General features: G+C 43.5%; 3 protein-coding genes across 6 annotated transcripts; 2 read left to right on the top strand and 1 right to left on the bottom strand.

The window, feature by feature from the left end:
• Nucleotides 1-17,184: 17,184 nt before the first annotated feature.
• enc1 (ectodermal-neural cortex 1) lies at nt 17,185-31,409 on the bottom strand. 2 transcript variants are annotated; one of them, XM_036976989.1, is made up of 4 exons: nt 31,273-31,409; nt 25,925-26,152; nt 24,172-25,781; nt 17,185-20,857 (listed from the first exon to the last, which is right to left on the bottom strand). In XM_036976989.1, exons 2-3 carry the CDS (start codon nt 26,144-26,146, stop codon nt 24,228-24,230), a joined length of 1,776 nt encoding a protein of 591 aa, XP_036832884.1. In that variant the 5' UTR covers nt 26,147-26,152; nt 31,273-31,409; the 3' UTR covers nt 17,185-20,857; nt 24,172-24,227. The 2 variants fall into 2 exon arrangements, with proteins under 2 accessions (XP_036832884.1, XP_021457668.1); XM_021601993.2 differs by lacking the exon at nt 31,273-31,409 and adding an exon at nt 27,924-28,537.
• LOC110523365 (beta-hexosaminidase subunit beta) lies at nt 30,399-44,197 on the top strand. 3 transcript variants are annotated; one of them, XM_021601996.2, is made up of 14 exons: nt 30,402-30,859; nt 31,347-31,498; nt 33,616-33,681; nt 35,380-35,426; nt 35,718-35,828; nt 35,978-36,079; nt 36,325-36,457; nt 36,707-36,887; nt 37,144-37,230; nt 37,410-37,482; nt 38,002-38,176; nt 42,534-42,624; nt 42,762-42,866; nt 43,800-44,197. In XM_021601996.2, exons 1-14 carry the CDS (start codon nt 30,597-30,599, stop codon nt 43,849-43,851), a joined length of 1,638 nt encoding a protein of 545 aa, XP_021457671.1. In that variant the 5' UTR covers nt 30,402-30,596; the 3' UTR covers nt 43,852-44,197. The 3 variants fall into 3 exon arrangements, 2 of the variants coding, with proteins under 2 accessions (XP_021457671.1, XP_036832885.1); XM_036976990.1 differs by having other exon boundaries at nt 30,726-30,859; nt 31,435-31,498; XR_002473438.2 differs by lacking the exon at nt 42,534-42,624 and having other exon boundaries at nt 30,399-30,859.
• Nucleotides 44,198-49,844: 5,647 nt separating this feature from the next.
• LOC110523366 (ribosome biogenesis protein NSA2 homolog) lies at nt 49,845-56,329 on the top strand. Its single transcript, XM_021601997.2, has 6 exons — nt 49,845-50,045; nt 50,532-50,719; nt 50,927-51,077; nt 51,374-51,553; nt 55,345-55,537; nt 55,965-56,329. Exons 1-6 carry the CDS (start codon nt 50,043-50,045, stop codon nt 56,030-56,032), a joined length of 783 nt encoding a protein of 260 aa, XP_021457672.1. The 5' UTR covers nt 49,845-50,042; the 3' UTR covers nt 56,033-56,329.
• The last annotated feature ends 15,066 nt before the right edge of the window (nt 56,330-71,395 follow it).

Raw genomic sequence — 71,395 nt, forward strand, 5'->3', positions numbered from 1 at the left:
CTCCTTGAAGTTCTTGATGATCCGATAAATGGTTGATTTAGGTGCAATCTTACTGGCAGCAATATCCTTGCCTGTGAAGCCCTTTTTGTGCAAAGCAATGATGACAGCACGTGTTTCCTTGCACGTAACCATGGTTGACAGAGGAAGAATAATGATTCCAAGCACCATCCTCCTTTTGAAGCTTCCAGTCTGTTATTCAAACTCAATCAGCATGACATAGTGATCTCCAGCCTTGTCCTCGTCAACACTCACACCTGTGTTAACGAGAGAATCACTGACATGATGTCAGCTGGTCCTTTTGTGGCAGGGCTGAAATGCAGTGAAAATGTTTTTTTGGGGGGGATTCAGTTCATTTGCATGGCAAAGAGGGAATTTGCAATTAATTGCAATTCATCTGATCACTCTTCATAACATTCTGGAGTATATACAATATTGCCATTATACAAACTGAGGCAGCAGACTTTGAAAATGTATGTTTGTTTCATTCTCAAAATGTTTGGCCACGACTGTACATAATATAATATATAATCTGAGTGTTGAAAGGGGTGGGGGGTATGAGTGTGGGAAGGGGGGGGGGGGGGGGGTTAAGAGTGTGGGAAGGGGGGGTTATGAGTGTGGGATGGAGGGTCAATGAGTGTGGGAAGGGGGGTTATGAGTGTGGGATGGAGGGTCAATGAGTGTGGGAGGGGGGGGCCTATGAGTGAGAACGGGGGGTCTAAGAGTGGGTGTGGTTGTGTGTGTGGGGGGTCCATGTGTGTATGGGGGGGTCTTTGAGTGTGGCTAGGGGAGGTCTATATGTGTGTGTGTGTGTGTGTGTGTGTGTGTGTGTGTGTGTGTGTGTGTGTGTGTGTGTGTGTGTGTGTGTGTGTGTGTGTGTGGAAAGGGGGGTTGAGCAAATTCTATTGTGGTTGTTTGAATGGGTGTTCAGCACATGGTTGTGATTATGAGTGTGTGTGTCGCTGAGTGTCTAGCCTCAGATGGAGGAAAAGAAGCAGGGCTCTCATCAATTGCACAGAGACATACAGACATCCAGGCCCCATCAACTGCACAGAGACATACAGACATCCAGGCCACATCAACTGCACAGAGACAAAAAGACATCCAGGCCCCCAAAGAGCAGCAGTAAAATAACAATAGTAAGACTATATACAGGGGGTACCGGTACAGTGTGTGGGGGCATCGGTTAGTCGAGGTAATTGAGGTAATTTGTATATGTAGTTAGAGTTATTAAAGTGACTATGCATAGATGATAACAGAGAGTAGCAGCGGTGTAAAAGAGAGGGGGGGGGGGGGGGCAATGCTAATATAGCAGATATGGAGTATGACTCAGTTTCAAGTTATATTAGTCCTATGTACAGGATTCACATGGTATTTACCATCCAACAAAATGCTTACTTGGAGGTTACTTCTCGACAGGAAATAAAATATAAGAATATGAACATAAAGTCAATTGGTCAGTAGAATAGAATAAACATTTTAGCATACGTATAATACAGGAAGACACAATTTATAGTCAAACATTTACATGTTGGAAAGTGTATAAACTGAGCAGTATAATAAGAGTCTGGTAGCAGCAGTTGTGATGTGTCTGTTTAGGTGTGTGTCTATGTGGGTGTGTCTGTGTAGGTGTGTGTCTGTGTAGGTGTGTGTCTGTGTAGGTGTGTGTCTATGTGAGTATGTGTCTGCGTAGTTGTGTGTCTATGTGTGTGGGGGTGTGTCTGTGTAGGTGTGTGTTCATGTGGGTGTCTGTGTGGGTGTATGTCTGTGTAGGTGTGTGTCTATGTGTGTGTGTGTCTATGTGGGTGTGTGTCTGTGTGGGTGTGTGTCTATGTGGGTGTCTGTGTGGGTGTGTGTCTGTGTGTGTGTGTGTGTGTCTATGTGGGTGGGTGTCTGTGTGGGTGTGTGTCTCTGTGTGTGTGTGTGTGTGTGTGTGTCTATGTGCGTGTCTGTGTGGGTGTGGGTGTGTGTCTATGTGGGTGTGTGTCTGTGTGGGAGTGTGTCAGTGTGGGTGTGTGTGTGTCTATGTGGGTGTGTGTCTGTGTGGGTGTGTGTCTGTGTGGGAGTGTGTCTGTGTGGGAGTGTGTCAGTGTGGGTGTGTGTCTGTGTGGGTGTGTGTCTATGCGGGTGTGTATCTATATGGGTGTGTGTCTGTGTAGGTGTGTGTCTGTGTGGGTGTGTGTCTGTGTGGGTGTGTGTCTGTGTAGGTGTGTGTCTGTGTGGGTGTGTGTCTGTGTAGGTGTGTGTCTGTGTAGGTGTGTGTCTGTGTGGGTGTGTGTCTGTGTAGGTGTGTGTCTGTGTAGGTGTGTATCTATGTGGGTGTGTGTCTGTGTAGGTGTGTGTCTGTTTGGGTGTGTGTCTGTGTGGGTGTGTGTCTGTGTAGGTGTGTGTCTGTGTAGGTGTGTGTCTGTGTGGGTGTGTGTCTGTGTAGGTGTGTGTCTGTGTAGTTGTGTGTGTGTGTGTGTGCGCCAAGGTGCGGAGATCAAACATATCAAACATATGGAAACCACGTGTGTGTGTGTGTGTGTGTGTGTGTGTGTGTGTGTGTGTTTGTGTGTGTGTAGGTGTGTGTCTGTGTGGGTGTGTATCTATGTGTGTGTGTGTGTGTGTGTGTAGGTGTGTGGGTGTGTATCTATGTGGGTGTGTGTCTGTGTAGGTGTGTGTGTGTGTGTGTGTGTGTGTGTGTGTGTGTGTGTGTGTGTGTGTGTGTGTGTGTGTGTGTGTGTGTGTGTGTGTGTGTGTGTGTGTGTGTGGCAGAGATACAGTTTAGAGAGTGAAGCTGCATGTCACCGGTCGGGGGTCAGTCCTAGTCGGAGGAGCGGAGCGTCTCTCTCTCTCTGAGGCACAGTTAACAAGCTGCCTGCGGGACAGAAGATAAAAACAGTCCAGCCAGCTGTTGGACGTCCTGCTTAACTCTGCTAATTACAAACTCAGTGGGCATCCTCTCTGTCCAGACTCCCCCTGCACACACACACAGGCACGCGCACACACATAAACACCCCACACACACCCTGTCCCATCCTGCCTGTCCTGTCCAACCCCCACCTCTGCTCCATCTGCTAGCGAGCTCTTTAATTAGGAGCAGCTCTTTAGTTGATGAAAGAGAGTGAAGGCTTGAAAACTTCAAACCAACGTCTGACTCCAAACCACGGCACGTCTGCGCTGTGCTGCACTCAACCCCACATACAACTGCCAATGAAATGGGCCTCCTCCCTCCTTCATTAACATTAGATAACAGTGGCTATGCTAGCTACCTCGTCATGTCAGACGTCATTCGTCAATGGGGCATCTAAGGTAAACCAAGTGTGCCTCCATAAATAAAGACTTTTCCTGAAGCTATGTTGTTCTTTGTTTGCTGGACTTGTTCTCTCTCTGTGGTTGTTTTGGTTTGTAGATTAAGGTCTTTGCTTGGGACTGTTGTTTGGACTAGCTAGCAGGCTGGCAGGAGCACTGAACTTGTCACTGACAGGTACCTTCATTGGGGGTTTGGTAGACTGGTGTGTGAGTGTGGGGGGGGGGGGGGGGGTCAGTTCTTTGCTGTGGAGGTAGAATAGTGGCCTTGTGGAATATTGATAGTTTTGATCTGTTGTCAACATTCCGCATCATTTAATGTCTGCTGTTGTCTTGTCTGAGACAACACTCCAACTATTTCCCTCATCACTCTTCATTCAGATGGATTATCTGACCTTCATTCAGATGGAGTGTCTGACCTTCATTCAGATGGAGTGTCTGACCTTCATTCAGATGGAATATATGACCTTCATTCAGATAGAATATCTGACCTTCATTCAGATGGAGTGTCTGACCTTCATTCAGATGGAGTGTCTGACCTTATTCAGATGGATTATCTGACCTTCATTCAGATGGAGTGTCTGACCTTCATTCAGATGGAGTGTCTGACCTTCATTCAGATGGAGTGTCTGACCTTCATTCAGATGGAGTGCCTGACCTTCATTCAGATGGAGTGTCTGACCTTCATTCAGATGGAGTGTCTGACCTTCATTCAGATGGAGTGTCTGACCTTCATTCAGATGGAGTGTCTGACCTTCATTCAGATGGAGTGTCTGACCTTCATTCAGATGGAGTGTCTGACCTTCATTCAGATGGAGTGTCTGACCTTCATTCAGATGGAGTGTCTGACCTTCATTCAGATGGAATATATGACCTTCATTCAGATAGAATATCTGACCTTCATTCAGATGGAGTGTCTGACCTTCATTCAGATGGAGTGTCTGACCTTCATTCAGATGGAGTGTCTGACCTTCATTCAGATGGAGTGTCTGACCTTATTCAGATGGATTATCTGACCTTCATTCAGATGGAGTGTCTGACCTTCATTCAGATGGAGTGCCTGACCTTCATTCAGATGGAGTGCCTGACCTTCATTCAGATGGAGTGTCTGACCTTCATTCAGATGGAGTGCCTGACCTTCATTCAGATGGAGTGTCTGACCTTCATTCAGATGGAGTGTCTGACCTTCATTCAGATGGACTGCCTGACCTGAGCCGCTTTCCCTTCTGTGTCCAAAAGGCACCCTATGCACATAAGCCTGCCGGTCAATGGAGTAGCAGATTGTGACGGTTCCTCATTCTAATCTAATCACCTCCTCTGTGTCACGCCCTGATCTGTTTCACCTGTCTTTGTGATTGTCTCCACTCCCCTCCAGGTGTTGCCCATCTTCCCCATTATCCCCAGTGTATTTATACCTGTGTTCTAATTTTGTCTGTTGCCAGTTCATTTTGTTTGTCAAGTCTACCTGCGTTTTCCCCTTGCTCCTGTCTTTTCTAAAGTTCCTGTTTTTTAGTTTTCCTGAGCCTGCTTGCTGTTCTGTACCTTGTCCCACTACCCTGGAAAACTGACCTCTACCTGTTGTATTGCTTGCCCCCTGTTCTAGTAAAAAACTGTTGTTACTTCGACACTATCTGCATCTGGGTCTTCCCTGAAACGTGATACTCTGTGCTGGTTCCTCATTCTAATCTAATCACCTACTCTGTGCTGGTTCCTCAATCTAATCTAATCACCTTCTATGTGCTGGTTCCTCAATCTAATCTAATCACCTCCTCTGTGCTGGTTCCTCAATCTAATCTAATCACCTACTCTGTGCTGGTTCCTCATTCTAATCTAATCACCTCCTCTGTGCTGGTTCCTCAATCTAATCTAATCACCTCCTCTGTGCTGGTTCCTCAATCTAATCGAATCACCTCCTCTGTGCTGGTTCCTCATTCTAATCTAATCACCTCCTCTGTGCTGGTTCCTCATTCTAATCTAATCACCTCCTCTGTGCTGGTTCCTCAATCTAATCTAATCACCTTCTCTGTGCTGGTTCCTCAATCTAATCTAATCACCTCCTCTGTGCTGCTTCCTCAATCTAATCGAATCACCTCCTCTGTGCTGGTTCCTCATTCTAATCTAATCACCTCCTCTGTGCTTGTTCCTCATTCTAATCGAATCCCCTCCTCTGTGCTGGTTCCTCAATCTAATCTAATCACCTCCTCTGTGCTGGTTCCTCATTCTAATCTAATCACCTCCTCTGTGCTGGTTCCTCATTCTAATCTAATCACCTCTGTGCTGGTTCCTCATTCTAATCTAATCACCTCCTCTGTGCTGGTTCCTCATTCTAATCTAATCACTTCTGTGCTGGTTCCTCATTCTAATCTAATCACCTCCTCTGTGCTGGTTCCTCATTCTAATCGAATCACCTCTGTGCTGGTTCCTCATTCTAATCTAATCACCTCCTCTGTGCTGGTTCCTCATTCTAATCTAATCACTTCTGTGCTGGTTCCTCATTCTAATCTAATCACCTCCTCTGTGCTGGTTCCTCATTCTAATCTAATCACCTCTGTGCTGGTTCCTCATTCTAATCTAATCACTTCTGTGCTGGTTCCTCATTCTAATCTAATCACCTCTGTGCTGGTTCCCCATTCTAATCTAATCACATCCTCTGTGCTGGTTCCTCATTCTAATCTAATCACCTCCTCTGTGTGTTTGAAAAGGGCAGCTGACAGGGAATCACTGGAGTCTGACAGCATTGGAGACAGGCTCACTGAATGTGTACCAAATGTAAACCTATTTCCTATATAGTGTACTACTTTTGACCAAGGCCCTTGACCAGGGTCCCTAAGGCTCTGGTTAAAAGTACTGCACTAATAGGGAATAGGGTGCAATATGGGACACAAGCACTGTTCAACTGCCAGGCAACGGACTCATTACCAAATTCCTAGATGTAATTAGAAAGCTGATGATAGCGCACCTCGATAATGTTTAGCGTTTAACAGACTTCACCAACACTATGCTACTTTAAAGTGAAAATAATACATAACCAACCTAGCTAATTCAACAACCCTCCTCTCTCTCACCCTCTCCTTATCACATGAGCCATTTATCACAAACTCAACCCTAACCACACCCAAGCAAAAAAACTTAGAACAGTAGAAATTGCAGGGCGAACCAACGCCTTTCCTTTGAGTGAGAGCCTGATTAAAAGACCAAACAGGACTATTTCAAAGCGAGAGATAGAGGGGTGTAAACAATGTTATGAGGCTGCCAGCTACACCTTGCGCCTGCCCGCCTGCAGGGACTCTCTGACCTGTACCACACTGTTATTACACTATATCCCAAATGGCACCCTATTCCCTATAGGCCCTGGTCAAAAGTAAATAAAATAAAATAAAATGTTATTTGTCACATGCGCTGACCTTAATGTGAAATGCTTACTTTTTTTCCCCTCATGTTTTATTTTATTTTATTTAACCTTCATTTAACTAGGCAAGTCAGTTCAGAACAAATTCTTATTTACAATGACGGCCTACACCGGCCAAACCTGGACGACGCTGGGCCAATTGTGCGCCGCCCTATGGGACTCCCATCATGCACGGTTATAATACAGCCTGGATTACAAGCCCTTAACCAATAATGCAGTTCAAGAAATAGAGTTAAGAAAATATTTGACTAAACAAACTAAAGTAAAAAATGAAATAAAAAGTTACACAATAAAAGGACAATAAAGAGGTTATATACGGGGTACAGGTTAGTCAAGGTAATTTGTACATGTAGGTAGGGGTAAAGTGACTATGCATAGATAATAAACAGCAAGTAGCAGCAGTGTAAAAAGAAAGGCGCTGTCAATGTAAATAGTCCAGGTGGCCATTTGACTCATTGTTCAGCAGTCTTATGGCTTGGAGGAAGAAGCTGTTGAGGAGACTTTTGGTTCTAGACTTGGCACTCTCTGCTAGAAAAGTCTATGACTTGGGTGACTGGAGTCTTTGACAATATTTGGTCCTTCCTCTGATACTGCCTAGTATATAGGTCCTGTATGGCAGGAAGCTTGGCTCCAGATATGTACTGGGCCATCCGCATTACCCTCTGTAGCGTCTTGCGATCAGATGCCGAGCAGTTGCCATACCAGGCGGTGATGCAACCGGTCAGGATGCTCTCGATTGTGCAGCTGTAGAACCTTTTGAGGATCTGGGGACCCATGCCAAATCTTTTCAGTCTCCTGAGGGGGAAAAGATGTTGTTGTGCCCTCTTCATGACTGTCTTGGTGTGTTTGGACCATGATAGTTTGTTGATGATGTGGACACCAAAGAACTTGAAACTCTCGATCCACTCCACTTCAGCCCCGTTGATGTTAATGGGGCCCTCCTTTTCCTGTAGTCCACGATCAGCTCCTTTGTCTTGCTCACATTGAGAGAGAGGTTGTTGTCCTGGCACCACACTGCTAAGTCTTTGACCTCCTCCCTATAGGTTGTCTCATCATTGTCGGTGATCAGGCCTACCACTGTTGTGTCGTCAGCAAACTTAATGATGGTGTTGGAGTTGTGTTTGGCCATGTAGTCGTGGGTGAACAGAGAGTACAGGCGGGGACTAGGCACACACCCCTGAGGGGCCCCAGTGTTGAGGGTCAGCGTGGCAGATGTGTTGTTGCCTACCCTTACCCCCTGAGGGTGGCCCATCAGGAAGTCCAGGATCCAGTTGCAGAGGGAGGTGTTTAGTCCCAGGGTCCTTAGCTTAGTGATGAGCTTGGAGGGTGTTGAACGCTGAGCTCTAGTCAATGAACAGTATTCTCACCTTTTGTTCAGGTGGGAAAGGGCGATTGAGATTGCGCCATCTGTGGATTTGTTGGGGCGGTATGCAAATTGGAGTGGGTCTAGGGTTTCTGGGATGATGGTGTTGATGTAAGTCATGACCAGCCTTTCAAAGCATTTCATGGCTACAGATGTGAGTGCTACGGGTCGGTAGTCATTTAGGCAGGTTACCTTCACTTTCTTGGGCACAGGGACTATCGTGGTCTGCTTGAAACATGTAGGTATTACAGACTCAGACAGGAAGAGGTTGAAAATGTCAGTGAAGTCACTTTCCAGTTGGTCTGCAAATGCTCTGAGTACACGTCCTAGTAAAGTAGTGCACTATATATGGAATAGGGTGCCATTTGGACACAGAGCGCATCCACCTTATGATGTACTCCCTATGGTGTTTCATCTCTATCCATGAGATACGCCTTTGAGTGCTGAAGTAAGCTAAGTGGCACTAAAAGCAATTCTTAAGACGTTAATAATTACGCTCTAATGACCCTAAACACATTTTATCTTATATGAAAGAGTCTGATAAAAAAAAACGTATCGCATATTCAACAGAGCGATGCGGTGGAGTGGTTGGAATTTACAAGCACAAAGTATGAGGGAAGGAAGGCTTTTAAATCTGCTGCTGTGAGAGAAATGAGAGCGGGCGGGGGGCGCGTTACAAGGCTAGGCTGCAACATGAAGGTATGGAGCCTCAGTCCCAGTGCTTCACAGAGAGAAAGCAGCAGTCAGTTTTCATATCAGTGTGGGATAGGGAGTTTCATACCTTCCCAAGGATAAAGCTTTGTAAAACCATTAGTCTCTAGGTGTGGAGCTGGAAGATTTGCTGCACGGTGAGGTAGGTAGGTGTCCAAGTTATTGGACAAAACAGAGCTTATTGAGCTCCTCATAAAACATTTCCAGCTGCCTGCTTCTGATGACCTTGCTATGAACAGCTATTTTCGTAGGCTTTCGATAGATGAACAGCACAAACCTTGTCTGGAGCATTGTTAAATTGTTAAATTAGGGCTGCAATCCCGTTAACGGGATCGATATGACAACAGCCAGTGAAAGTGCAGGGCGCCAAATTCAAAACAACAGAAATACCATAATTAAAATTCCTCAAACATACATGTATTTTATACTGTTTTAAAGGTAATCTTGTTGTTAATCCCACCACAGTGTACAATTTCAAATGGGCTTTACAGCGAAAGCACCACAAACGATTATGTTAGGTCACCACCAACTCACAGAAAAACACAGCCATTTTTCCAGCCAAAGAGAGGAGTCACAAAAAGCACAAATAGAGATAAAATGAATCACTAACCTTTGATGATCTTCATCAGATGACACGCATAGGACTTCATGTTACACAATACATGTATGTTTAGTTTGATAAAGTTCATATTTATATAAAAAAATCTCAGCATACATTGGCGTGTTACGTTCACTAGTTCCAAAAACATCCGGTAATATTGCAGAGAGCCACATCATTTTACAGAAATAATCATTATAAATGTAAATGAAAATACAATTGTTAGACATGGAAATATAGATATACCTCTCCTTAATGCAACCGCTGTGTCAGATTTCAAAAAAACTTTACGGAAAAGCAAACCATGCAATAATCTGAGAACGGCGCTAAGAAAACAAAAATTATCCGCCATGTTGGAATCAACTGAAATCAGAAATAACATTATAAATATTCCCTTACTTTTGATGATCAGAATGCACTCCCAGGAATCCCAGTTCCACATTAAATGTTTGATTTAGTTCGATAATTATTTATGTACATAAATCCAAACGCTCATGCAGGTCCAGCTGATCATCGGATGAAAACTCCAAAGGTATATTACAGGTCGTAGAAACATTTCAAACTAAGTATAGAATCAATCTTTAGGATGTTTTTATCATAAATCTTCAATAACGTTCCAACCGGAGAATTCCATTGTCTGTAGAAAAGCCCTGGAACGCAGGTCGCTATCATGTGAAATGCGCGTGACCAGGACCTGGCTCTCTGGCAGACCACTGACTCAAACAGCTCCCATCCTGCCCCACATCACAGTAGAAGCCTCATTCAAGTTTCTAAAGACCGTTGACATCTAGTGGAAGCCTTAGGAAGTGCAACATAACCAATATCCCACTGTGTCTTCAATAGGGGCTGGGTTGAAAATCGACCAACCTCAGTTTTCCCACTTCCTGTTTGGATTTCTTCTCAGGTTTTTGCCTGCCATATGAGTTCTGTTATACTCACATACATGATGATCAAACCATTTTAGAAACTTCAGAGTTTTTTCTATCCAATACTAATAATAATATGCATATATTAGCAACTGGGACTGAGGAGCAGGCCGTTTACTCTGGGCACCTTTCATCCAAGCTACTCAATACTGCCCCTGCAGCCATAAGAAGTTAATTTCCCACTATCCAAAGATGTATTCAGAAATATATTATTTGTGGGATTTGGCAACGTTATAAATATACTACTGGCTTTAACTGGAATTGGGCAAAGCTGGTAACTTCTACCATGCAAGACCATAGTAGCCTAGGCTAACCACAGCCATCAGATGACTATGACCTTAGGCTGCTTCCCAAGAAAAGCCTTGAGAAACTGTTGCGATCCTTTGTCTTATTAGTCAGAGAAGGCTTGACACTCTCTCCATAAGCCAACATTTACTTTAGCCCCTTTCGTTAACGCTCACATCTGAGAGATAGCACTGAGCATCAGATCCCACTCCAAATTTTTTGTCGTGTCACGTCCAATCTGCATCTGTAAACCCATTGAGAGGTTTCTGGGCTGAGACAGGACCGGGTTAAGGAGCATTCTGGTGCTTTATCCCACAGATGAGGTGTGTCAACTCTGACACTGATAAGCCAAGAGGAGCGGAGCCGCTGACTGAGACACCACGCTCTGTTTCCCCCTGTCCTTCTCCTGACACTCACCCATACTGAGTCCTAAATGGCACCATATTTCCTACAGCACTGGTCAGAAGTAGTGGACTATAAGGGGAGTATGGTGTCATTTGGGACACACACCCAGTCAACTGTTTCTTTACACAAACAACAACTCCAAGAGCTTGTTTTTCGAAATAGATTTATGTTTAAGCTTCTTAGAACAATCTTTGTAGATTGAATCTGGAAGACGAGAGGAGATAGAGCAGACAGGAGGAGCAGACAGGAGGAGCAGACAGGAGGAGCAGACAGGCGGAGCAGACAGGCAGAGCAGACAGGCGGAGCTGACATCTAGAGCAGACAGGCAGAGCTGACATTTAGAGCAGACAGGTGGAGCAGACATGAGGAGCAGACAGGCGGAGCAGACATCTAGAGCAGACAGGCAGAGCTGACATTTAGAGCAGACAGGTAGAGCAGACAGGAGGAGCAGACAGGAGGAGCTGACATCTAGAGCAGACAGGCGGAGCTGACATCTAGAGCAGACAGGCAGAGCTGACATTTAGAGCAGACAGGTAGAGCAGACAGGAGGAGCAGACAGGCAGAGCAGACAGGCAGAGCAGACAGGCAGAGCAGACAGGTAGAGCAGACAGGAGGAGCAGACAGGAGGAGCAGACAGGCAGAGCAGACAGGCGGAGCTGACATCTACAGCAGACAGGCAGAGCAGACATTTAGAGCAGACAGGTAGAGCAGACAGGTGGAGCAGACAGGAGGAGCAGACAGGAGGAGCAGACAGGAGGAGCAGACAGGCAGAGCAGACAGGTAGGGCAGACAGGTAGAGCAGACAGGAGGAGCAGACAGGAGGAGCAGACAGGCAGAGCAGACAGGCGGGGCAGACAGGAGGAGCAGATAGGCAAGAGCAGACAGGCAGAGCAGACAGGTAGAGCAGACAGGCAGGGCAGACAGGTGGAGCAGACAGGCAGAGCAGACAGGTGGAGCAGACAGGCAGAGCAGACAGGCGGGGCAGACAGGCGGAGCAGACAGGCAGAGCAGGCAGTTAGAGCAGACAGGCAGAGCAGACAGGTAGAGCAGACAGTTAGAGCAGACAGGTAGAGCAGACAGGCAGAGTAGACAGGTAGAGCAGACAGGCAGAGCAGACAGGTAAAGCAGACAGGCAGAGCAGACAGGCAGAGCAGACAGGTGGAGCAGACAGGCAGAGCAGACAGGCAGAGCAGACAGGCAAGATCAGTGGTTGTTTGTTGCTCCCCAGAGTTCGATTAAATTCATTGCTTAGCTAACTACTGTCCTCTTTCTGATGGAAAATCACTTCAGATTATGTTCAAGTAGTAAATCAGGCGCTGACGGCATTTGGAAGGCGACCCAATCAACGCAAGGTCTCTCCAAGGATTGCACAGGGCGAGAGGGAGCGATGGAGAGGGAGAGAAAGAGAAGGGGAAGGGATAGTGGGATAGAGGGATAGAGAGAGGGAGAGAAGGGATGGAGAGAGGGAGAGATGGAGATAAGGGGAAGGGATAGGGGGATAGAGGGATAGAGGGAGAGAGGGAGGGGGAGGGGAACTGTAAGAGGGGTAGAGAGCAGAGGAGGCTGGTATGCTATAGGAGGATGGGCTCATTGCAATGGCTGGAATGATATTGATGAAATGGAGTCAAACATGTGGTTTCCATATGTTTGATGTGTTTTACACCGTTCCAAAGATTCCATTCCATTCATTACAATGAGCCTGTCCTGCTATATCTCCTCCCACCAGCCTCCTTTGGTAGAGAGACGAGCTAATTTAATCCATTTTAATTTCCCTGTTCGTTCAATCATGCTGCAGAGGAGATGCAGATGTGTTGGACCTGGGAAGAACCAATGAACCGTCTCCCTTCTCTGACTCCATGGAAACATTGGGACATTTCTGATTCAAACAGAACACTTGTGCTCTCATTCTTTTCTCTGTATGTTCTCTTATGATGCAGCAATCGACAATCACTCTCTTTCAGCAAGGGAAGTGCAATCTCCTACCTAAGAGTTAAAGATACTCTTTCTTTTTTATTTTCTGATATAACACAACGAGAACAGGACCTGACCTGGGTTTAGATAGTCTTTTGTGGTCCAGACCTACAGTAGGCCTGCTGAGCCCCTCCTCTCCTATCTCTCTCTGCTGCAGTAAGTCCAGCATATGTTAGCTAGCTAACTTTCACTACCCTTTCTTCCATCATGTGTTATCTCCTACGTGCCAGGTGATCCAGATCAGCAGAGAGCCAGAGGTCAGCAGAGAGCCAGAGGTCAGCAGAAAGCCAGAGGTCAGCAGAGAGCCAGAGATCAGCTGGAGGGCTTGGCAAAGAGAGGCAGAGACTGCTGCACACTTTCATTACTATACAGCAGTTGAGGGCTGTATCTAAAATGACACCCTATTCCCTATTTAGGGCTCTACTTGACCAGAGCCCATGGGCCTAAAAAAGTGCACTATATAGAGAGTAGGGTGCTATTTCGGCACAGCCATGTTCCGTGGGCTAAAAACCAATACATCAAGCCACATGCTGTGCTGTATGACAGGTCCTCATTGAGAGGCCTATGTTACCTCCTTGAGAGGCCTATGTTACCTCATTGAGAGGCCTATGTTACCTCATTGAGAGACCTATGTTACCTCATTGAGACGCTTATGCTACCTCATTGACGGGCTTATGTTACCTCATTGAAAGACCTATGATTACCTCATTGAGAGGCCTATGTTACCTCATTGAGAGGCCTATGTTACCTCATTGAGAGGCCTATGTTACCTCATTGAGAGGCCTATGTTACCTCATTGAGAGGCTTATGATACCTCATTGAGAGGCCTATGTTACCTCATTGAGAGGCCTATGTTACCTCATTGAGAGGCCTATGTTACCTCATTGGAGGGCCTTTTGTTACCTAATTGAGAGGCCTATGTTACCTCAATGAGAGGCCTATGATACCTCATTGAGAGGCTTATGTTACCTCATTGAGAGGCCTATGTTACCTTATTGAGAGGCCTATGTTACCTCATTGAGAGGCCTATGTTACCTCATTGAGAGGTTTATGTTACCTCATTGAGAGGTTTATGTTACCTCATTGAGAGGCTTATGTTACCTCTCATTAAAAATTCATAAACTACACATACAGTGTGCTCTTGATCATTCCCCACCTGTCTCACAGATCTGCAAACTTGCAGCACAACTGGAAATGAAAGGTGGCCCTAAATCCAACATAAAAATGACCCCACCATGAAGATAATATTTTACTTTGTCACTTAAAGCCCCTCCAGGGGTACATGTCTTTTCTGCTGTGATATTTACTTGGCCTGAAGCTCCCTGGTCTCTCTCTGTCTATCTTATTGGTGATGTAAAAGGGGAGTAAGGGCTGGCACATCTCAAAGGACTTGTCTCTCTTTTCAACTCTACTTCGACAGGAGGCTCACACCCTGTGTGTGTGTGTGTGTGTGTGTGTGTGTGTGTGTGTGTGTGTGTGTGTGTGTGTGTGTGTGTGTGTGTGTGTGTGTGTGTGTGCTTGTGAACTGGTAAGGCTGAATCAGAGAGCTGCCAAATGTGTTGCCAGGCAACGGTGACATGCAGGAACATTGTTTTTATCGCCTGTGGGCACGTAGTACATGCTGCCAGAGCGTAGGTGGCTTCCTGGGTGGGCAATCATTCTGTCCCTGTTATATTTTAAAAGCAGTCTTTCTAAATCTGAATATGTTTCATCTTTCTCTCTCTGTCTTCCTCTCTTGCGCTCTCTCTCTCTCTCTCTCTGTCTCTCCTTGTCTCTCTCTCGCTCTGTCACTCTCTCTCTCTCTGTGTCTCTGTCACTCTCTCTGTCCCTCCCTCCATCTGCAGCACAAAGCAGGGGTTTGAACTGAACTTGGTGAGGACAGACTTCCCAGTAATCACTGGAGGTCAACTTATCATTGGTAATGTTATGATAAGGAAAAACAGGAGCCATTTCCTGCTAGACAGGATATTTCATTTTCTTTGATTAATAAGGGACTGTTAACTCACATAGGGGCACTAGAGGAGCCTCCCAGTCCCTCAGACACAGACCAAAACTTAAACTCAAGTGCTAATCATTGTATGTTTGTTATACAGCATTGCCGCTGGGGGAAAATAAACATACTCAGTCCTCTTTGTTCCGGGTGGGACATAAGGCAGCAACAATATTCTACCACTGGAGTCTGTCTTTGGCCAAATCTTGTGGCCTGTCCCATGAGAGGGAAAGTAAAATTCATTCCATCTCACGGATACACCGCAAAAAAGCCTGGGCGTCGCAAAACTTTCAGTTCGAACCACAAAAGTGAAGCTGAATAATAGCACACGTCCAACCTATGAACTTGAAGAATGTCTCTTTTGGTCGTGTTCCCCATCTTTCTGTGAAAGGGTACGTGTGTTGTGTTTGTCTATGGCGAGGGTCAGGACTGGAGCCAGTTAAACTGGTGTTTCAGAACCTGCTGTCACCAATCACCAATCACTAAGCAGAGCAGAAAGGAGAGGAGCTGGACTCCACAGTGCTAGAGGAATGCAGTGTTATGTTGAGTCCCAAATGGCACTCGAATTCCATAGGGTATTGGTCAAAAGTAGTGCACTAAATAGGGTCATTTGGGATGCTGTCTTATTAAGCAGCTGGGCTGTGCTGTGCTGTGCTCTCTGCTTTGCAGTCTCCACACTAATGGGATATTAAACTTGTTAGAGAGACAAGGAAACGTTAAACATAGTGAGTCCACAGTTGGCAAGCAGATATGTACCGTATTCTCTGCACTGTCTCATGTGGAAAGAGCGAGTGGAGGGTGTAGGAAGTGAGAGATGAGGGAAGGGAGGGAGAGAGTTCTCCTTTTTCCTTCCTCAGCCCCCACAGTTTTCAGCAGATAAAGGTCACCGTTGCCTAGGTGACATGGCAGAAAAAGGGAAAGTATCTGGGCAGTCTTTTTTGCCTTATTCCTTCCCAAGCTGCAGATAGAGAAAGAGAGAGCAGAGCAGAGAGAGAGAGAACAGAGACATCCGAGAGAGCATAGCAGAGAAAGAGCAGAGAGAGAGAGAGAACAGAGAGAGAGCAGAGCAGAGAGAGAGAGAACAGATAGAGAGCAGAGCAGAGAGAGAGAGAACAGAGAGAGTAGAGAGAGAGCAGAGAGAGGAGAGAGAGAGCAGAGAGAGAGAGCAGAGCAGAGAGAGAGAGAGAGAGAACAGAGAGAGAGCCAAGAGAGAGCAGAGAGGAGAGAGAGAGCAGAGAGAGAGGAGAGAGAGGAGAGAGAACAGAGAGGAGAGAGCAGAGCAGAGAGAACAGCGAGAACAGAGTGAGAAAGAGAACAGAGGGAGGGAGTACAGAAAGAGAGCAGAGACAGAGAAAACAAAGAACAGACAGAGAACAGAGAACAGAGTGAGAGAACAGAGAGAACAGACAGAGAGAAAAGAGAGAGAGCACAGAGAGAGAGCCGAGAGAGAGCAGAGCAGAGAGAGAGAGAACAGAGCCGAGAGAGAGCAGAGCAGAGAGAGCAGAGAGAGAGCAGATCGAGAGCAGAGAGAGAACAGAGTGAGAGAGTACAGAAAGAGAGCAGAGAGAGCAGAGAGAACAGACAGAGAGAACAGAGTGAACAGACAGAGAACAGAGTGGGAGAACAGAGAAAACAGAGAGAACAGACAGAGAGAACAGAGTGGGAGAACAGAGTGAGAGAACAAAGAGAACAGAGTGAGAGAACGGAGTGAGAGAACAGAGTGAGAGCAGAACAGAGCGGAGATGGAAAGCCACAGGCATACAGTAGATAGGATTATTTTAGTCTCTCCTCTAACAGAACAAAAGGCTGTGTGGAGGGATAATACAGTGGGCTTTAATACTGTGGGGACAATTAAAGTGAACTACATTCCCTCTAAAGCTGCCTAAATATGTGAAACATGCAATAATGAGCTAGCTAGGCCTTCGGAACCCAAGGCTATGGTGCTACTGCTGGAATGAGAGGGTTGTAGTTTTCCTCATTCCTACTACTCAAGAGCTATGTCAAAATATTTGCAGGAGGTTTATAGGGGAAGTTTGTCTTAGGAATGATAGATAGCCTGTATGCAAAACCGTCACGTGCCTTCATGAGTTCAGCCTGGGAAAGACATTGGATGTTGGTTTAAGCGTAGTGTTACAATACATTTCTTTAGAGGTCATTGTGTGTGCACACCAAATAGTTACACAAATAGTTGCAATATATCAAAGCTCAATTGCAAATAAAGACAGGTAAGGCAAGTGATTACAGTAAAGAGGAAAAACTCATTTATTTTGCCATGAATTTCACACTGTGAAAAAAAATCTGTCACATGTACAAACAATGTTATAAAAAATTGAAACATGACAGAAAAAATGAAAGCAAATGCACATTGAAAGTGTTTATAAAGAAGTTTCCATCATTTTGGTGAATGCCTACAGCAAGCCAGTCAGGGAGAACACACTACACATAAGCGAGCTGAATCCCAATAAGGCGGGAAGAGAGAGGGGGCAAAAAGAGAAATGAGAGAGGGAAAATATGACACTGAACAATCACTTGTAAATTGGAGGGGCACTCAATGTTGACTGTTGCCAGGGTAATTTATGTTCTAAAAGGAACCCTCTTATCTGATTGGTGAGGAGAAAGGTGCAGTGTTCTGTGGGCGGGTTGGTTGGTTAGGGGGTCGACATCAAGGAGCCAATGAGTTCTCCACAGAATTCCTTAAACAGTTTGTGCTTTTGTAGCCCTAGGAGGTGGGAGTTGGGCTGGGAGGTGGGAGTTGGGCTGGGAGGTGGGAGTTGGGCTGGGAGGAGGGCTGGGAGCTGGGACATGGGCTGGTAGCTGGGAGGTGGGCTGGGAGGTGGGAGTTGGGCTGGGAGGAGGGCTGGGAGGTGGAAGTTGGGCTGTGAGGAGGGCTGTGAGGTGGAAGTTGGGCTGTGAGGAGGGCTGGGAGGTGGAAGTTGGGCTGGGAGGTGGAAGTTGGGCTGTGAGGAGGGCTGTGAGGTGGAAGTTGGGCTGTGAGGAGGGCTGGGAGGTGGAAGTTGGGCTGTGAGGAGGGCTGTGAGGTGGAAGTTGGGCTGGGAGGTGGAAGTTGGGCTGTGAGGTGGAAGTTGGGCTGTGAGGAGGGCTGGGAGGTGGAAGTTGTGCTGTGAGGAGGGCTGGGAGGTGGTGGAAGTTGGGCTGTGAGGAGGGCTGGGAGGTGGAAGTTGGGCTGGGAGGAGGGCTGGGAGGTGGAAGTTGGGCTGTGAGGAGGGCTGGGAGGTGGAAGTTGGGCTGTGAGGAGGGCTGGGAGGTGGAAGTTGAGCTGTGAGGTGGAAGTTGGGCTGGGAGGAGGGCTGGGAGGTGGAAGTTGGGCTGGGAGGAGGGCTGGGAGGTGGAAGTTGGGCTGTGAGGAGGGCTGGGAGGTGGAAGTTGGGCTGTGAGGAGGGCTGGGAGGTTTGGGTGGCTCAAATAATCAAACAGGAATGTGGAATACAAGGGATTGAGGCCATTCACTGAATCCATCCAGAACACATCCTGCCTGGGAAAATCTATACAACTGTTAGCTTTTATGTTGACCTTGACAATGATTTCATCATGCTAAACTGTACATGTCAATATTTTGGCCACCCAGACAGACAAACAGACAAAAACATCCAGAAATCAACTACTGGTACAAAACGGTGGATGCAAGTATTTAAGACATTCTCTTTGTTGGTCTTTGGAACTCTCCCCTGTCATATTCCCTCCCATACATCAGTGCCCATATGGTGAAGAGCACTGCGGTGTCTGCCTGTCCTTTAAATTTACAGGATTCAGTGAACTACACATTCTCTTCCTCCTCCTCATCTTCACACTCACACTACACTAAAATGTCAGTATTCTGACTTGAGATCTACATGCTTAGCTTGTATTTTTCATGCAAGTCTCCCGTTGACATTGATAAATGATGTACACAGAAGCTACATACGCTCATCTCAAGTCAGAATATTGAATATTTGAGTGTGGCACTTAAAATAAAGCAGATATGCCTCATAGCAGAGTCAACATTTAAATGTGAGATGTTACTCTACCCAGAGTCCACCTCTAAAACAAACACATTCCCACCCACTGGCCACTTACACTCTAGGTAATCTAAGTGTCCATCCGTATACTGACTCCTAACCCCAGACCTCTGACCTGTTCACCTCACTGACCATATGGTTTGAACAGGTTGCACTTTGGGAGAAACTGAACTGTGCAAAAAAAAGCAGACCAAAGGATAAACAATAAAATAGAGCATCTATAACAAGGGTCATGCATGATTTACCCTTAAAAAGATCTACATTCATTTACCTGGAAATGAATGCAGGCAGAGAAACAATAAATAAAGTAAAGTCCTTTTTGTATAAATTAAGACTTATGAAACATGATACACTGGAGCAAGATAAGACAAGAATGTATTACGTTTCAGTTTTGGTTAGGAAGTTAACAAGATGCTCTTGGCCAGAGAAGTTCATCATGCCAATCATACTTGAGTCCCCATATCCATGGTACATGCTCTGAAGAGTTCAGAATAATCTTCTAGGCAAAGTAGAAAATGTATCCACCAGTGATCCAACAAAACAATACTGCTCATTGGAATTACTTCGGAACAAACAGTAAATCGTGTGCAAGAGCAAACCCTTCAGGGCTGGATGCAATCTGTAAAGAAAGCTTAACATTTTAAAAGGCCCTTTCCGATTGAGCCGACATATGCAGCTATTACCGTGAATGCAGTCTCCGCGAACATGGAAACATTGCCTTTCAATTTCAATCACGCTGTAATCCTGATATTCAGCACTACAGATTGAATCGAGCCCTTAGTGTCCATCTGAGCTTGAATGAGCATTTTCTTCAGTTCTGTGTTGCACTGTCCACTTCTCTTCTTTGATTATTGTTATTTTGGATCAGGAGAGTGTAGTGACCTACAGCAAGAATGGGATTGGGAGAGGCAGGGCGAAAGGGGGTGGTAACTTTACATCGGTAGACATGTCAGGACATGACCCTCCTTCACCCTCTCCACAACTCCCCTCTCAGACTCATCTGGTGCTGGCACTTCAAGTCCTCACAACACGTAGTGTCACAGCAAACTGCCAAAGAGGAACTTCCAACACCACTTACAACGTTTTAAACCCCAAACGCCTACTAGGTGATGGGGACAGGAAGAGGAGGGGAGGAGGTTGTCAATCTCTGTCTTTCTCTCTCCTCTTCCTTGGCGAGGACAGAACGACTGGAACAAGAAGAGTCTAAAGTCTCAGATACACTAGGGAGAGAACTGTTTATGGATCAGCTGCTCATAATCAAGCTGAAGAGGAGTCTCTGGTCACTCTCCTCTCTCCCCTCATATGTGTCCTATGTCCAAACAGGTGCTCCTTCATACTATTACATTAAAGGCCCTGTGCAGAGAATGTTTCCTCTTCTTCATTTTTCAAATTTCATATCACAGAATTATCAGAGTGAGAAGAGCAAAGACATAGTCCGTAGTACAAGTATTTCATGATTGAACGGAAAGAAATCCAGGCTGTGTGAGTGTGTGACTGATATGTTGATGGGTCTTTCATGGAAGGCTGAGACGCACAGGCGCGGTATGCCGATAGTACACTGGGATTAGGGGGTTGTTGGATCTTACAGTACAAGCAGCAGGTTGTTGGGTTTGTTTGCATGAATAACGTCCAAACCTCTCTCTCAGAAACGATATGACATCATTGACATCATTCTGTGTACAAGGTCCTCTCAGGAGCATTGATGGTTCTTTAAACGTCTGTAAACTCACAGTAGCATTTGGGTGGATCGTGTGTTTTCACACTTATACAATGGTTCAGTTTTTTTCATGAAGAAAATTAGAAAGTCTTATTTTTTTATTGCACAGACAGGAAGTTAAAGAGTGTGATTCTATCTTCACAGCTGGAATCCAGTGGATGATGCAAAACAGAGAAATCTGAGGAAAAAGGAGAGAGAGAGAGAAAAAAAAAAAAAAACATTAGACAAAGTGTTTAAGAGGTCATGGAAAATATCTCTGCTTTTGCGCCTCGAAAAAAAGGTTCAAAAGTAGACTATTTAACATATTTGCTAAGATTCAAAAGTTCAGGGACAGACAAATTCTTCAGATAGACTCCAGACCCTATCTTCACTCCTTTACTGTCTCCCCTAACTCATTCTCTTTCTCCCCTCAGTAAAAAAAAAAAAAAAAACTAAACAGACACTGCCTTGCATTTGCACCTGTTCCTCTAGAGACTTGTCAGAGATATCATGCATTAGGCTAGAAGGCTAATGGACTCCTTTGTGAAATTCATCCACTTTACTGCCATTCCCCCGACACAGTTAGGGTTCTTTTTATCGCTCCCCCAAATCTAAATCCAGATAGATATTTCAAATCTGACGGCCTTTGACTTCTGCTCTGCATCTTATTCTGACTTTTCGGTTTTAAAAGCTTTATTTTTTTCAGCATTACACCACAGATGGTTTATAGCCTTGGGAAGGCCCTATGTGTAACGAGAGTCTAATATCCATTTTAAATACATATCCTCCTCCCCCATCTCTCTCGCCTTCTTCCCATGTGGGCCTATCTTGAGGGGGAGGCCCAATCTTACAACAGGCTGTGGTAGCTAGAGGAAACGCACATACAGGCACACACATGCAAACACGCACACGAACGCACACACGAGTGCATAACGGTCGCTCCGCCAACTCTGCCTCCCAGAAGAGGCCTTTCTCAATTAGGCTTCCAGAAAAGATCCAGGTCTAGTGATGGGGATATCTGCCTGGAGGTCATTGCATAGCGAAGGATGAATAACAATAAGCAAGCATCTCTATCCTCTCCAATGCATGAATGGAATGAGCCAGCTGACTGATAATGAAATCCTAATTTCAGATTTTGGAGGATTCTATACCCTGGAATTCCCCAGTCCATACCAACCTTGGACGTTACAAAATGGAATGATAACAAATGGGATTTTATCAGTATTGGCACCCTTGCGAGACGAAAGCAGATCTCTGAACAAAAGCATGAATTAGCTTGACACCAGATACCTAGTGGGGCTGTAACCAGTACAAGCCAGCCGGACGGACTAGACCTAATAGAGGGAGAGAGAGGAAGGGAAAAGGGAGGGATGAAGAGAGAGGAGAGGGAAGTGTAGAGGGGAGTCCCCCTGGGAAGTGTTGAGCAACAAAAAAAGTGTGAAAACAGACTAACTGAAGAGATCTGTTTTTCACCCTCATCTCCTCCCACTATTTAGTGGCCAGTAATACGTCAGTGTCACTGTGTCTCTGTGTGGAGTCACCACTCCACACTATGACTGTTTACAGAAAAATGGGCACCTACACAAAAGAGAGGAGCAGGCCTTACAATAAATCAGTGACTGAAATCTGAAATAATTGTACACCCAAAAGCAGTATGTTGCATTGGTCTAGTCTAGAGGGTTAAAGCTTTCACTGCAGTCTCTGTTTCAGAGATGAGTCACTGAAGAAAAATTTGCACTTAAGTCAGGGAGCATTTCATCAAAGGAGAGCAAAGAATAGAGGAGCGGAGAGGCGCATCTGTATCCCAGGCCGATCAATCTATTTATCTATCCTTCCCTCTCTGTCTCTCCCCTCTCTTTGGCTCATGAGCTGAGGGCACACAGCCATTTCACCAAGGTCTGCGAAATGAGAAGGTCTGCCAATTGTGTCTGCATGCGTGTGTGTGTGTGTGTATGTATGTCTGCCTTTATACGATCGTGTGTGAGTGTGAAAGAGAGAGTCGGATTATGACACCAGGGTCTCCAGTGTTCAGAATGAGCAGGGTTGCCAATGGTCTGTGCTCTACATCCGTCTGGCCTGCTTATCGTCAAGGAGACAGAGAGTGGTTACTATAAGGCTTTGCAGATACACAGACAGACAGACACACAGACACAGGGGAGAGGTGGGGGAGACTGGGGCTGCTCAGAGAAACAGTAAACACTCACTTCCTGTCCAGGCACTGTTATTTGTCAGGGCCGGAGTGTGTGTACTGGCTGTGCTTTGCTTCGCGTTCTCTCTGAAAGACAGGCACCAAAGCCTTATTCCCTGTTACCACCCTCTGCCTTCTCCTCATCTCAGTACTCCAGACTGCCTCTCTCTCACCTCCCACCCAGAGCACCATAAACCCATCAAAAAGAGGCAATTGAGAGTGGATTAGCCTCACCAGGATGTTGTAGCTTGCCGGCATGTAACTTGTCTAATTGGCCTCCCCACTCTCAACCCCCTCAGACAAATTTCCCCCACAGGGACAATAAAAGTATTCTATTCTGTTTCAATTACCCCCTGTGTGCCTCCTCCTCCACTGCCTCGTGCAGGTTGAAGTTTATTGTCATGAGTCTTGTCCTGTAGGCAGAACGGAGTGATTTCCCCTTAGGCCAGCCGCAAAGTCAAAATTGTCTCGCCCTAACCCTGCGGTCTCATAACCTACACATACAATCCCCCATCCTACCACTCACTCCCCTCTCTCCACACAGTGGTCTGGTGTATTTTGTTTCTCCCTGTTTCTGTGGTTTTCACTGGTATCAACAGACACAAATCAAATAGCGGCGGCTGCTTGGTTAGTATTCAAAGCATGCAGTTCAGCCCTGGCCAAAATCGCATGGCAATCTAATTACTCTATCAATAGTCCATTTGTGCTTGATTCAATCAGGATCTTTGTAGGGTGATGGAGGAAGAACGGGATTTTTATCTATATCATCATTATCTTATATCATCCCAGTATGTGACAATGAGAGCTCAAAACACAGCCCAATAGATATTTGACAATGAGAGCTCAAAACACAGCCCAATAGATATTTGACAATGAGAGCTCAAAACACAGCCCAATAGATATGTGACAAAGAGTGTTCATTATAAAAACTGACAACAAGAAACTGTCTTATGCACTCAGCTCAGCTGAGAATATTTGAAATCGCTTGGACTCTCCAGTCTGGACTGCCTAGAGTATCACTAATACATTATGCATTCCATCTCATTCCTCTACTGACAGATAGTAACAAACAAACAAACAAACAAACAAAGAGAGAGAGAGAGAGAGAGAGAGAGAGAGAGAGAGAGAGAGAGAGAGAGAGAGAGAGAGAGAGAGAGAGAGAGAGAGAGAGAGAGAGAGAGAGAGAGAGAGAGAGAGAGAGAGAGAGAGAGAGAGAGAGAGAGAGAGAGAGAGAGAGAGAGAGAGAGAGAGAGAGAGAGAGAGAGAGAGAGAGAGAGAGAGAGAGAGAGAGAGAGAGAGAGAGAGAGAGAGAGAGATCTCCATACCTCATGAGAGGGGGGTTGGGATGGAGATGTGGGGTTATCCCAGAATGCCATGCAGGTCAGGCTGGGAGATGTTTCCAGGTGCTGACGAAGGCAGTGGGGATGAGGGAGTAGGGTACGGTAGTGATGCTGTTCCAAGCATCCAGCGTCGGGTCATAACAGTCCAGAGTCTTACACCGCTGTGTGCCAAAGTAGCCCCCCACCACATACAGTTTGTTACCTGACGCTACGGCCTGGCAGCTCATCCTCTTAGCCGTCACGTCTCCCACTTTAGTCCACTGGTAGGTATCGCTGCTGAACTTATAGGCCGAGCACGCCGAGAACTCTGTGTCCCCGCCCATCACAAAGATCTGATTGCCGAGGACGGCGGCGGCAGTGTAGCGCCAGGGCTGCGGGCAGGAGGCAGGAACCATCCAGCAATTCTCCTGCGGGTCGTAGCACTGCACCTTGGGAAGTTTGTCATGGGTGACGCTGGTTCCGCCGAAGGCGAAGAGTTTCAGCTTGACGCTGACCACCGCCGCATTGCTCACGCCTTCCCTCAGCGGCGCCACCATGGTCCACTTATTGGCCGCCGGGTCGAACTGCTCCACCTGTTTCAGGGACACCGAGGGCGAGGCGGGGAGGCAGCCAGTGCCGGCCGTGTGTCCTCCAACCACGTACAAGCAGTGTTTCAGCTCGGCTGACCCGTGGCCGAAGCGGGCAATGAGCATGGGCGCTGCCTTGGACCACTCCTCATGCACGGTGTCATAGACCCACACGTCTTTGGACACACCGTTCTCTGAGCCCCTCCCGCCGGTCACGTAGACATTACAGCCGATGGCGCAGGCGCTGAACTCCTTCCTGGGGCTGGGGATGTCTGCCTTGGGGATGATCTCCTTGGCCTTCTGGTCCACCAAGTACAGCTTGTCACACATGAAGGTCTGTCCTCCCAGGAGGAACAGGGCGTGGCTGGTCTTCCTGGGCCGGGCGCAGGGGCTGTTCACCACCCCGTCGTTCTGGAGGATCTTCAGTTTGCAGTGGATGGCCTCGTCCACCAGCTCCTTGCTCTTTAACTGGGCGTTGATCAGCTCCTCTGTGGACACGTTCTCCATGAGGAAGATGGCGGGGAGCAGTGCCAGGCGGACGGTCTGCAGCAGCTCCGGCAGGTGACAGTGCCTCCTCTCCAGGTCGTAGTTGACCCAGTTGAGGGTGGCCTCATAGACCAGCCTCTCATCCTCTGTCTCCAGCTCCTCGTGGGACAGGAGCTGCACCACCATGTCTTTGGGGAGCTGCAGGAAGTCCTCTGTCTTGCAGATGGCGGGGAAGTTGCTGAGGCACATGGCCCAGGACAGCTCATACAGCTTGGTGCACTGGTGGGCGTCGGACAGCAGCAGCATGCCCAGGCAGTTGGACGGGTGCAGGTTCCTCTCCAGGAACTCGGCGCAGGCGTCCCGGATGTCCTGGAACTCCAGCATGTCCCCGGCCTCCAGGAGAGACTCTGCATTCTCCTCGTTGATGACCACGCGAGAGGAGTAGACGTAGTCTAATAACAGCTCCAGGACCTCAGGGTGGATGGAGTCCCTGAAGTCAACCTCGCTGGCCTGGCTCTCCCGGAGACCTCCAGAGAACATAGCCTGACAGACAAACAAGGGGGTGGGAAACCAAGAGTTAGCGGATTAGCATTTGGTCCAGCTAGTGTTAGCATGGCAGCTAAACGTGACTTGTTTTCCAATGGCAAACACTAACAGTATCCTGCCTTGGGTAACACTGTCTTTACCTGGAAGTAGCGGCTGCAGGCGGCCAGCACGGCACGGTGGCAGGGGAAAGAGCGGCTCCCGGCGTGGAGGAGGACGTCGGTGAAGAGACGTTGCTGCCTCAGTGTGTTCAGGTGCATCAGGACGCTGTCGGCGTACGACGACTTGTGGAACAGGTAGATGTTCATGGAGCCGGTGCTGGCACGCGACTTGCGGTTCTCATGGACGCACACAGACATTTTCATTGAATCCTGGAGAAAGAGAACAAAATTATGAATTGTATTTGCATTATTATACTGTATAATAATCAAGTAATAGACATAGCCAGTGGCATGAGTGATTCTAAAAAGAAAACCCATACAAACATATGGAAACCCATACAAACATATGGAAACCCATACAAACACATCATAGAAAAATGCATGATAATATATTTAAAGCATTGGGATGTAGCCTACAGTTCAAAGTCCTTTTTCTAACCAGAATCCCTGAATATAAATGGAAGCTAGTCCAAGCCAAGCTTGGAAGAGTGTATTACTCATCTCTACACAGTCCTAAGGAAGGGTAGTGAGTCTCCATCACATTCTCAGGATGCATCCCAATTGGCCCCCCATTTCCTATAGAGCCCTATGGGCCCTGGTCAAAGTAGTGCACTACATAGAGAATATGGTGCCATTTGGAATGCGGCCTGGTCAAAGTAGTGCACTATATAGAGAATACGGTGCCATTTGGAATGCAACCTCTCAATCTCATTTTGATTTCAGGCAGGGTGTGTGATATGATCAATATCAGCAGGGTCGCTCGCTCCCTAGGCTGGGATCAAGAAAGCAATGTCTGTCTGCCAGAGACGTTGATATGACTGGGTCAGGCAGACAGATAGCTGCTGTGCTGGATGATGTCATGACACACACACACACACACACACACACACACACACAAAGACCCTGTCTGATCTGATGTCTGGGGCTAGCTGGAATCTGTCAAATCATTGCCAGTTGTTCAAAGTGGACCAGGGATATAGAGAGAAGAGGTGGGGGGGCTAGGCAGGGAGAAAACTTGCAAAAGTAAACAGCAAGGCATGTATATCCTATAACTGTCCGATCCATGCAGGAAAAATAAACCCTATCACTGGGCAAAATGCCAATTTAACCCCTCAGTGTAAACAGCCGTCATCTGCGAGTGTATATTCAAATCCAATCAGTCCTAATTGTCATGTAACCAATACAATGCCGGCGGTCCCCGACTGGCTGTCATCGTCTCTGTGCGAGAGGTTAATTGTGTTGTTAAACCCAACGCTCCACGGGACTAAAATTGTGTTCCTTGCCGAATTTAACCGAATAAGGAACATTAATGACACATCAGCAGCTATGTTGGCACTATATCACACCTGATGCCCTCCGTTAATCTCGTTACACCGGGAGCAGCTGTGAAGGGCACCCAGGGAGACCATTCAGAATAGACCGGGTTTAATCAATGAGAAGACAACACAATATAAGGGTTACAATTGCAAGGGTTGATTTTTTTTATAAACATCGCCTCAGTGTTTCTAGATGGGATTGGCTTGAATATATTTATAAAAGACGTACACATGCTAAAAGTCCTCTTCATGCCCTAAAAATAACACGTTAGGCTATATGATCTCAATCTTTGCTTTGTGTTGCTTCTCTCGTTAAAGTATGCTAGAATACATGCAGCCAATTAACATGATAATGCAAATGTGAAAACACAACGTTCCCTCTGAATATTGTCCTCTAAATAATTATAATATGACATCTCCTAGACAGACATTTGAGGAATTCCTTTAATAAGTGTCATGCTGCAAAATCCATTACAGGATGGTGTCTAGGCTATGTTCTTAAACTTAGGCGTTTCCACAGAAAGACACAATAATGGTAGATGTGATCCTCTTAAATGCTCCATCAAAGCTCCTCCGTGCATGGAGCCTATATCACAACATCAACAATAATGGCAATAACAATTCTCAAATGTGAAAAATACAAATAGCCTATGTGCCATTCCTACCTCTTTGGGTGAAAGTAGGAGTTCAATTGTGTCTGCTTTATCCCTCGAACATGCCACTGCTGGAAGAGTAGCCACGATGCTGGTTCAAGCAAGCCACTTGTGCTTGGGAGAATGCGCGTCTTGGGTTCCTCAAAAAGGAATAGCCTTATTTGGAAAGGATCTGGACAATATTTCTATCCCTATATAGATGTCAATGGACTCGACTCATCCAAATGTGTCGTTCAGTGATGAGATCTGCAGTTCAACATTCGTCGTTCCGTCCAGTTTGAAGGAATAAAGATAAAGGGTTGCGCTCGCGGACTGACTCCAGACTTGCTTCTGATCCTATAGGAGTTCTATGTCGATAGTGCATACTGTGCGCTCGGTTGAGTCGGGTCTTCCCTCCGTAAAATCAAAGGGTGTGTTTATAGTGAGAAAGGGGGAGGAACGTCCTCGTGTCGAGGAAGCGGAGTGGGAGAGGTAAAGCTATGCAAAGTAGTCTAGTGGGAACGGAGCAGCAGCAGCGGTAGGATGACAACGGAAGGGAGAAGTAATAAAACAGTAAAATAGTCAGTGAGAAAGAGTCTGGCGTCTCAAATCTAAGAGGAGTACAATTTACTCACCTGCAGAACTGTGCCCTTTATTACAAACAGACAAATGGTATCCTGACCCGTCAGAAGGCCTAAATAGCCCACAGCCTACCTCCACTCTGTAATATAGACGTGAGTTCAGATTTGTTTGCACACCATATAAGGCCTACTGGATGATAAAATGCACACAATATGATTTCTATTAGGCTACATTTGATTTCCATGAAGTCAACTTCCTTAATGGGAAACGTCACCATTCTCCAACTTCATAGTCATCATCTCCAGCACCATCGCAACATCAACATGTGAAATTGGTGCATTTCTACGTTTTGTACTAAAACATAGAGGAAGATAAGCGTTTCCAATGACATCATAGGTGTGCATCGTGATTTTGATCAATTTTGAGTAGGTATTGCCTACTAATTGGTTGATGATGTCATTAGAATCACATATGTCTCCATCATAGGAGTGTTTCTGGATTAAAAAAAAGAAGAAATGGAATGGGACTAAACACAGGCAGAATCTTAGAGGAAAAGCTGGTTGTCTGCTTTCCACCAGACACTGGGAGATGAATTCACCTTTCAGCAGGACAATAACGTAAAACACAAGGCCGAATCTACACTGGAGTTGCTTACCAAGAAGACTGACTCACAGTTAAAATATATGGCAAGATTTAAAAAGGGTTGTCTAGCAATGATCAACAACCAATTTGACAGAGCTTGAAGAATTTTGAAAATAATAATGGACAAATATTGTACAATCCAGGTGTGCAAAGCTCTTAGAGACTTACCCAGAAAGACTCACAGCTGTAATCGCTTCCAAAGATGATTCTAACATGCACAGACTCAGAGACATGAATATTTCAGGGAGACATTTCTGTATTTCATTTTCAATAAATGGGCAACATTTCAAAAAATGTTTTCACTTTGTCATTATGGGGTATTGTGTGTAGAGGGGTGAAATGTGTTTTGTTACTTTAATCCATTATGAATTCAGGGTGTAACACACTAAAATGTGGAATAAGACAAGGGGTATGGAATCCTTTCTGGGGGCACTGTAGGTGTGTGCCAATATACACGTGACCAGAGGCCTGGCCATGACCCAACATAGTCTAGTGTACAAATTACGTGGAATATATATTTTGCCTGCCAGGGTCTTTACACCTAAATGTGTTCATATTTGTAAAATATAATGGACAGACAGACACGGGACAGTACGTTTAGATGGATATAGGTCATTTTGGCATGCAACATTGGCAAAATTTCAAACGTTTTACTGCTTGAAACATATTGGCACAAATAATTAATCCACTTAGAAATTGTGAAATGGTGAGATATTGTTGAGATTGATGTGAGACTGAATGAAAACTTCATTAGAGTCTGAAACAATTTTGTGAAACATGACTGTTTTTGTGACAACATCGCCACTTGCTGGAGAAAATTAAAGCTTGAGAAAAGGTTGATTCTAGAAAGTTCAAAGAGCAAGGAGTCATATTATCAAGTCTTCTTACTCAGTCACTGAACATCGAACATTCGTTTGGTCAATGTTCAGGCAGCCGGCGTAATATGTGACCATAGGTACTGGCTAGATTATCCCTCAACCTGCTTATGTATTTTGGCCATATGCTTTTTTTTAACCATGATCTATTTATGTGGCAATAAGACTTTAATCCATCCGGTGGAGATGAGAGCAAATAAACATAATCATGTTGTAATGTGTTTGTGGAGATATTCTAGACACTCATACTTGTAGTAGGTATTTACAATAAATAGCCTAGCTATCTTGAGGACCTCTAACTCATAAATAATGTATTTATATTTCCTTTACATGATTTATGAGTTGAAAGTCCTCAGATAGCTAGATTGAAAGGTCATCTAGCCAGTCCCTGTGGTCACATATTACACTGGCTGCTTGACCATTAACCAAACAAATGCTCGATTTTCAGTGATTTACTGTCTCATGGCTCAATATATAAATAAAGACACGTTTTATATGATTTGCTAGATTAGATTTCGTCCTATTTCCACATTGATTCAAGCCCCACCCGCTCGAGGCTAATGCAGTCTTGCCAGTTGTCAGTCGACTGGCAACACCATAGCATATCATGTTTGCAACGCTGAAGTTTGCAGCGTTGTTGCTCGCGGTTGTTGTCTGCTGGGCAACGCAAGATTATGATTATAATGACGCTGAAATAGACGAGGAGCCTACTCTGGGTGATTCTCCATATGGATCTCTTTGGCCGTTGCCTCAGAAAGTCAAAATATCCACGGTAGTATTCAAACTCAGCGGTGCTAGCTTCCATATATTCGACGCTAAAGAATCGTCTTCTGGTGCGAGCTGCAGACTTCTTCAAAATGCATATCGAAGGTAAGACGACCGAGTCGTGTAAATAACAGGCATCAATCAGCATGCTTTCATGATTTGTTTGTTTTGCGTTAGCTCCTTTTAAAGTGGCAATATGCGGTTGCTACATCAGTAGTTTGACTTTTAAATGAATGTACCCATTGACTCTTGAAGAATATAAATTAATTGCCTCATGAGTTTATGAATGAGGCGTTACATTTCTCCAGCCCCAACCCTAAACTGTTGACCCCAAAAGGTGTCGCTTATTATTGTTTAAACTGCAGATTTTCCATTCGAATAACGTTTGCTTTAATTTTTTATTTTATTAGGCCTACAGATGTATCAATCTGAATGTTTTTCAAAAGTACTAGATAAATGAATGTATAAATACAAGTGGCTTGCTGCTGAAGTGTATTATGGATAGATATTCTACTTACATTTCTTCTCCTCCTGGGGTTCTAGACCAATTGTCACACAAACATGACACTGGTTTTGTTCCTCCTTCCTTCAGGTATGATGAGTACATCTTTACCAGTTCCAGAAAACAAGGGCAAAACAAGAGCAAAAAGGCATTGGCCTCTGACATGTCTGAATTACAGGTGTGGATCACATCAGCTGACTCTGAGTGTGACAGCTACCCCAGTGTGACATCTGACGAGTCATGTGAGTTCACAGGCATGGTGTTTGTCTTCTTCCATTTTAGTCATTTAGCAGACACTCTTATCCAGAGCGACTTACAATTATACTGCATTTGTAACTGATGTGAAATGGCTAGTTAGTTAGCGGGGTGTGCGCTAACAGCGTTTCAATCTGTCACATCACTCACTCTGAGACCTTGAAGTAGTTGTTCCCCTTGCTCAGCAAGGGCTGCGGCTTTTGTGGAGCGATGGGTAACGATGATGTGTGCAGAGGGTCCCTAGTTTGAGTGCAGGTAGGGGCGAGGAGAGGGACGGAAGCTATACTGTTACATTGGTGCCGTGACCCAGATCACTGGTTGCTGCGGTGTGAGTGTGAGTGTAACCGGTGTGAAATGGCTAGCTAGTTAGCGGGGTGCGCGTATAACGGATGTGAAATGGCTAGCTAGTTAGCGGTGGTGCGCGCTAATAGCATTTCAATCGGTGACGTCACTTGCTTTGAGCCCTTGAAGTAGTGGTTCCCCTTGCTCTGCAAGGGCCGCGGCTTTTGTGGAGCGATGGGTAACGATGCTGCGTGGGTGACTGTTGATGTGTGCAGAGGGTCCCTGGTTCGCGCCCGGGTCGGGGCGAGGGGACGGACTGAAGCTATACTGTTACATTGATGCTGTTGACCCGGATCACTGGTTGCTGCGGAAAAAGGTGGTGGTCAAAAGGGGGGTGAGTGTAACGGATGTGAAATGGATAGCTAGTTAGCGGTGGTGCGCGCTAATAGCATTTCAATCGGTGATGTCACTCGCTTTGAGACCTTGAAGTAGTTACATTGGTGCCGTGACCCAGATCACTGGTTGCTGCGGAAAAGGAGGAGGTCAAAAGGGGGGTGAGTGTAACCGGTGTGAAATGGCTAGCTAGTTAGCGGGGTGCGCGTATAACGGATGTGAAATGGCTAGCTAGTTAGCGGTGGTGCGCGCTAATAGCATTTCAATCGGTGACGTCGGCAAGGGTCGAGGCTTTTGTGGAGCGATGGGTAACGATGCTGCGTGCAGAGGGTCCCTGGTTCGCGCGAGGGGACGGACTAAAGTTATACTGTTACACGCGCTAACAGCGTTTCAATCTGTGACATCACTCACTCTGAGACCTTGAAGTAGTTGTTCCCCTTGCTCAGCAAGTGCTGCGGCTTTTGTGGAACGATGGGTAACGATGCTTCGTGGGAGGCAGTTGTCGACGTGTGCAGAGGGTCCCTGGTTCGAGCGCAGGTAGGGGCGAGGAGATGGACGGAAGCTATACTGTTACACATTCATCTTAAGGTAGCTAGGAGAGACAACTACATATCTCAGTCATAATATGTACATTTTACCACAATAAAACTGCTGTCAGCAAGGTCAGTGCTAGTAAGAAAAGACGGGTGCTGGTGTTCTAAGTATGCACAAAGACTTTCAGAGTGTGCTAACACAGGATCTGATTTCTAAAGCATATGGTCAGGGGGGGACCTAATCCCAGATCAGCACTCCTGAGAGACTGTGACTATGGGCACATGTTTTCAAGTTTGGGACTGGAGCAGGATATATGCAAATAAGAGACTTCAGTCGTATAGTGGAGGGGCCTCCCCAGAGGGATCGGGGTCTCATCATCCCACACCAGTGTTTAGGGGAGTATTATCCTCTGGTGCGGTTTATGTCTGCCAGTATATTTTACATCAGTAGTAGACCAAGAGGGAGACCCATTGGATGAGATGGTCAGAAGGGCGGGACCTCTGACCTTCTCATCCAATGGGTTTTGAGATGCAGTCGAGAAGAGCAGACGCAAGGAATCAAGGAAATGCAATTGAGATTATCCCACAGAGGGATTACCTGGATTGTATTGGAGATAATGGATTTATTCTACGGTCAGATCTTTGTTGTGAAGGCCCTTAGCTACTGTTTCATGAATGCACACCAGTAGTACACATGCAAGTTTGGTCGTGGATGAGTTTCAAGGCCCCAAACTAATAGAGAAATGAACGTATTTACTTACACATCAAAGAAGACACATTCACTTACCTAGATGGGTAACCATGACAAATGTATATCTTTGAATCAATTTGCATTATTGGATGTTAACACATTTTAAAACACAACATAGGACTGTGTTCTCTCTGCCTTTCCACAGACAAACTGTCAGTGGACTCTCCTGTTGCTGTGCTGAAAGCACCTAAGGTGTGGGGAGCTCTGAGAGGTAGGGGTCATGGCTTTTATTCTACACACTGTTTATATTCTGATGAAGAGGTTTGTTCAAGACCGTCACCACATCCTCTATTTTCATACTATAATAACCCTTTATTTGTTATTGTTTTCATAACCCATGTGCAACTTTTGTGGTTGCCTTTAGAGTTTCTTGTGTCTAGACCTTGAGAGCTACAGAGAGCTACAGAAAGTACTATCTCCATAACCTGATCTTTGAGACTTGTACTTTCTATAGTACTGTTGTCCTGAGAGGGGGCGGCAGGGTAGCCTAGTGGTTAGAGCATTGTGACCGAAAAGGTGACCGAAAGGTTGCAAGTTCATATCCCGAGCTGACAAGGTACAAATCTGTCATTCTGCCCCCTGAACAGGCAGTTAACCCACTGTTCCTAGGCTGTCATTGAAAATAAGAATTTGTTCTTAACTGACTTGTCTAGTTAAATAAAGGTAAAAGAAAAAAAAAAAAGAAAAAAAAATCATTGTACTGTTTACAACACTACACTGTAGTAGTTGTAGCAGTTTGCAGCAGTGTGTTTTAAATGGGGATGTAACAATTCACCGATACCCATCGGTCACAGATTCAAATGTTTGAGATACAAGTGCATTGGTTCGCGGACCCCAAACTGACCCAAATGTATCGGTCAGAAAATCTATTCAAACGTTCTGAATCAGAAGTTAAATTTGTTGTTGTTGCTCGTATTACGTTCTTCATACCTTCCGTTCTTCAGACCATCTATTGTGACAACTGAAGTCCTATCCTTCAGTGTCAAACTGTTTGTAACTATTTTGTTGTTAATCTACAAGTCATTTTGAATGCAGAACATCTCCAGGCGATATCAGTAGCCTAATCAAACTGCGCACTGTGCGGCAGGTAGCCTAGCGTTTAAGAGGTTGGGCCAGTAACCGAAAGCTTGCCGGTTCGAATCCCAGATATGATTAGGTGACATCTGTTGATGTGCCCTTGAGCAAGGCACTTAACACTAATTGCTCCTGTAAGTCCCTCTGGATAAGAGCGTCTGCAAAAGTGTTGGTAGTTTTGCTCTAAACAATCAGAGTATTTGGTCGTTTTTTGATATACAGGGTAAAGTTCATAACTTCATAACGAGGACAGCAAGGAGAACTGTGTGGCAGAAGTGAGAGAAGAGAAGATCACTCTGTTAACTTCCAAACGATCAAACCCATTTGATTTTGATATGTGGGGGGGTGAAATCCAAAGTTGTGCTATGTATTGGCCTTGTCATAGCTAATGTCATAGAATCAATATTTATCGTTTAGAAATGAGCTATCTCAAACATTTCATCTGCAAAAATGACAAGTATGTGTGATGGTGGTTTCATAACCAAAGTGGGGGGACCAAAAACGGGATACAGTGCACCCCCCTAATCTGATAGTGGTAATGAGATGGTAGATGCCTAGTCTCCCTTATGGCTCAACTCAGGAGCCTACATAGTACATGCACTATAGACATACATAATTTACACACACCACATATCAAACCGACTCTCACAAATCGTTTCAAACTAAACTAAAACATATCTGTCCTATATGGTATCGGAGCCCATACATCTAGGTACGTATCGAATCCTCTTGAGATGGTAAGGTGCACATCCCTAGTTGTAAAGCATGTCTTTGCAATCGTTGCGATTGTGACTGTTGATTAACCATTGTCTCTGTCTCGTTTCCTAATTGCTAGGTCTGGAGACTTTTAGCCAGTTGGTGTATAAGGATGAATATGGAGCAGTAAGTTTGCGTTAGTGCCATGTGAATAGTTTGCTACATTCAACCAGGAGGCCTCACCCATGTCTGAACACCAGTCGTATGATTACGGAAGTAAACTACCTCACCGGTTTTAATTTGTTATTATTCCAAGTGTTTGTATTGCATCAACACATTTGGACATTCAGTTGCCCTCAATTTAGCAAGCTATTTTCAATCTAACATCGTGGTTTTGGCCTCAGTGACTCAGTATTCATTGTGTAAATTGTACCAATATTTCAAGAATAATTTCATTTTACTTTTTTTTTTTCACAGAAAAGCATCAATAGGACAGACATTCACGACTTCCCACGGTTTGCACATCGAGGCCTCTTATTGGACACCTCTCGTCACTTCCTGCCCATCAAAGTAATTTTAGCCAATCTGGTGAGAGGACGATACATGGATCCTGATTTCAGTTCACTGTTGTTATGGTTAAATGTTTGCGTTGGCCATATGATCAAATCATTTTCAATTTCTAATAATGGCATAACGTCATACTCATAACATAATGTTCTCCCCCAATCCATACACAGGAAGCCATGGCGTGGAACAAATTCAATGTTTTCCACTGGCACATAGTAGATGACCCCTCCTTCCCTTACCTGAGCCGTACCTTCCCCCAGCTGAGTCAACATGTGAGTAGATGGGCATTGTTATTGAGATCCTGGTCCCATTTCAGCTGATATGCCTTCAGTTTCCCACACCTGAAAGGGCTAGGTAGAGCCATCATATTGCTAACACATCTGTAATAATAGATGTAGGGATATATAACCAGTCTGAACTTCCTTGTGATCATGAAGTACGGGACGTGCATAAATTATGCATGTTTCATATAAATGTCAAATGTGTGTAGATAACTTTTTCTATCCTGTGACTGCAGGGAGCATACCACCCGTACACACATGTGTACACGCCTTCTGATGTGAAGATGATCATCGAGTTTGCTCGCCTAAGGGGCATTCGGGTTGTCCCTGAGTTTGACACCCCTGGGCACACTCAGTCATGGGGCAAAGGTGAATGTGGGGTCATTCAGATGAACATTTTCTGGCTGTATCGAGGGGTTCATTTCTAGGGGGTCAGGGTTGTCTTTTGTCCTTTAGACATGCACATTTTCATAATCTTTTTGTAAGAATTTAACTGAAATATGCAGCTACCTGATATTGCATTGGTTTTATCTGCACCAAATTACACGTCCTTTCTCTCGAATGCACCCTTCTCACTCATGCTTCCCTCCCCCTCCCCCCCATGCTCACCCCTTCCAGGGCAGAAGGACCTGCTGACCCCCTGTTACTCTGGAGCCAGCCCCTCTGGTTCGTTCGGACCGGTCAACCCCATGCTCAACACCACCTATGACTTCATGAGCATGTTCTTCAAGGAAGTCAACACAGTGTTCCCTGATGCCTACGTCCATCTGGGAGGAGATGAGGTCGACTTCAGCTGCTGGTGAGACAGGGACATTTAACATGCATTTTCCAATGGGAGTTACAGTTAACATATTCAGCACCCACTTAACCACAGACTCCTCATCCACTACAAATTTATGACCACAATAATTGTCAATAGCCAACAGCAATGTGACACTGGCTTGTTTGACACTCAATGGAAATTAAATCACAGAAACCGTACTGTTGGCCGTGTCTTGGCCAACATCAAGCGCATCAATAAAAACACTTCTACTTTCTGCCTCTGTGATCCACAGGAAGTCCAACCCTGACATCCAGAAGTTCATGGAGCAGCAAGGCTTTGGGATGGACTACAGCAAGCTGGAGTCTTTCTACATCCAGAGGTGTGTCTTCATTCAGACCTCTGGGTGGCCTTAAAGTGAAACAAATTACGCCAACCTGAAAAACCGTAATTTATCCATATATTCTCAAAGATTTCCTCTCCTTGATTTCCACTCTTTTTTTTTCTTTCTTAAGCTTAATTATTCACATTATCATGTGGTTATTTTCTGTCACATGATAGGCTCTTGGATATCATCACCACTACCAACAAGGGCTACATGATCTGGCAGGAGGTCTTTGACAACGGTGTTAAGGTAGCAGAACAACAGCAGTTATAAGCACTGGCAGAGTGAAAAGCAGCCACTCTAATGTCTAGAAATCAAAGGGTCATTTTCTGAAATCAAATTCTGATACTTCTATAATCAATATATCTTCAGTTACCCTACTCACTTCTTGCCTGGTGTTTACATAGTAGTACATTTAGCTTCATGGCTTAGCTTCTATAGTTTCCCCCCTGTTAGAGTTGGAAAGGAAAAGCTAATACTATCTGATAACCACCATAACTTCACACATAAGTCTATCTGTGTCTGTTTGAGCTTGCCTGGATTAATAGACCAAAAGAAATGTCCCAAAACTGAAAATACCACCCATCTGGCCCTCCCGGCAGAGAGGGGATTCGAGGAAGCTTAATCGAATTCCCATCAGACTCAAGCAAACGCTCAATGTATTTGAATCGATCGGCTATTTGAAACCCAAGTCTGACCACCACATCCACAAATAATACACAGACAAATATGTTCTCTGAGTCTAACAAATCAGTGTAATACTTGCAGTTGAAGTCGGACACGGTAGTGCATGTGTGGATGGGGAACAAGGTGGAGGAGGAGCTTCAGAAGGTGACGGAGGCAGGCTTCACCACCATCCTCTCCGCCCCCTGGTACCTAGACTACATTAGCTATGGACAGGACTGGCAGAAGTTCTACAGAGCCGAGCCGCTCAGTTTCAAGGGTCAGTTGGCTTCATCAGATGAGAGTATAAAAACACCAACGTGTGTAAAATATATATATGGGAATTTCCCTGTGTTTTGGCCTAACACGCCAGGGCTGAAAATGCCAAAATAGTGATTAAAAACTGAAAGACTTCACTCAACAGGTTTGCGCTTTAATATTGCACAGCTGTATCGAAATCTCTGTTCTCTGGAAGAAAGTTTTGTAGGGAGATGGTGACTGTTGGAAGGCGGGTTCGGCTCTATGTTGTGCCATTAGCTCTTGCTGGTTTTGAGAGCAGCCTATTCAGTTGAAAAAGTGTCTTGTTTACATCTATTAAAAATGTTTCTCCATCCTGGTCTTGGGGTCCCAAAGGGGTATTTTGGTTTTTGCCTTACCACTAAAAACCTTATTCATATCATCAAAGCTTGATGGTGAGTTGATCATTTGAATCAGCTGTGTAATTTTAGGGCATAAAGTACAATATCCCTATGGGTCCCCAGGACCATTATTGAGAAACACAGTATTACAATGTTGACAGGTGGCCCGAAGTATACATCTTCATGGCTTGTTGCAGGGTATTACTTTCCAAATACTATCCCTGACAATTCCTACATTGTCAGTTATTTTCCTTTCTGTACATGTTCACTTGGCATTCATGATGCATTGTTTTTCAGCTGCACAATGCTTCTCTTATATCAGGGTTACATTCAAGACCAGTAACACTGTAGCACGTTAAACATTATGAGCAAGAAGTTGGCATACAGTGCATTCAGAAAGTATTCAGAACCCTTCTCTTTTTCCACATTGTGTTACGTTACAGCCTTATTCTAAAATTGATTAAATAATTGAAAAATCCTCATAAATCTACATACAATAAATACCCCATACTGACAAAGCGAAAACAGGTTTTTAGACACTTTTTTGCAAATGTATAAAAAAATATATACAGTGCCTTGCGAAAGTATTCGGCCCCCTTGAACTTTGCGACCTTTTGCCACATTTCAGGCTTCAAACATAAAGATATAAAACTGTATTTTTTTGTGAAGAATCAACAACAAGTGGGACACAATCATGAAGTGGAACGACATTTATTGGATATTTCAAACTTTTTTAATAAATCAAAAACTGAAAAATTGGGCGTGCAAAATGATTCAGCCCCCTTAAGTTAATACTTTGTAGCGCCACCTTTTGCTGCGATTACAGCTGTAAGTCGCTTGGGGTATGTCTCTATCAGTTTTGCACATCGAGAGACTGACATTTTTTCCCATTCCTCCTTGCAAAACAGCTCGAGCTCAGTGAGGTTGGATGGAGAGCATTTGTGAACAGCAGTTTTCAGTTCTTTCCACAGATTCTCGATTGGATTCAGGTCTGGACTTTGACTTGGCCATTCTAACACCTGGATATGTTTATTTTTGAACCATTCCATTGTAGATTTTGCTTTATGTTTTGGATCATTGTCTTGTTGGAAGACAAATCTCCGTCCCAGTCTCAGGTCTTTTGCAGACTCCATCAGGTTTTCTTCCAGAATGGTCCTGTATTTGGCTCCATCCATCTTCCCATCAATTTTAACCATCTTCCCTGTCCCTGCTGAAGAAAAGCAGGCCCAAACCATGATGCTGCCACCACCATGTTTGACAGTGGGGATGGTGTGTTCAGCTGTGTTGCTTTTACGCCAAACATAACGTTTTGCATTGTTGCCAAAAAGTTCAATTTTGGTTTCATCTGACCAGAGCACCTTCTTCCACATGTTTGGTGTGTCTCCCAGGTGGCTTGTGGCAAACTTTAAACAACACTTTTTATGGATATCTTTAAGAAATGGCTTTCTTCTTGCCACTCTTCCATAAAGGCCAGATTTGTGCAATATACGACTGATTGTTGTCCTATGGACAGAGTCTCCCACCTCAGCTGTAGATCTCTGCAGTTCATCCAGAGTGATCATGGGCCTCTTGGCTGCATCTCTGATCAGTCTTCTCCTTGTATGAGCTGAAAGTTTAGAGGGATGGCCAGGTCTTGGTAGATTTGCAGTGGTCTGATACTCCTTCCATTTCAATATTATCGCTTGCACAGTGCTCCTTGGGATGTTTAAAGCTTGGGAAATCTTTTTGTATCCAAATCCGGCTTTAAACTTCTTCACAACAGTATCTCGGACCTGCCTGGTGTGTTCCTTGTTCTTCATGATGCTCTCTGCGCTTTTAACGGACCTCTGAGACCATCACAGTGCAGATGCATTCATACAGAGACTTGATTACACACAGGTGGATTGTATTTATCATCATTAGTCATTTAGGTCAACATTGGATCATTCAGAGATCCTCACTGAACTTCTGGAGAGAGTTTGCTGCACTGAAAGTAAAGGGGCTGAATAATTTTGCACGCCCAATTTTTCAGTTTTTGATTTGTTAAAAAAGTTTGAAATATCCAATAAATGTCGTTCCACTTCGTGATTGTGTCCCACTTGTTGTTGATTCTTCACAAAAATATAGAGTTTTATATCTTCATGTTTGAAGCCTGAAATGTGGCAAAAGGTCGCAAAGTTCAAGGGGGCTGAATACTTTCGCAAGGCACTGTGTATGTATATATATATCTCTTGAAATTGGTGCATCCTGTATTGTGATCTCTACCCTCGAAGAGAGACGAATGCCAATGCATTGATGAAAACCACCCCACCGGAAGCATCTGACAAGAGGACAGCTACTTCAATTGGTCACTGCTCTGTTGTTTTGCATCTTGAATGTACCCTGATGCAAGCTTATCCATGTGAGCTCTGCTGTGGCATTTTGTTTTTCTATTTCATGTTTTTCTCCAAAAAATACTACTCTACCCTAATCAGTACTAATAATACTCCTAATTGCTAAGGCTATTTCTCAATCACATGTTGCATGTGTATCTGTGTGTCTACTGTATGTAGCTGAAGGCAGATTCACTAATCCACATTTGGAAAGGTAACCAGTAGCAGTACCAGGCTGAGATGACGAGGGTCACAGCATCAGGCTACCAGACCCTGCTCTCCACACCCTGGTACCTGAACCGCATCTCCTACGGCCAAGACTGGCAGGCCATTTACAAGGCCGACCCATAGAACTTCAATGGTGTTTGTCCTATATGGCTGTGTTTACACAGGCAGATAAATTCTGATATTGTTCTCCACTAATTAAAAATAAATAAATAATAATTGGGGGGAAAAAATCAGAATTAGGCTGTGTTTACACAGGCAGCCCATCTAGATGCTTTGGACAGAGGCTTTATTTCTGGAAAAGTACGATTCCTCGGCTCTTACTGGTCTTTGTGTTGGTACAACTCGTGCATCCTTAAAATGTCCAACTTAGATGGTGCTTGTTCATTTTAGGGTTTGAGGAGTTCTTAGTTTGTCATTATGCACACTGGCCCCAACACTCATCACAAACCCAGTGGTGTAAAGTACTACGTAAGTCTTAAAAAAAAAAAAATCTTATCTGTACTTTGCTATTTATATTTTTGCCAACTTTTACTCCACTACATTCCTAAAGACACATAATGTACATTTTACTCCATACATTTTCCCTGACACCCAAAAGTACTTGGTACATTTTGAATGCTTAGCAGGACAGAAAAAGGGTCCAATTCACGCACTTATCAAGAGAACATCCCTGGTCATCCCTACTGCCTCTGATTTGGTCGGACTCACTAAACACGTGTCGTTTGATGTGTTGGTGTGCCCCTGCCTATCGGTAAATGAAAAAACAGGAAAATTGTGCTGCCTAGTTAGCTTAATATAATGAATTTGAAATGATTTATACTTCTTTTGATAATTAAGTACATTTGATCAATTACAATTTTGATCCTTAAGAATATTTAAAACCAAATAGTTTTAGACTTTTACTGAAGTCGTATTTTACTGGATGACTTTCACTTTTACTTGAGACATTTTTTATTAAGGTATCTTTACTTCTCATCAAGTATGACAATTGGGTACTTTTTCCACCACTGACAATACCTCACTCAATATTAACAGTAGGGCAGCAAAGACCAATACAGTGATTGACTTGCTTTATGGTTTGTGATAAAGAAAGACTTTGCCTGGCCCTGCTGTTGTAGAGTGCTAGTGGATTAATGTGACACAGTTCTGAGATCACCCACTTTCTGAGTCTGAATAGGGAAAACCCCCACCGTGCCAAAAGCCATCTGCTTTTTTTCTAATGAGCCGATGGTCACACGGTTTGGATTTCTGTGCAACTAAGTGTAAACCTGTTGACTGAAGTAGCAGAAAAATGTCCCTCCAAAATCTGTGTTCACATGGTAAGATTAAATACAGAAATTGTCATACATAAATGTTTACATATATGATGTTTATGTGAAGGTGATTACCCCCTGACCCCTAAATTACCCTTTGAACCCAGGCACAGATGCTCAGAAAAAGCTGGTGATTGGAGGAGAGGCATGTCTGTGGGGAGAATATGTGGATGCTACCAACCTGACCCCTAGACTCTGGTACACCAGGCAATGCCACATCAATAATAGATGAGAAAGGATGTTTCATTATCTCACACATATGTTCAGCAATGTTATAGCCTACAGATTAATTACTAAGAAGTATGTTGGTCCCATAATGTGTTTCCTATGCTCAGGCCCCGTGCCAGTGCTGTGGGGGAGCGGTTGTGGAGTGACAGGGATGTGAGGGACCTAAACGATGCCTACAGTCGTCTAGCCAAGCACCGTTGTCGCATGGTCCAGTAAGTCGTTCCCATAGAGATACATAAACTTAGCAAAAAAAGAAACGTCATCTCACTGTCAACTGTTCAGCAAACTTAACGTGTAAATATTTGTATGAACATTACAAGATTCAACAACTGAGACATATTCTGAACAAGTTCCACAGACATGTGACTAATAGAAATGGAATAATGTGTCCCTGAACAAAGGGCGGGTCAAAAAGTAACAGTCTGTATCTGGTGTGGCCACCAGCTGCATTAAGTACAGCAGTGCATCTCCTCCTCGTGGACTGCACCAGATGTGTCACCTCTTGCTGTGAGATGTTACCCCACTCTTCCACCAAGGCACCTGCAAGTTCCCAGACATTTCTGGGGGAATGGCACTAGCCCTAGATCCAACAGGTCCCAGATGTGCTTGAGATCGGATTGAGATCCGGGCTCTTTGCTGGCCATGGCAAAACACTGACATTCCTGTCTTGCAGGAAATCACGCACAGAAAGATCAGTTTGGTGGCATTGTCATGCTGGAGGGTCATGTCAGGATGAGCCTGCAGGAAGGGTACCACATGAGGGAGGAGGATGTCTTCCCTGTAACACACAGCATTGAGATTGCCTGCAATGACAACAAGCTCAGTCCGATGATGCTGTGACACACCGCCCACAACAATTGTCTATTCATTGAACAAGCATGGGAAACAGTGTTTTAAACCCTTTACAATGAAGATCTGTGAAGTTAATTCGTAAAAATCCAAACATCTTTGAAAGACAGGGTCCTGAAAAAGGGACGTTTCTTTTTTTTGCTAAGTTTACTTCTCTGTACTACTGTTCTATTTAATTCCATGGTGGCCCCCCAGTTGTAGTAAAAAGAATGATCAACTCTTAACGGTAGTATACAATGTGGTAATTCTCTCTTCCTGTCCTCTCTCTTGACTGGTAACTCTCTCTCCCTCCCCAGGCGTGGTATCCCAGCTGAGCCTCTCTTTACAGGTTACTGTGCACATGAGTGAATGAATGAAAAGTGAAGACCACTGTGATCGTCTTCATGACTTCATTGATGCACTGATACGAGCCAAAATGTGTTTAAAAACAATCCTCATTCCATGTAATGTCACATTGATCTTGTTTTTAGAAAACCATTTGTTTTTATATGAATGTATGATTCAAATTATTAATAATTACATTTTAGTCAATTCGCAGATGCTCTTACAGTGACTTGCAGTAGTTAGTGCATACATTTTCATATTTTTTTTATACTGGTCCCCCGTGGGATTCAAACTCTGAAATTGCAAGCTCCGTGCTCTACCAACTGAGCCACATGGGACTTAATAATAATAATAAACCTTTGCAAGGTCAGTTGTCTGTGTACAGTGCTGTGGACACCTGAAGTGTGATAGTTTTACACACTCATGGAAATGACACATATCATCACAAGATCATCTTTCATACATTGTCCATACATTTTCCTACAATATGTTCAGCAGCACTACTATATGCTCTCATACACGGACTACCATGTTCTTGATTAATCTGTTTGCACAGCAAACACCCTTACGAGAGTATCGACAGTGGCATTCCTGGCTTCCATTTACATTCAAACATCATGTATATTCCACAGAAACATACTATAACAACTGAATTGTGCTCTTGTTCGGTACAAAAGTCCATTAGTCCAATCCTAGTCTCTTGTGAGTGTGGCCATGCCACATGCTTGAACTGGATGCTGAGATTTATCAAACCATAACTGTTCAGTTTCGAAGTGCAACAATCTCAAATCCTGCAGCCATTTCTTGTAGTTTAGGAACAGGAGGTGACGTCATCAGGCGAGGCCAGCCATCTTGTTGAGCAGTGTTCGTTCTGGTGCTGGAGGTTCATGGCCTCGTAGCTGTCCAGCTGGAAGGAGAAAGTGGCGTTGTCAGAGTTTGCAGGGCGGTAGAGTAGCCCTGAAACCGAGGAGGAAAGATTAGATTCATTACGACCTGGGACATACTGTAGAAAAAGTGAATATGACCTTGGTCAAAGGTGCTAAACATGGACTTAGACTTAGACATCGCATCATTGTATCTGTCCCATTATGGCGTCTGAGCGGCACCATGAGGGCACAGTCTCCATTTTGTAGTCCAAATTCTGTGAGCTGGCAAACAAACTGAAAGGGTGCACACTGCCACCTAGTTTGTTTGAAGGGGTATAAGGTCAAGGTAACTTGCAGTTATGGAATGTTTCCTCACGGTTGACTACTTCAAAATAGTGAAATTCCTCAATGGCGCTGCCCATGCTAAAACAGGCTTTTGGGCACTAGAATCCTATCTATCTCTATGGTGCTACCTGATGAGTCTACTGTACTCTATTTTTATTCTCAAATGTGAGTGAAATGCTCACACTGCCGAGCCTTGACCTCCCGCCAACATGGCTGGGGAAATGGTCCTCTGATACACAAGCCGCACTGCTTCTTAACACAGCGCGCATCCAACCCGGGAAGCCAGCCGCACCAATGTGCGTGCACCTGGCAACCTTGGTTAGCGCGCACTGCGCCCGGCCCGCCACAGGAGTCGCTGTTGCGCGATGAGACAAGGATATCCCTACCGGCCATCCCCTCCCTAACCCGGACGACGCTAGGCCAATTGTGCGTCGCCCCACGGACCTCCCGGTCACGGCCGGTTACAACAGATCCTGGGCGGGAATCCAGAGTCTCTGGCCCTTAACCACTACGCCACCCGGGAGGCGTCTTAAAGTACAGTGCCTTGCGAAAGTATTCGGCCCCCTTGAACTTTGCGACCTTTTGCCACATTTCAGGCTTCAAACATAAAGATATAAAACTGTATTTTTTTGTGAAGAATCAACAACAAGTGGGACACAATCATGAAGTGGAACGACATTTATTGGATATTTCAAACTTTTTTAACAAATCAAAAACTGAAAAATTGGGCGTGCAAAATTATTCAGCCCCTTTACTTTCAGTGCAGCAAACTCTCTCCAGAAGTTCAGTGAGGATCTCTGAATGATCCAATGTTGACCTAAATGACTAATGATGATAAATACAATCCACCTGTGTGTAATCAAGTCTCCGTATAAATGCACCTGCACTGTGATAGTCTCAGAGGTCCGTTAAAAGCGCAGAGAGCATCATGAAGAACAAGGAACACACCAGGCAGGTCCGAGATACTGTTGTGAAGAAGTTTAAAGCCGGATTTGGATACAAAAAGATTTCCCAAGCTTTAAACATCCCAAGGAGCACTGTGCAAGCGATAATATTGAAATGGAAGGAGTATCAGACCACTGCAAATCTACCAAGACCTGGCCGTCCCTCTAAACTTTCAGCTCATACAAGGAGAAGACTAATCAGAGATGCAGCCAAGAGGCCCATGATCACTCTGGATGAACTGCAGAGATCTACAGCTGAGGTGGGAGACTTTGTCCATAGGACAACAATCAGTCGTATATTGCACAAATCTGGCCTTTATGGAAGAGTGGCAAGAAGAAAGCCATTTCTTAAAGATATCCATAAAAAGTGTCGTTTAAAGTTTGCCACAAGCCACCTGGGAGACACACCAAACATGTGGAAGAAGGTGCTCTGGTCAGATGAAACCAAAATTGAACTTTTTGGCAACAATGCAAAACGTTATGTTTGGCGTAAAAGCAACACAGCTGAACACACCATCCCCACTGTCAAACATGGTGGTGGCAGCATCATGGTTTGGGCCTGCTTTTCTTCAGCAGGGACAGGGAAGATGGTTAAAATTGATGGGAAGATGGATGGAGCCAAATACAGGACCATTCTGGAAGAAAACCTGATGGAGTCTGCAAAAGACCTGAGACTGGGACGGAGATTTGTCTTCCAACAAGACAATGATCCAAAACATAAAGCAAAATCTACAATGGAATGGTTCAAAAATAAACATATCCAGGTTAGAATGGCCAAGTCAAAGTCCAGACCTGAATCCAATCGAGAATCTGTGGAAAGAACTGAAAACTGCTGTTCACAAATGCTCTCCATCCAACCTCACTGAGCTCGAGCTGTTTTGCAAGGAGGAATGGGAAAAAATGTCAGTCTCTCGATGTGCAAAACTGATAGAGACATACCCCAAGCGACTTACAGCTGTAATCACAGCAAAAGGTGGCGCTACAAAGTATTAACTTAAGGGGGCTGAATAATTTTGCACGCCCAATTTTTCAGTTTGATTTATTAAAAAAGTTTGAAATATCCAATAAATGTCGTTCCACTTCATGATTGTGTCCCACTTGTTGTTGATTCTTCACAAAAAAATACAGTTTTATATCTTTATGTTTGAAGCCTGAAATGTGGCAAAAGGTCGCAAAGTTCAAGGGGGCCGAATACTTTCGCAAGGCACTGTATTTCTGATTGTTTTAACTCACCACCACTAATGAGCTATGGAGCTTCTCAATGTAATTTTTCATCACCTCAAACAGAAAGTCAACTAAGTCTGTTTTTAGAATCAATTGAGAATGACAATAGTTATTTAAAGTCTTTTAACAGTATTTCCAGTGCCCTCTCTTTCGATAACCACTCGGCATTAAAAGGAAAAATGTAATGCTCTGATCCAGTGGAAACGTCATAAAATACCTGATTACTTCTTATCCTGTGCACAAATAGCCTACAGCTGTGTTTGTCCTGAGGTAACTGGCGTTGGAAACTGAGGGCACAGAATCTTAGTCTTATACTCAACTGGCCCCTCCCTGGATTTTGTGTTAAACTCTCTACAACAAAGCTTTCTTAGTGTCCAACAAGCTTTCTCTGCCCTTAACCTTGTTCTGAACCCCTTCGAAACGAAGGTCATGTGGTTTGGTAAGAAGAATGCCCCTCTCCCAACAGGTGTGATTATTACCTCTGAGGGTTTAGAGCTTGAGGTAGTCTTCTCATACAAGTACGTATGGCTAGAAGTATGCCTAGAAGGTACACTGTCCTTCTCTCAGCACATATCAAAGCTACAGGCTAAAGTTAAATCTAGACTTGGTTTCCTCTATCGAAATTGATCCTCTTTCACCCCAGTTGCCAAACTATTCCTGATTCAGATGACTATCCTACCCATGCTAGATTATGGAGATGTAATTTATAGATTGGCAGGTAAGGATGCTCTGGAGCGGCTAGATGTTCTTTACCATTCGGCCATCAGATTTGCCACCAATGCTCCTTATAGGACACATCACTGCACTCTATAAACTTCTGTGAACTGGTCATCTCTGTATACCCGTCGTAAGACCCACTGGTTGTTGCTTATTTATAAAAATCCTCTTAGGCGTCACTTCTACCTATCTGAGATATCTTCTGCAGCCCTCATCATCCACATACAGCACCCATTCTGCCAGTCACATTCTGTTAAAGGTCCACAAAGCACACAGATCCCTGGGTCGCTGGTCTTTTCAGTTTGCTGCAGCTAGCGACTGGAACGAGCTGCAACAAACACACAAACTGGACAGTTTTATCTCAATCTCTTCATTCAAAAACTCAATCATGGACACTCTTACTGACAGTTGTGGCTGCTTTGCATGATGTATTGTTGTCTCTACCTTCTTGCCCTTTGTGCTGTTGTCTGTGCACAATGTTTACCCTGTTTTGTGCTGCTACGACGTTGTGCTGCTACCATGTTGTGTTGCTACCATGCTATGTTGTCTTAGGTCTCTTATGTAGTGTTGTCTCTTTTTTATCATGATGTGTATTTTGTCCTATATTTAATGTATTTTTAATCACAGCCCCCAACCCTGCAGGAGGCCTTTTGGCAGTCTGTCATTGTAAGAATTTGTTCTTAACTGACTTGCTTAGTTAAATAATGGTTAAATTAAAAATATATATATTTTAATAGTTTCATGATTGGTAGAGCAAGTTTCAGGCGATACAGTTGATTGTTGATACAATATTTCAAGTTTGTTAAAGACAGGTCATGGGGTAGCCAATGTGATTAGTATTTTTATCAGGATATTTTCTACCTGCTGGCTACAATGTTTTTATGTTTTGTGTTTATGTAGGCCATTTTTACATAGTTGGCAATGGCAATTTACTTTTAGATTTGTATAATTTTAATTTAGATTTAGAATGTAGATTAACCACAGATAATGATTGAGATACTAGATGAAACTGTTCCACAAATATATGCAAATCACAACTGGCACTCAGATTGGTAAAATGTGTAAGATAAATTGGCACTCCAAATGATAAAGGTTGCTGACTGCTGGCGTAGCCTATTACAGGCAACTTCAGGAGCATAATGGCAGAATCTGTGAAGGCCAGCAGCAGTGGGAGGAGCATCAAACTGTTTTTTTTTTCTTCCTCTGGTTAGGCTTGATCTTTGGCTCCCTCTTGAGTAATTTGTGTCATAATTATTTAATCAAACAGCCTTACTTAAAGGATCAGACAAGTTCAGTACATATAGCCTAGTTTATTTGATTAAACACAGTGTTTTATATCTACAGTACCAGTCAAAAGTTTGTTTACACCTACTCATTCAAAGGTTTTCTTTAATATTACTATTGTCTACATTGTAGAACAATAGTGAAGACATCAACTATGAAATAACACATCGAATCATGTAACTAAAACGGTGTTAAACCAATAAAAAAAACATTTTAGATTCTTCAAAGATTCTTTGCCTTGATGGCAGTTTCTCCCCTGCTCAACTCTAAACTTAGTACCTACTGTTGGCCTTGAACTGGCTGTCAAATAAGCTAAACACATTCTTTAAATGCCTGACAATCATTTTTCATGATAACAATAATCAAAAACAGTAATGTATTCATATCTCAATGATCCAACTATAAGAACTCTATCCACATTTTCCTAATTTTCCTCACACTTTCCTCATGAAAGCAACCTTCAAAATACATTCCCAAGCAGCATTCCCATCAGAATTTCTCTTTCGGTTTTACATTTTAAAAAGCCAAGTGTAATGAGTATTAAAACTGGCCAGATTTTTTAAATTGTATTAGTAATTTATAGGTAACTCATCAATTTAGTACATACAGTTTATAGTGTGCAACGGGACAGTTCCTGAACCCTCGCACCAGGTTTCATTCCGGAATTTGTTTGAGGACACTCCAGTCACGTACTTCCTCTAAAATTCTGGCTTCGGGGAAAATAAACACCAAAGACCCAAGCCTTAAGTCAAAACGACGAAAGAAAAACACATTTGAAACAACGAATTAAATCAAATAAGTATTGTACCCGAACACGTAACATTAAAGACACAAAATGGTAAGATATCCACGTTTCACATTTGATGGGAAAATGTGTTAGCATGCAAAGTTAGCTAGCTGCCTAGCTAACATGTGGCAGACGCCTGACGACAGTGTCTCAAATGTGTTTTGTTGGTCGAACTGCTCTAGATATAAAACCACGGCTTGTTTCAGATACATATTTGCAAATCCGATGCACAATAGTTAATACCATTTGAAATTACAATGAAATATACTATAGGAATAGTCCCGCTGGACTGAATTGTTTTGATCTTGCCTTACCTCAAGTAGCTAACGCTAATCAATCCGCAATTAGCTAACCAAGTTACTTTAATGGTCATCATTCCAAACATATTTTGAGGATGCTTAAGCCAAGTAAGCCGATCTTTATATATTCAGAAATAATTCATTATTTGTGATGTTTGTTTACTTAACACACATTCAGAAAGCCCTAACCCTTTTAAAAATAAGTCGAATTGTAATCCTTCTTTGCCTCTTACCCCAGCCCCAGAACGAACACATCGAGTTACATCGCAAGCGCCATGGCCAGCGCCTGGACCATCAGGAGAGGAAGAGGAAGAAGGAGAGCCGTGAGGCCCATGAGCGCTCACATAAAGCCAGGAAGATGATTGGTCTGAAGGCCAAACTCTACCACAAACAGAGGCACTCTGAGAAGATCCAGATGAAGAAGACGTGAGTATATAGTCATACACTACCATGCTGCAGCACCCTTTGAAAAATCAGAATAACATTTTTTTGAAAGTAGTGCACTGGGCCTTTACTAGTCCTGTATTAATGGACCAATATAGCTGTCTGTAGCGTGGGCAAACAAATGTTTCCTTTGATTTGCCATTGCTGCTGTTTGTTGACAGCTATGTACCACAACCTGTCTCACCACAGCCTCAAAATGCACGAACAGAGGAAGACCAAGCAGAAGAACGACGACAAGACGCCTGAGGGAGCAGTACCAGCCTACTTGCTGGACAGAGAGGGACAGTCACGCGCCAAGATCCTCTCCAACATGATCAAACAGAAGAGGAAGGAGAAGGCTGTGAGTATTCGATGCCTTTCTTTTTCTTGTTTGTGTTTTCATCATGTCTCACCGAAGACAGTGTTTGTCTGGACAGATTATCTTGTATAAAAGGGAACAATACCTAGCTGACATTGTTTCAAATGTCAACATAAAACTGTATGGATTGGTTTCCAGCAATCCCATATTAAGCCTAGTCCTTAACTTAAATGCACTTTCAATGAAAGTGTGCAAAGCCCAAGCCAGTTTAGTTGAAAACAGGTTCTTAAAGGTGTCCTGAAATGCTCTCTGATCGGATATTCTGTTTCTCCCTGTAGGGTAAATGGGAGGTGCCCCTGCCCAAGGTTCGGGCCCAGGGGGAGACGGAGGTGCTCAAAGTAATCCGTACAGGCAAGAGGCAGAAGAAGGCCTGGAAGAGGATGGTGACCAAAGTGTGCTTTGTAGGTGACAACTTCACCCGCAAGCCTCCCAAATATGAACGCTTCATCAGACCCATGGTAAGGAGGATGGCGCCATTACTCACTAGCATACTGTGTGTGTGTATATATATGTGTGTGTGTGTATAATATATATTTATTGTGTGTGTGTGTATATATTAGAGGTCGACCGATTATTATTTTAACGCCGATACCCATTACTGGAGGACCACAAAAAGCCGATACCGATTAATCAGACGTTTTTTAAATGTTATTTTTTAAATATATACATATTTGTAATAATGACAATTATAACAATACTGAATGAACAATGAACACTTATTTGAACTTAACATAATACATCAATGAAATCAATTTAGTCTCAAATAAATAATGAAACATGTTCAATTTTGTTTAAATAATGACAAAACAGTGTTGGAGAAGAAAGTAAAAGGGCAATATGTGCTATGTAAGAAAGCTAACGTTTAAGTTCCTTGCTCAGAACATGAGAACATATGAAAGCTGGTGGTTCCTTTTAACATGAGTCTTCAATATTCCCAGGTAAGAAGTTTTAGGTTGTAGTTATTATAGGAATTATAGGACTATTTCCCTCTATACCATTTGTATTTCATATACCTTTGACTATTGGATGTTCTAATAGGTACTTTAGTATTGCCAGCCTAATCTCGGGAGTTGATAGGCTTGAAGTTATAAACAGTGCAATGCTTGAAGCACAGCGAAGAGCTGCTGGCAAATGCAGGAAAGTGCTGTTTGAATGAATGCTTACGAGCCTGCTGCTGCTTTCCACAGCTCAGTCAGAGACTTAATTAGAATATAATAACACACAGAAATATGAGCCTTAGGTCATTAATATGTTCAAATCCGGAAACTATCATTTCGAAAACAAAATGTTTATTCTTTCAGTGAAATACGGAACCGTTCCGTATTTTATCTAACAGGTGGCATCCATAAGTCTAAATATTGCTGTTACATTGCACAAACTTTAATGTTATGTCATAAATATGTAAAAATTTGGCAAATTAGTTTGCAACGAGCCAGGCCGCCTAAACTGTTGCATGTACCCTGACTCTCGGTACCTAATGGCAGTCAGGCTACCTCTGGCGAGCACATAGAGGGCTGTGCGGCCCCCCAAAGAAATGCCACCCTACACCATGACTGACCCACCGCCAAACCGGTCATGCTGGAGGATGTTGCAGGCAGCAGACCATTCTCCACGGCGTCTCCAGACTCTGTCACGTCTGTCACATGTGCTCAGTGTGAACCTGCTTTCATCTGTGAAGAGCACAGTGGTGAATTTGCCAATCTTGGTGTTCTTTGGCAAATGCCAAACGTCCTGCACGGTGTTTGGCTGTAAGCACAACCCCCCCTGTGGACGTCGGGCCCTCATTCCACCCTCATGGAGTCTGTTTCTGACTGTTTGAGCAGACACATGCACATTTGTGGCTTGCTGGAGGTCATTTTGCAGGGCTCTGGCAGTGCTCCTCTTTGCACAAAGGCAGAGGTAGCGGTCCTGCTGCTGGGTTGTTGCCCTCCTACGGCCTCCTCCACGTCTCCTGATGTACTGGCCTGTCTCCAGGTAGCGCCTCCATGCTCTGGACACTACGCTGACAGACACAGCAAACCTTCTTGCACATTGATGTGCCATCCTGGATGAGCTGCACTACCTGAGCCACTTGTGTGGGTTGTAGACTCTGTCTCATGCTACCATTAGAGTGAAAGCACCGCCAGCGTGGTCACCACCTTCAGAACCACTCCTTTATTGGGGGTGTCTTGCTAATTGCCTATAATTTCCACCTGTTGTCTATTCCATTTGCACAACAGCATGTGACATTTATTGTCAATCAGTGTTGCTTCCTAAGTGGATTTTTTTTTTGAGCAGTGTATTAGGTTAAAATAAGTGTTCATTGAGTATTGTTGCAATTGTCATTATTACCAGCACCAGCACATTCTTGAACATGCAATACGGCTTTCTTCAGTACGAAATCATTATCGACCCACTGTGCTGTCAGACTCTGCATGCTCATGGGGCTGACATCGTTGGTACAAATGTCAGTTGTGAAGCTAATACCAGTGGCGCCCATAGCAAGTAGCTCATGGATGTGTTTCAACAATACTGTAACTCCGGTAGGGCAACATCTGAAAAATAGCACCTACTTGGTAGTGTGTACCGGTGCTCGACGAGTCGGGGAAAGCCAACATCATCCACAACAGAGAAAGGTTGATTGTCACGGGCAATGAATTTCATTATCTTGGCGTTTTAATGGATTTTTCCTTTTGAGTTGTCTCGCTGAAATGTTCTTACTCTTTCAAATGACTGCTGGACTTGAACTTGTTTAGTTGTTGGAAGTGTGGGCTTAGTATTTTTCTGCTTTTGTTCTGTGTTACGCTCCCGAACCCGGGATGGGTAGTATCAAGAGGTTTTAACATAACTTCAATAATATTCCAACCGGAGAATTCCTTTGTCTTCAGAAAAGCAAAGGAACGCAGCTACCTCTCATGTGAAATGCATGTGAGCAGCGCGTGACTGCTGGCAGACCTCTGACTCAATCCTCTTTCACTACTGTGACGGTCTCATGAGCCCCTCCTTTATAGTAGAATCCTCAAACATGTTTTTAAAGACGGTTGACATCTAGTGGAAGCCTTAGAAAGTGCAACATAACCAATATCCCACTGTGTATTCAATAAGGGCTGGGTTGAAAATTGACCAACCTCAGATTTCCCACTTCCTGTTTGGATTTCTTCCCAGGTTTTTGCCTGCCATATGAGTTATGTTATACTCAGACCGTTTTAGAAACTTCAAAGTGTTTTCTATCCAATAATAATATGCATATATTGGCAACTGGGACTGAGGAGCAGGTAGTTTACTCTGGGCACCTTTCACCCCAAGCTACTCAATACTGCCCCTTTCTGCCATAAGTTAATGCTTATTGCACATTTTATAAAACCGACTAAACGGCCTGTATCAATCTTTATTTGACTAAAATGCTGCAGTAATGCGTGTGAAACTGAGCATTCATTTTCCACAATGAAAATCGGTACATCCGTTTTTAGTAGTGTATGCTCTGCTCAAGATTTGAGTTGAAACATCAACAGGGTATGATTCGAAAGGTTAATTTATCCTCTTACAGTAAAATAATGTCTCCATGTGTTTGTCCATATGACCGATTTCTGTTGGACCAAACCTCAAATGCAAGTTAACTCTTGCCAAAATCTGTACAAATGAAGCCCAATGCGTTTCTATGGGCTTATTTTTAACCTAAGTTTGTCACCTGCCTTCCCGCCTTTGGGACAACGACTCCCATTGTTAGGACAGAGACATGAGCATCTCGTCATTATATACAGATCTCTGGTGTGAATGGAAAGGTGCACAGACAGAGCGAACGAGACAATTCCAAAAAGACATGAGAACAAGTGGATGTAAATACAAAACTAAATTATGCGATACATGCATTTTGGAATATCACGCAAACAGAGAATTAATTTGAATATATCCCCCAGCCCTAATGTGTATATTCTCTAATATACAGTATTTGGCATGTTGACGCCTTTCTCAGTTAGTTGCAGTGTTTGAAACTTTGACGTGTTAGCACCCTCATCACTGTGTGAGCGACTACATTTTACAAATGTATCAGTCTAGAGCAACTTAGTTACAACCAATGCATTCAACTAAATGACGTAAAACAACTTAAATTGACTTAAACCTTTTTGCTCTTTGGGAACCATTGGCAAACTTCCTCCAGTGGGCTCAGTGTTGAACAGGTTTTTCCACTTCTTTCAATGATGTTCCTAGTTAAGAGGCAAAAAACCCTGAAAAAAATGTCCCACCCGCCTCTGCCCTTTCCTCTCTTCAGGGTCTACGCTTCAAAAAGGCCCATGTGACCCACCCGGAGCTGAAGGCCACATTCTGTCTCCCCATCCTGGGTGTGAAGAAGAACCCCTCGTCACCCCTCTACACCACCCTGGGGGTCATCACCAAGGGAACCGTGGTAGAGGTCAACGTCAGCGAGTTGGGCCTGGTAACGCAGGGGGGAAAGGTCATCTGGGGTGAGTCAGCTCCTGTCCTCTCACATGGATATTTATCTGGATCAATATGGGCCGGTTTCCCAGACACCAATTTAAGCCTAGTTCTGGACTAAAAAGCACTTTCCATGGAGATTCTCCATTAAACATGCTTAGTCCACGACTAAGCTTAGACTGTCTGGGAACCCGGCCCTATATGTTACTTATTTAACCAGAGGGCTGCAGAATTGTGGGGGTTGGTGTAGTCCGGTATTGCTACAGGAGGATGTATACTTTTATTAAACGGTGCAGAAATGTCTGATAAGACGGGTGTGGCCAAAGTAAAGAATAGGGAGTGATGGCAATATATTAGATTGATCTCACTCCTGACAACACTAATATAAAACTGCATGCAATCTCAGTGTAATTAAATTTCTGAAATGTAGGGATTAAAATGTCTCTTCTTCCCCAGGTAAATACGCCCAGGTGACAAATAACCCAGAGAACGACGGCTGCATTAATGCTGTACTGCTGGTGTAAAATGAAGAACTCTATGGGATGTTTTCCCAGACACAGATTAAGCCTAGTACTGGACTAAAGCATTTATGGAGACTCTCCATTGACCTTGTTTAATAGTCCAGGAATAGGCTTAATCTGTGTCCAGGAAACCGCTCCTCTATACAGACGGGCCTGTAACATACAGCCAGAGTTGGGGCTGGCATGGAATATCAGACATCTGTGGTTAAACCGTATGATGGAGAACATCAGATGGCATATTTTGCAACAAGGTGTCTCGTAACTAAATTCTGGACTGTGACTAAAAGTGTTTGTCAAATAGTTGTCATTTGTTTTTCTTGGTTGCATATTGCCTCAACAAGATTCATATGTGACTGCGCTCTGAGAAGCGGGGGGATCCTTCAAAACTGATTAAGCGCAATGCTTGTGAAAAAGGATGTTGGGAGAAAGCCAGCCTATACAAGTCCCCTGCACTCCTCAGAAAAGTCTGACAGCAGGCAAGCCCGTTGATGTCCGGATACCTGAGGGTCACCCAAAGTCCCCACAGAAAAGTAGGTGGTAGATGTTCCCTTTTTCTTTGCCGTCGGCATCTACAGACCGATTTATCAGACCTACAAAATCACCTTTCATCATAAATTATTACTCATTATGATTCGTAGATCGTTCACTCCGCAGCTGCTAACTGCAACGCTGTGCATTGGTCCAGCTTGCTGCTGATGGTCTTGCATCCCTTTACGGAGAAGAGCTTCTCTGTTTTGGGGAAGTAAATCATTTCTCTGGCCGACTGGTTAGCCACTTCCTGGTTGGGCTTCAGGCCCTTGGCAGCCATCTCAACCATGCCACACATCAGATGTGACGGGTTAGGGAAAAGAAACAAGGATGGACAGAATAAAAAAGGAATTTTGTATTTGAGGTCTAAAAAGCCTTGTTTTCTAATTCCAGGATTATAAACACAGAGGGGACTAATCTTAACATTAGACACGTGTAACTTGATCTTTCAATGCATGATTTGTTAAATACGAGAACGAGTTACAACAGTGCATCTAAAGAGTGATAGTGAACAGCTGGCTTACTCTGCTTGTTGTTGGACAAGGAGAGCGGTGTTTCCAAATCCTTCAGCTCCATTTCTGTCTTGCCCTGCTCTCCAGAAGTCCAGGGCCACCTGAACTATTTTATCTCCTCCAGTGTTGCTATGGAGATGAGCAACACAGTAAATATTAAGGGATCAGAAATAACTTAATTTTGTATGATTAAACGTCTTATTGACAGCTGACTTTCAGCTAAGTAAAATAGTCACTACAGGTCACTTAGTTGTGGCCAAAATTTGAGAATGACACATTCATTTTCACAAAGTCTGCTGCCTCAGTTTGTGTGAGGGCAATTTACATTTTCTCCAGAATGTTATGAAGAGTGATCAGATGAATTGCAATTAATTGCAAAGTCCCTCTTGGCCATGCAAATGAACTGAATCCCAAAAACACATTCCCACTGCATTTCAGCCCTGCCACAAAAGGACCAGCTGACATGTCAGTGATTCTCTCGTTAAAACAGGTGTGAGTGTTGACGAGGACAAGGCTGGAGATCACGGTCATGCTGATTGAGTTCCAATAACAGACTGGAAGCTTCAAAAAGGAGGGTGGTGCTTGGAATCATTGTTCTTCCTCGCCAACCATGGTTACCTGCAAGGAAACACGTGCCGTCATCATTGCTTTGCACAAAAAGGGCTTCACAGGCAAGGATATTGATGCAGAACATTGATGCAGTAGTAGCTAAGATGGGGATAAGTCTGTCTATAATAAAGTGATGCTCTGCCTTAACACTATCAACAAGGCAGGTCCTGCATGCCCTAGTTTTGTCACACCTTGACTACTGTTCAGTTGTGTGGTCAGGTGCCACAAAAAAGGACTTAGGAAAAGTGCAATTGGCTCAAAACAGGGCAGCATGGCTGGCCCTTGGATGTACACAGAGCTAATATTAATAATATGCATGTCAATCTCTCCTGGCTGAAAGTGGAGGACAGAATTGACTTAATCACTACTTTTATCTATAAGACATGTTGAACGTACCGAGCGGTCTGTCTAAACTACTGGCACACAGTTCGGACACCCATGCATGCCCAACAAGACATGCCACAGGTCTCTTCACAGTCCCCAAGTCCAGAACAGACTATGGGAGGCACAGAGTACTACATAGAGCCATGACTACATGGAACTGTTCCACATCAAGTCATTGACGCAAGCAGTAAAATTAGATTTAAAACCTTATGGAACATTGGAGACTGTGAAGGAACACACATTGGCACAGGCACATGCATACACACAATAATATATGCACTATACATACACATGGATTTAGTACTGTAGATATGTGGTAATGGTGGAGTAGAGGCCTGAGGGCACACAGTGTGTTGTGAAATCTGTGAATGTAATGTTTTTAAAATTGTATAAACGGCCTCAATTTTGCTGGACCCCAGGAAGAATAGCTGCTGCTTTGGGGATGGGGATCCATAATAAATACAAATTGCAAGTAGCCAAGGAATAAGCCCTTTACTTACTGCAAAGGAGGATATGTTAAGAAAACCAGTTGCAACAATTCATAAATCTGAAATCCCCCCCCAAAAGAAACGTTACCACACTGATAGTAAAAGTTCAACATATGATGTTATGCTGAAGGAGATCCAGTCTGGTCTACAATGTTCGTGATAATAGCAACCCAGAAAAATTATATTTGAGTCAAAGTCTGTTAAACTAGTCGCTGATTCTAGCCATCCCTTCTGGTTAGTTCTAGTCAGGCAGCTTAGTCTCCCATTCAGATGACCCCCACTTTTGTTAGTGTCTTATTGGTCAAGGTCACACAATACTTATCACCACATCTCCTTCAGCCTGTCAGTGGACTTGATTCCCAGGACTTCAGTTAGTACAGTGCCTTGCGAAAGTATTCGCCCCCCTTGAACTTTGCGACCTTTTGCCACATTTCAGGCTTCAAACATAAAGATATAAAACTGTATTTTTTTGTGAAGAATCAACAACAAGTGGGACACAATCATGAAGTGGAACGACATTTATTGGATATTTCAAACTTTTTTAACAAATCAAAAACTGAAAAATTGGGCGTGCAAAATTATTCAGCCCCTTTACTTTCAGTGCAGCAAACTCTCTCCAGAAGTTCAGTGAGGATCTCTGAATGATCCAATGTTGACCTAAATGACTAATGATGATAAATACAATCCACCTGTGTGTAATCAAGTCTCCGTATAAATGCACCTGCACTGTGATAGTCTCAGAGGTCCGTCAAAAGCGCAGAGAGCATCATGAAGAACAAGGAACACACCAGGCAGGTCCGAGATACTGTTGTGAAGAAGTTTAAAGCCGGATTTGGATACAAAAAATCTATATGTAAATTGTTAGGTTCGTAAGAATAGCCATGCTTAAAACATGAAATGTAACAGTTAAAATAGATCTGTAAATGTACAAACCTTCTGACTTAGAATACGTGGACAACTACAAATACCTAGTTGTCTGGTTAGACTGTAAACTCCTTCCAGACCCACATCAAACATCTCCAATCCAAAGTTAAATCTAGAATTGGCTTCCTGTTTCGCAAACAAAGCATCCTTCACTCATGCTGCCAAACATACCCTTGTAAAACTGACCATCCTACCAATCCTCGACTTTGGCGATGTCATTTACAAAATAGCCTCCAATACCCTACTCAACAAATTGGATGCAGTCTATCACAGTGCCATCCGTTTTGTCACCAAAGCACCATATACTACCCACCATTGCGACCTGTACGCTCTCGTTGGCTGGCCCTCGCTTCATACTCGTCGCCAAACCCACTGGCTCCATGTCATCTACAAGACCCTGCTAGGTAAAGTCCCCCCTTATCTCAGCTCGCTGGTCACCATAGCATCACCCACCTGTAGCACGCTCTCCAGCAGGTATATCTTTCTGGTCACCCCCAAAACCAATTATTTATTTGGCCGCCTCTCCTTCCAGTTCTCTGCTGGAACGAACTACAAAAATCTCTGAAACTGGAAACACTTATCTCCCTCACTAGCTTTAAGCACCAGCTTTCAGAGCAGCTCACAGATTACTGCACCTGTACATAGCCCACCTATAATTTAGCCCAAACAACTACCTCTTTCCCTACTGTATTTATTTTATTTTTTTGCTCCTTTGCACCCCATTATTTTTATTTTTACTTTGCACATTCTTCCACTGCAAATCTACCATTCCAGTGTTTTACTTGCTATATTGTATTTACTTTGCCACCATGGCCTTTTTTTGCCTTTACCTCCCTTATCTCACCTCATTTGCTCACATCGTATATACACTTGTTTCTACTGTATTGACTGTATGTTTGTTTTACTCCATGTGTAACTCTGTGTCGTTGTATGTGTCGAACTGCTTTGCTTTCTCTTGGCCAGGTCGCAATTGTAAATGAGAACTTCTTCTCAACTTGCCTACCTGGTTAAATAAAGGTGAAATAAATAAAACAAATATCCCTTTAAATGGAGCAAAGGCAGGAACATGGAGTTTTCAAAATAGAAGCCACTTCCTGGTTTGATTTTCCTCAGGATTTCGCCTGCAATATCAGTTCTGCTATACTCACAGACAATATTTTGACAGTTTTTGGAAACTTTAGAGTGTTTTCTATCCAATACTAATAATAATATGCATATATTAGCAACTGAGACTGAGGAGCTGGCCGTTTACTTTGGGCAACTTATTCATCCAAGCTACTCCGTGCTGCCCCCCAGCCATAAGAAGTTAATGTACATTTGTAAAACAGAGCTGGTAATAACTCTTCTCATTACAGCCACCCTTTGTCCCTGTTGTCCTGTCGCAAGTGGCCTGGTAATGAAAGATCGGTATCTCAGTGCATACTTAATATAAATCGTTTGCAGTGTGTAGACCCCCCCCCCCCCCCCCCCCCCCCCCCTTCTCCCAGCACTTATCATTCTAGCGTGTCTTCTTCAGATAGCATTACAGTTCATCCTTGCCTATCGTATTTGATGGTCCTTGATAATGTCCCGATTTCAATATCCAAATAGATACATCCGTTTCTCCCACATACACGAGTCTCTCACCTGAGCCATTATCTCTCTCCACGCTCACTCCACACGCACGGTCTCCGCACTCCTGCCGCCCGTACCCAGGTTTGACTCGGACTCAGATTGGAGTGTTTAAAAATCACTGTTGCATTGAACGCCTTTGTCGCTCTTTTTTCAGACGGTTAGGGAGGGTTTCGAGGCTCACACACATTGTGGCCAAATTATTCCTATATGCATTAAGACACCATCTGACGTCACCTTCCGTTATAACCTCAAGACAGGACAGATCAGAACAACAGTTTAGTTCAATTCATTTCTCTTTCAAGAAATCCAGACAAGCATTGACTATATGACAAATTACATTCCCAATTTTCTTAATAACATTATCTCTATAACAAATGTAAGATCAGGGAGTTAGCACCCTAACCCATTGGAGAATCCCACCAACAATCCAGTAGTCCCAATCTGGTGAAATTTGTATCGACACAAAAATGAAAAAATGAAATCAGCAATACACATATCACAATCTATTTGGAGTAACTCATCCCTATTTAACATATATTTTTCCTTCTATATGCAAACTGAACAAAATACATTTGTATATTTACCCAAGGACCCCAGGAAACTGGTCAATTTCCCTTTGAACACATGATTCACATTGTGATTCAAAAACAGCATGTTAAATCAAAAATAAACAAATTCGAATAACCAATCAACTTAGAATTACAACTCTTGATAACTCCATAAGGAAATAATGTCTCACAAAGTAATGGTAAAATAGAACAGATACTGGTGTTTCTCATTTTATAATTAAGTCCTACCTGTTTTGATCATGTCTAGTGAGATGCATCAGGCCTCACCAGAAAGTCAGGATACAGGGCATTTGACACCATTAAATATTTCCTCTCCCTTTTCTTTCCCTGTCCTTCCGAAACCATTTATAAACGTTTTAAACCTTTCCATAATTCTGCATAACCACCGCACCACAATGTTCATGAACTATAACAATTAAAAGTTCATTTTAGGTTTAGTAACCCCTTTGCTATCACCTTGTTACCCCTCGACCCTTTCGTCCATTTTAGAAATCTATTTCAGAATAAGACGACATAAAATGTAAATCTATTTTATAATAAAACCACATAAAATATCTCATGATTGAAAAAAAAAATGTTTTCTGAGTTTGCAAGGAATGTTTGGCCAGAATTTTAATTTGTTACCTTTTTAGAATCCATCCCCCTGGCATTTCGCATGATTCTTCAAGCCAAAATTGTTTTCCTGTGGCAAATTTAGCCAATTTCTCATCATAAGGAATACCCAATATTTGATCCTGGCAACTATTAAAAAGCTGGGTAAGATGTGATTCATATGTCTTCCTTCACATAGAAACTGTAATCTCTATGAACCACTATCGATGGAACCGAGGTCATACACACAGCTATGTAAAAGTTTGCATGGCAGCATTTCCTCCGAATGCAACAAGCTCCATTCCTACTCTAAACACGTTCTTCCAATGTTTGATTTTCCCACATCTAAAACAGGGAGCTATCTCCTTACGCTTTGATGTTTTTTCGCTATGTTTCTTTGTCTTATCGTGGCCATTGAAACCATGGTTAGTAACTTTCACTGTGGCTGTATTAACCTCTCACACGCCTGCGAAGTGAGTGGAGTTATATTCCACAAACATCTTGCTCTATTTCATCCACAACCCCGCAATTGCCATTTTGATCACAGGTTTCAAACCTGCCATCAAAGCCGAAGTACAAATTCGATCAATGCACTCCAGTACCCAGTCTGTTTGCAGCTGAGTACCTCTACTAATTTCCCATATTCGAGCCAAATTGGAATATTGCTCATGCCCAGGGTGTTTAGATTTCGTCACTCCCGTCTCTAATACACTCTTTCTATTAAATATTTTCCAAGGTAGCGCTACCCACTTCCCTGGATAATAGTTATGGTATTTGTGCCTATTAACATCTCTAGGGTATATGGGACGCTAGCGTCCCACCTGGCCAACATCCAGTGAGATTGCAGAGCGCCAAATTCAAATACAGAAATACTCATTATAAAAATTCAGAAAAGATACAACTATTTTACATAGGTTTAACCTTTCTAGGGAAGGCGTTCCGCTAGCGGAACCCCTCGACAACATTTCGCTGAAAAGGCAGCGCGCAAAATAAAAAATATATTTTTTTAGAAATATGTAACTTTCACACATTAACAAGTCCAATAGAGCAAATGAAAGATAAACATCTCATTAATCTACCCATCGTGTCCGATTAAAAAAATGCTTTACAGCGAAAGCACAACAAACCAAACGATTATGTTAGGTCATAGCCAAGTCAAAAAAACACACAGCCATTTTCGCAGCCAAAGATAGGAGTCACAAAAAGCAGAAATATAGATAAAAATGAATCACTAACCTTTGATGATCTTCATCAGATGACACTCATGGGACATCATGTTACACAGTACATGTACTGTTTTGTTTGATAATGTGCATATTTGTATCCAAAAATCGCAGTTTACATTGGCAAGTTACCTGCAGTAATGTTTTGATTCCAAAACATCCGGCGATTTAGCAGAAATACTCATAATAAACATTGATAAAAGATACAAGTGTTATTCACATAATTAAAGATAGACTTCTCCTTAATGCAACTGCTGTGTCAGATTTCAACAAAACTTTACAGAAAAAGCATAAGCTGAGAACGGCGCTCAGAACCCAAAACAGCCAGAGAAATATCCGCCCTGTTGGAGTCAACAGAAATGAGAAATAACACTATAAATATTCACTTACCTTTGATGATCTTCATCAAAAGGCACTCCCAGGAATCCCAGTTTGACAATAAATGACTGATTTGTTCCATAAAGTCCATCATTTATGTCCAAATAGCCACTTGTTGTTAGCGTGTTCAGCCCAGTAATCCATCTTCATGAGGCATGAGCACTTTGTCCAGACAAAAACTCAAAGTTCCATTACAGGTCGTAGAAACAAGTCAAACGATGTATGGAATCAATCTTTAGGATGTTTTTAACATAAAACAACCGGAGAATTCCTATATCTGAAGAAAAGCACTGGAACGAGAGCTAATTCTGTCGGGAGACACTGCCAGACCACTGAAGTGCAACTTGACACCATAGACACTGTATTCGGTAGGCCAAGCTTTAAAAAAACTATAAACCTCAGATTTCCCACTTCCTGGTTGGATTTTTCTCAGGTTTTCGCCTGCCATATGAGTTCTGTTATACTCACAGACATCATTCAAACAGTTTTAGAAACTTGAGTGTTTTCTATCCAATACTAATAATAATATGCATATATTAGGCTTTCTAGTTCTGTGTCCTATAATTGGTTCAGCTTACGACTTTCATCTCACCAAGATGTTAGAATTAGTGATAACAGGTGTAGGAACTGTGCCTACCTTATTTCTGGTGCCGGCTCCTGTTTCACTGATTACGAATCTCTAGTTCGACTGCAAATCGTGGTGAACCCTGCTCGCAGCGCCAACTGTTAGGTTCTAATTCTCAGAGTAAAAAAAATCTACGGACACTATGAAAGCTTAAACAAGTTTATTCTTCCCAGAGGATCAATACGGCTGCGTTAGACAAAAATATTTTCACACAAGCATTGATATTTAACCCTACCTCCTAGGCTACGCAGGAAACTAACTAATGCAGCCATAAATATTTCTTTCTCCCTTAACGTGACCTGACCTGACCCCGACCCCCTTCATCACTAATCCATGGCTCTCTCCCCTTATCAATGCCTGCCACGTGTTCGCTTCCCTGCACTCAGCACCTTACAAACCTAATTGCACACACTATTTACCTTCCTCCTACAGATAACCATTAACTTCTGGTGTAGACTGTCTAAATCTTTCAATAGGATCCCTGATATAACGTTATACATTACCCTCTCTCCCTCAGTGACATGAATAAGTATATTTCATATTCTCAGAACCCAACACTGGATAGGCCTAAATTAAACATTGAATTATTAACGAGATAGGCTAAAGAACTTTGGAGAATTTAGATCATTTTGAATACACACATGGATTTCAATAAACACGTGGATAAGACTGTTCTATTCTCTTTGATTTAGTTCCTATTGCAACTCCAACAATTGACAGAATGGATGACATACTGACTGACTGAAGTGAATGAAGGATGAATTCTGAGTTACACGTGTCATGCATGCTCTGCACTTTATTTGGCTAGTAGGCAAATAGGCCTCATTAGAGTATAATGACAATGCCTGCATGCCTCCAGAAAGGCATCTTCTGAGACTCCGGTGGCATACATAATTCATCAAACCTCTTTTATTATTCTATGTTTCATTATTCCTGGAATATACTACAGGTTATGATTGCAGACAGAGCCCAGAGAATGGGACGGTGCAATATTGAATTAGTCATGTTTTGATAAGGTGCATGCATGGAGATGTCCACGTCACCCAGAGATATGCCCATGCTGTAGAAATACACCTAGTGGACTGAAACTTCACTGTTGTAGGCATAATATAGCTAGCGCTATCTAGATCTGCACTGGCAAACAAATCCATGACATTAGCTTCCTAAATGTGAACTCAACTGAGGAGTAATAGAGAATGGAGACTTTTAACTGGAAAATATGCAGGATACCTGTTTCCCTGACTTCCCTTTTTTCAATACTGTATTATTCTTGTTCACATAGCACTCCTTACAGGCTGTTTGGTGTATGCTTTTTTCTGTTGGTGAGATCAAACTGTCAACTCTGAAAGGTGTTATTGTATGTCAGAATTGCAACACAAGATTTGTTCAAGCCTAAAATGTTAGTCCGTAATCTTAACATGGTGTTTGTATGTTCACAGATTAAATTTCACATTTACGTTTCATGTTTCACGCATGGCGTTTCTTACGATCCAACAATTTACGTATGGATTTTCTTACGATCCTAACGATATGTACGTTCAACCTTTTGGCCTCTATCTGGCTCCATAGCTGCAACCATACCACAGATAGAACAATGAGCCTGATTTTTCACCCTTTTGTATAAATCTGAATCATCCGTTGGCATTTCTACCACCCAGTGGCCAGCAGTAGAAGAAGATGGTGCGAAATGGATTTTGGCCGACATTCTGCAAATTTTGTCATCGATTAAACATTTGATCTCAATACAGTTGTCTGTTCCCAAAACTATAATCTGTTATGAACAGAGTGGACTAAGTTTTGTAGACTTTACCCTTTGCCAAAGTAAAAAAAAAAAGCATTGTTTAGAAGGAGTTCAAGGGCAAAATAGAGTTATTGCACACCTGCATTTCACAGAATAGTAGTTCCCTAACGGAAATATGCAAATAAATGCTAGAACCTACTAATAGGAGCTTGCTGGCTGGTGCTTGGCTCTGCCCACCTCTTTGCTTGTTCTGCCCCCTATGATTAATTTGCTTCCATTGGAAACGACAAGCTGTGTGGTCTATCTTGGGTTAGTTATAAAAAATCTTTGGCCGTACCAATTGCTATGCTGGTACTGATGTTACACAACAGCACGCCCAGCAGCAAAATCTGTATCATATTTGGCTTCATCTTTGACAGTGTTTACTATACTACACTGAATAAAAATATAAAAGCAACATGTAAAGGGAGTGTCCCATGTTTCATGAGCTGAAATAAAACATCCCAAAAATCTTCCATACACACAAAAAGCTTATTTCTCTCAAATGTTGTTCACAAATTTGTTAACATCCGTGTTAGTAAGCATTTCTCCATTGCCAAGCTAATCCATCCACCTGACAGGTGTGGCATATCAACAATCTTATTAAACAGCAGGATCATTACACCGGTGAACCTTGTGCTGTGGACAATAAAATGCCACTCTAAAATTTGCATAATACAATGCCACAGATGTTTTGAGGCACAACGCAATTGGTATGCTGACTGCAGGAATGTATACCAGAGCTGTTGCCAGAGAATTCAATGCTCCCTTCTCTACCATAAGCCGCCCCAAACGTTTTAGAGAATTTGGCAGGACATCCAACTGGCCTTACACTGCAGACAACGTTTATGGCATCGTGTGGGCGTGCTGACGTCAACATTGTGAACAGAGTACTCAATGGCTGCGGTGGGGTTATTGTATGGGCAGGCATAAGCTACAAACAATGAACACAACTGCATTTTATCAATGGCCATTTGAATGCACAGAGATACCTTGATGAGATCCCATTCTCATGCCATTCAGCCCCCGCCATCACGTTTCAGCATGATAATGCACAGCCCCATGTCACAAGGATCTGTACACAATTCCTGGAAGCTGAAATTGTCCAAGTTCTTTCATGACCTACATACTCACCAGACAGGTCATCCATTGAGCATGTTTGGGATGTTTGAAATTTCACAAAGCCATTAAAGAGGAGTGGGATAACATTCCACAGGCCACAATCAACAGCCTGATCAACTCTATGTGAAGGAGATGTGTTGCACTGCATGAGGCAAATGGTGGTCACACCAGATACTGACTGGTATTCTGATCCACGCCCCTACTTTTTTTAAAAGGTATCTGTCACCAACAGATGCATATCTTTATTCCCAGTCATGTGAAGTCCATAGATTAGGGCCTAATGAATTTATTTAAACTGACTGATTTCCTTCTATGGACTGTTACTCAGTCAGATCTTTTGAAATCGTTGCATTTATATTTTTGTTCTTATATTTCCATTTTAGTTTTTGTTTGTTTTCTGGCCTCCTGCTCTCTCCATGACAGAATCAACTGTAGCTCAGCAGGAGTGAGAGTTACATCTATCCCATGGTTCATGACAGGGGTTGGGTATGGTGTAGGGTTTAGGGAGTAGAGTCAGTGGTCTGTGGAGCAGGTGGCTGGCTGTAAGACTAGCCCTGTGTTTGTTTCTCTTCTAATGTTGTTTCTGCTCATTCATTTATTTTGGGTGTCCTCTCCTCATCCTTCCTCCTCTCAATCCAGGCAGGTTTTTCCCAAGACCCCTGTCACAGTGGGGGTTCCCAGATGGTACGGACTCCATAACAGACCCCCTCTACTCAGAGGTGATCTCACACTTACACGGCACCACTTAGGGGATCTTATTCGGTCACTCTACCAACATAGTCTCACACTAGGTATTTCAGTTCAATTATCCTTTAAGTTTCTGTACTGTACAATATTCTGACTTGGTTTTCACAGTATAATGTGTTCTGTGTCCCAGAATACACCATTAGCAGTGACAGGGCATTTAAGTTAGGCCTACCTGGCTGGTACACACAGTACATTTGTTTTTCCTCATCTGTGAAGGGCACATACTCTTTGAAAGGGAACTGCTCTTGTGAGTGTGTATGCTCTCTGTGTTTAACTAGAGAAAACATCCTTTATTTGTCTCAGCTGTCACCTTGAGATGGACAACAGTCAACATGGTGCTTCCTCGTTAGTTCACTGACACGTTTTCAGGTCAAAATGTATGACCACAGTCAGAGAGGGAAATCAACCACATTGAAACCGCTATTTCATTTCATGCTGCCATCAAACCTATCATTTATCCCATGTGTTTTATATCCTTTTCCACTTCCTCTTGCTTTCCTTTACATAATGGTCAAAAGTTTAAGTATGAATTTCTCACATTTTAGCAGGATAATTTATAACAGTCATTATTCAGATGCGGACCCATTGACTAAAGCTGTTCTGGTGTTGGCCTTCCCATTCACTCTCTCTCATTCTCTTTCTCTCTCTCATTGTGTCTCAAACGCTCTCATTCTCCCCAGTGAGAGGTGGTTGAAATTTGTGTATATGAGTTTTAATGGATAGGGGTTTTGGCTGACACCCAACCTGAACACATCAGCCAATATAGATCCCTCTCACCAAATACTGTACTCTCTCTGCTCCTTGAGCTGGGCTCTCCTGGAAAAGAGTCATTTTCATGATATCACCCGAGTCCATTTACTGTAGAGGGCTGAAATATAGGCTTTTGTAGAGGCCCCCAAACCACAAATCTATTGTGCTACAGAATAATATTGTAGTGGTTTTAAAACTTGTTTTCTTTGTGACCAACCCAAATCATTTCAAGGTTGTAACACCAAATAGATAAAACCATGTTTTTAAGACTGGGGAGGAAGAAGAGGATAAGGAGGAGGAGGATGATGTTGGATATGAAGTCACTTCCTAACTAGAGGTGTAAATATAGACTTAGGGTATTGGTGGATGTTTACTTTCTAACTTATAATGTAGAGTAGCTCATTATAATACAATTGGATACCTTGGAGAAAGTTTCCATATTGTGACGTACAATCTCATCACCCTACAGTATATACAGTACAGTACAGTATTGTCCTGGTGTGTATTATCTATTCTCTTTCTTTCTCTTTTCTCTCACTACTCCCTCTCTCTCTCTTTCGCTCTCTTACTCTCTCTCTCAATCCTTCCTCTCGCTCTCTCTCTTTTCTTTCACTCCGTCCGCTCTCTTTCTTTTCTCTCACTCCTTCCTCTCTTCCTCTCTCTTTTCTCTCACTCTTTTCTCTCTCCCTCTCTTGGTCTCCCCCTCCCCCTGTCTCGTCTGAGGTAATTTCCTGTTCCCCTTCTTAATGTTTCTCTCAACTTCCTGTCCAAGCCCCACCCTCGCCCCCCACACTGGTCTGTCCCTTTCCTGTTGCAAGCTGGGTCGTCCGTGTTCCCGTTGTGTGTTTGAGCGCATCACATGGGGTGTTACGGGAAAGCTGCGTGGAGAGAGAGAACCCAACCAACTTTATCGGTATGTCAAACACGCAGTTGGGAATCCAACAATAGTTCATTATCACTACTGATGACATCCCAATGACACAATGGTGTTGGTGGTAATGCATCAATCAGTCAACTCTGCAGTTTATGAGCAGGGCCAGGTGGTTTTCCTTGTCAGGTGATGTTGACAGGAAAACCTCCTTGCCCTATGAGCATTCAAATTAAGTCATAACCGTAATACACATTAGATCACAGACACACAATATAATATTGCCTTGATGACAGATTTGCACACTCTTGGCATTCTCTTAACCAGCTTCATGAGGTAGTCACCTGGAATGCATTTTGTGCCTTGTTAAAAGTCAATTTGTGGAATTACTTTCCTTCTTAATGCATTTGAGCCCATCAGTTGTGTTGTGACAAGGTAAGGGTGGTATACAGAAGGTAGTAACAACTCAAATAAGCAAAGAGAAACAACAGTCCCTCATTACTTTAAGACATGAAGGTCAGTCAATCTGGAAGATTTCAAGAACTTTGAATGCTTCTTCAAGTGCAGTCGCAAAAAACATCAAGCGCTGTGATGAAACTGGCTCTCATGAGGACCGCCACAGGAAAGGAAGACCCATGTATTCATTAAAATATTCATTAATTCATTATTTTGATGAATTTATTCATACTGTTTCATCCTTCCACAAGATATAATTCCACACAAATCTAGGGTTGCTACCCAAGCCGGCTGGTGGTTGAGTCTTTTTGTTCTGTATCTATCGACGTGACCCAGTCTTTCATTCTAAATGTTCCATGGCAACGTTCTTATCCCTTGCTTGCTAGCTGGCCAGCTACGGCTAACATACAGTCACATCAAGCAATGCAGCCAGAATAACAACAGTAGCTGCATTTGTTTAAGCTGTTTTCTAGTGACATTTATCTGGATACATCCATAACAATGAGCTAATGAGGCGCAATTTCTACTGGCATAGAAAATGTGGTCTTTTGTCAGGACACTGTTGTTCAGAGGAGCTAGCCAACAACACAGCTAACCCAATGTCTTCAAACTGAAGCTGGAAAGACTGCAAAGTAGCTGCACTTCTTTTCGTTTGACCTTTTTCAAATTGACATTTCTTTGTATATATCCATTAAAAAGATGTCAGCTGATTCCTGACTTCAACTGGGTGAGAAACGCTGCCTGCCTATCGCGTTCATTACAATGGGACAGCTGGAGATCAAATTTTAATATTGAAACAAGGTTGCAAATGTCGGAGAGATAGACAGCAAGGTTTATATGTAGAGGGGTAGGATGAGAATCCTGGTGGAGGCTGTAGCTAAGTGTTGGACTTAGTATCACCTGTTGTCCTCGCTCCTCCTTTCTCTTTTGATCCATTGTAGTTCACCAGCTGAGGTATGTTCTCAGTACAGGCCTGAGTCTGAGTCTTTAACGGTGGATCACGTTTCTAAGACGTGAAATCCATAGATTAGAGCCTAATGAATTTATTTCAATTGACTGATATCCTTATGAATTATAACTCAGTATAATCTAAGAAATTGTTGCATGTTGTGCTTATATTTTTGTTCAGTATTGTGACGAGTTCGCTGAGAGTCGGGAAGCAAGTTCAGGGAGTGAGTGTTTTAATAAATAAACACAA

The sequence above is a fragment of the Oncorhynchus mykiss genome, chromosome 5 (assembly GCF_013265735.2).
Source record: "Oncorhynchus mykiss isolate Arlee chromosome 5, USDA_OmykA_1.1, whole genome shotgun sequence".
In the NCBI taxonomy this organism is placed as follows: domain Eukaryota; kingdom Metazoa; phylum Chordata; class Actinopteri; order Salmoniformes; family Salmonidae; genus Oncorhynchus; species Oncorhynchus mykiss.

What these genes read in the sequence shown, in the direction of transcription:
- enc1 (XM_036976989.1), bottom strand. Translation starts at nt 26,146, where the DNA reads ATGAAAATGTCTGTGTGCGTCCATGAGAACCGCAAGTCGCGTGCCAGC. An exon ending in CCTGCAGCCGCTACTTCCAG is followed by an intron (nt 25,782 to 25,924) that starts GTAAAGACAGTG and finishes TTTGTCTGTCAG; the next exon opens with GCTATGTTCTCTGGAGGTCT.
- LOC110523365 (XM_021601996.2), top strand. Translation starts at nt 30,597, where the DNA reads ATGTTTGCAACGCTGAAGTTTGCAGCGTTGTTGCTCGCGGTTGTTGTC. An exon ending in ATAAGGATGAATATGGAGCA is followed by an intron (nt 35,427 to 35,717) that starts GTAAGTTTGCGT and finishes TTTTTTTCACAG; the next exon opens with AAAAGCATCAATAGGACAGA. An exon ending in TCTTTGACAACGGTGTTAAG is followed by an intron (nt 37,483 to 38,001) that starts GTAGCAGAACAA and finishes TAATACTTGCAG; the next exon opens with TTGAAGTCGGACACGGTAGT.
- LOC110523366 (XM_021601997.2), top strand. An exon ending in AACGCTTCATCAGACCCATG is followed by an intron (nt 51,554 to 55,344) that starts GTAAGGAGGATG and finishes TCCTCTCTTCAG; the next exon opens with GGTCTACGCTTCAAAAAGGC. An exon ending in GGGGGGAAAGGTCATCTGGG is followed by an intron (nt 55,538 to 55,964) that starts GTGAGTCAGCTC and finishes CTTCTTCCCCAG; the next exon opens with GTAAATACGCCCAGGTGACA.